The sequence below is a fragment of the Rutidosis leptorrhynchoides genome, chromosome 3, assembly GCF_046630445.1.
Source record: "Rutidosis leptorrhynchoides isolate AG116_Rl617_1_P2 chromosome 3, CSIRO_AGI_Rlap_v1, whole genome shotgun sequence".
NCBI lineage: Eukaryota > Viridiplantae > Streptophyta > Magnoliopsida > Asterales > Asteraceae > Rutidosis > Rutidosis leptorrhynchoides.
The window spans coordinates 166,643,425-166,715,513 of NC_092335.1; the positions used below are offsets into that span (position 1 = coordinate 166,643,425).

Below are 72,089 nucleotides of genomic sequence, written 5' to 3' on the forward strand. Positions count from 1 at the left end.
CGACGGTTTTTAATATAAATATAATATATAAATAATTTATAGAATTATTTATATATTATATTATATTCGTGTGCATAGTTGACTTGTAATTTTAGCTCTGTTGCATCATGCGTTGATAGTTGGTTCATGTCCCAGTTCCGGATTTTCGAACGTCCTTGCGTATTATTTAATATCTTGTACTTTGCATTTTGCGGCTTGTACTGTTATAATTTTGAGACGTTTCTCATCAATAAATTGAACCACTTGGATTGTACTATGTACTTTTTAGCTTTTAGGTCATTTGCATCTTCAAATCATCGAATCTGTCTTTTATCTTCACTTTTTATTAATTAAACGAATATCACTTGTAAATAGAATAATTGCAACTAAAAGCTTGTCTTTCTTGAAGGATAATGCTATGAAATATGTGTTCGTTTTTAGCATTGTCGAGATACATGAAGATCATAAACACAAGTTTTGATCTTTATAACAAAACAAAGAAATCACAAGCTAGATCTAACAAGTAAATGAAGATTCCAAGCTAGAAAGCTTGAATCTTTCATGTTCTTGAAGGATTCAAACCCAAGTTTGAATCTACAAGATATAACAAGATCAAAAGCTAAAAGCTAGATCCATTAAATGATGATGATGATGTCGACTTTATGAAGAAGAAAAGAAGAAGAAGAAAATTTAAAACTTACATTTTTTAGAGTGAGAAAGACTAGAGAGAGAATTAGAGAGTACGTGTGTGTAATTTGTAAATGAGAGCAAGTGTGAATTGTGAGGAAATAGCTTGGTATTTATAGGAAATGAGAGTGGTGGGGAGGCCCTAAAACCGTAGCCTTTGGGAGGGGACAAGGGGGACTAACTTTTGCTTTTTGGTTAATGGTTGTCTAAAGTTGGTGCTTATGTTAGGATCCCATGCAACATTAAGGATAATGCTTTACAAAAATGCTAGTATGTTCCCTCTAATAAATGGGCATTTGTCTTTCATTATTATGGGTCACTAACTTATTAGAATTGGGCTAATTAAATAGTCCACTAACTAGTGTAGGGTGGGCTAAAGTCCAACAAGGTAGAAAGTCCAACAAGACTAACTAGTGTTCTCTAGTAAATTACTAAGCGTAATTAAGCATCCAAAAACCCAAGTAATTGTTATTATAAAATAACAATTAGTGTTTCATAGTCATAATATTCCGATTATGACCAAAGTTAAACGTGTACCGAAATACATAGCTCGTTTCAAATGTTAAGTGACACCAACGGTCATAAAAGCTTTCGGGGATCAAGTTAAGTGATTACACACTTAATAGCAGGTTGTAAGATATTAATAGAAGTAATTAATCATTAAATAAGATCCCAGATGATGCATGGGAGTGAGAGGATCAAATGATGCAAAAGTATCCTCACCTTTTCCCGACTCCTCCATCTACCTCAGCTAAAAATTTCGGGAGGAAAATTTCTTTAACAGGTGGGTAATGTAACGACCCTGGATTTTCCAACGTTTACTTATTAATATTTATTATTAATACTTGTGATTTAATGAATGTATTGTTATACATTTACTTGTTACCATGATTGCCTTTTAATTGCCCGACACATCTTTGTGACACACGTACATTACATGAATAATATTTGCGAGTATTATTTACATTCATGATTAAGTTTTATTAATCATTTTTAATTAACTAAGGTTACTAGTTAATTACTTGGACTTTATTGGATTATTTGTTACATACTTGGTCTTTTATTAATGAACTCATGATTAATGGACTTAAGAGCCCACCCTACACACTTAATGGATTAATTAGCCCCTTACTTTCATGTAAGTATCACATTAAGGTTTAACTAGATGGATTAGTGCATGGAATCTAGTTACTTATTTAGTTACACCATGTTCCCATGCATACACCCTTTATTAACCAACTTTTGAGCCATAAACATGCAAGAGACAAGTGAACACTTCCCTTCCCCTCTTTTCTTCCTTGACCGTTGGCCTACACATAACAATGGAGAGTTTTTTTTTCAATTTCCTTATTACTCTTTTACTAGTCTTCATTTCATGTTACTCTCACAAAATACTTCACACTTTTTCTCTCATCTTTTCCTCTCATTTGCTCTCAAATATTGTAAGTAACATGAGACTTGTCCTCTCTTTTTCTTCATCTAAAACTGAAGCAAACACTCATCATCATCAATCCTTGTTTGTTGTTTGATTACTTGTTAGTTGTTGTTGTTGTTTACTTACATGTTATTAAGAACCAAACTTCCTAGTTTGTTCTTCATTTTATCTTGATTATTCAAGAACATAAAGAAACTAGGAGAATCAAGTTTAGGTTTGATTCTTCCATAATACTTGTTAAAAGATTTAAGTTCATGTGTTGTAAAATCATACTTGTGATTCATGATTGTAAACTTAAAGTTTACTCTCTTAAGGATCAAGCCTTGGCTTGAATCTTTAAAGTATGAACAACCATGACTTATTTACTTGTTTATTTAAGTTTATTTCTTCACTTGTTCATGTTTTAAAATCGTGATTATGGTTGTTGTTGGTCAAGTGTTACTAGTTAACTTTGATCTCATTTTTCTTGAACAAAAGTTAACTTTAAAAGTTCAAGAACATAGAAGTATAACTTTCTAGTTATAACTTCAAATACTTATGAAAGATCTAAGTTTCTATAGCTTATGGTCTATTTATTTTGTCATAAACAAAAGCTTGTAAGCTTACATACACTTTACAAGATGAAAATCTAAGTTTTGTAACTTATGGTTTCATTAAGGTAAAGATTCAAGTATTATTACTTTGGATTTAACTTAATAACTTTAGATCTAGACCTTTGGGTCTTGGATCTTCAAGATCTAACTAAGAACTATGTTCTACATCTTAAGATCTTGATTACTTAGTTTACTTTCAAGTTTGTAGTTCAATATTACTTTTATAGTTCATGTATGTGTCGGATCTAAGATTTTGATGTAACTTTGGTTCATCAAGCTACTTGCAACACTTAATGAGTTGTGCTACATGTCTTAGACTTGCACAAGTGTTATGATGATCCAACCTTGGTTAAGATGATGCAAACACATCAACGATTTGTACACTTGAAGCTATATGCATCAAGGATGAGAACCGTGATAAACATCGAGCACCAAGAACCCACCAGAACCTACTGTTTACTATTTTCTGGAACATACCCGAATACCTGGGCTACTGTAAAGGTGATTTTCAGTTATCTCTGTTCGAGTAGATAATTTTTCGTTTAAGACTCATCTTAATCCGAGTTACGGTTTAGGATTTATGGCCCTCCGAGTGTCACTATGTCTTTTAACGTTGTGCTGAAAATTCTGACCTACTCGCACTTAGACCATCGCCACGGTCAAACGAAGACGAGTTTGCTTCTGGAATTTTTACCACAACTAAAGGACTTATATACGAATCCATGGCCACTGGTCTCACCTTATTTCAGTAGGTATAGAGGCCATGGTGACTGATCCAAGTCAGCCTTTGTTTTAAACTCCTTTCTTGAATGAAACTTACTTTACACCTTTTGTTTGATGATGAATGATGATGACCCTTAAGACCTAATTTACATATATTTAAACCTATTGAAACGATTTACTGACTTAGTAATATTTGACTTAGGTTGAGGACTTTCCGGACCTACATACTTGCTTACTTCCCGACTCAACTTTACTACTACTTTACCACTGTGAGTTATAGCATCCCTTTTTACTTTAACTATTTTGGGAACTGAGAATACATGCGCATTTTACGTTTTACATACTAGGCTCGAGTACTTAAAATTATATATGTGTGGGTTATACAACGGCATAAACATTCCCTTTAGCTCGGTGACGTTTAGTCATTAGTTTTTGAACCGGTGAACGCGAATCTTAGATATGGATCCATAGGGTTTGACATCCCCACTCGGGCTCGTAGCTCTAGCATTTAACGGGTGTTTAATACTTCGTAAACATACGCACTTGCCAATTGTACTTTCAGGGGGTTATAAACGTTAAGTTAGTTACCAAGTGCCCACGGTTAAACGTATACTTTATCATACTGTTTTGAAACGCTCTTTGTAGCACTGAAATCTCGTGGCCTACCTTACATACTATTATACTTAAACTATAGCTCACCAACCTTTGTGTTGACATTTTTAAGCATGTTTTTCTCAGGTGCTTAAGGTTAGCTGCTTCCGTTGTTGTACTAGTCTTGCTGTAGATACCCACTGCTTTAGAGATGTCACCGCATGAACGTTTATCTTGCATTCATAAAAATTACTACATTTGAAACTATGATTTATAACGACCTATGTGTCACATACTATTATTCTTGCTTCTATTCGTTGAAGCATACTTTTGGTTGTTAAACATTGACGTTGGTTATGACGTCGGCTTTTATCATGAATGCAAACTTGTTTTGAAAGCGCATATAGTGTTTGACCTTGTAATCATCTTGTTGTTGATGATTCGTACACGATGGTTTTGTACGGGGCATCACATTTGGTATCAGAGCATTGGTTGTAGGGAATTAGGTTGCATTAGTGAGTCTAAGACCGACCCGAGTAGGATTCACTAATAGGACTAATCTACAACTTGCTAGTTTACTTGTTTCCACTGAACTTACTACATGCTGCTGCTTACTTTTACTGCTATATGCCGTATGCTATTACATGATTTCGCTACTGCATGCTAATATTTGCTTTCGATTGCATGATACTTGTCGTTATTGCCATGCTACTTACTGTTACACAGGATTTAGACTGTTGTAGTTACTTGGCCTAATACATGCTTGCTTTATGACTTACTGACATGGAAAATTTATTTTTCCTTGTTCAGATGTCGGATATTCCACCTGCTATCATTTTGGGCAGCGATTCAGACACTTCAACCACTTCACCTGCCACTGTTGCCGATCCCCCGATCCCGTCGGCGACACACTCTAGTGACCCAGGCGCTTTGTCCTTCGGAGCTAGTGGTCATGCGCCTGCCCCAGTGGGTACTGCAGACGGAGCCAAGTACCTCAGGAGCCACAGCACCATCCTGGTGGTGTTGTGATTCCCGCAGAATTTAGGGAAGGTCCATTCCGTAATCAGTATCGTCATTGGTGCTGACGCACTCCTGATGGACGTCTCGTGCCGATCGGACCCACCCGATACCGACAGATGATGGCCGCCTGAGGAGAACCAGTACAGCCACCCGTACAGCCACCTCCACATGATTCAGATGACCCGTCATCCGACGACTCATCCACAGAAGACTCTAGTGATGATGACTCCGATGAGGAGGACCCTGATGATGCACCTGTACAGCCACCCTCCACCCCGCTGAAGAAGCGGTACCGTTTCGATGGTACCGTCATTCCAGGGATCAATGGAGGTCGAGCATTCACTAACACATATGGTCGGCATCGTAGGGTTACCGCCCATAAGCGGCTTGTGCCGTATCCTGCTGATCCCTTCATCCGTAAGCCTTACCGCTTCGCAGCCTCTACTTCTGGAGCCGGACCGTCTGCACCGCCAGCTCCACCAGCACCACCCATACCGATTGCACCACCTGCCCCACCATCTCCCACTGTCGAGGAACTGACAAGGGAGGTGCAGATCCTCCGTGCTCGGGTAGCTGAGCTCGAGGACCAGATGTCTCATGTATTGGACATCCTACACCCACCATCACCATAGGGCTTTTGTAGTAGATTTCATTATGTAATCTAGTTGTAGTTTTATGTATTACTTATGTATTGTACGAACCTATGCTGATGTATGCAACTTATTATTAATGAATGGAACTTTACGTTATTTAATTCTTGCACGATGTTCTATTTACGTTACTGTATGATTCTGTGGTATTTGTACCTGGTTGTATTACTTAATAAACATGTGATGTGTTGATTCCATGTTGATTACCATATACTGTATTATTACTATTTGAATACTGGATTTTGACTTGAGTCAAAATTTTTGTTTAGGACACCATGGCCAATGGACGATCAACACCTACCGCAGCCCAAATCGAGGAGATGATCAATGAGCGAGTCACCGCAGCTTTAGCAGAAAGGAACCTCCAAGCTCCACCGCCACCGCCACCGGTTATTCAACCCATTCGTAATGGGTGCACGTACAAAGAGTTCCAAAGCTGCAAACCCCATAACTTCAGTGGAACGGAGGGGCCGGTTGGTCTCACTAGATGGTTCGAGAAATTAGAATCTGTGTTTCGAGTTAGTAACTGCTCGGAGGCGAATAAGACCAAGTTTGCTTCATGCACTCTGTCTAACGGCGCACTAACGTGGTGGAACACGTTGGCTTAAGCAAAAGGTATTGATGAGGCATTTGCTACCCCATGGGAGGAATTCAAAGGGGCCCTGATTGAAGAATATTGCCCTAGGACCGAGATCCAGAAGATGGAGATTGAGTTTATGCAGTTGAAGGTCATGGGGAAACGATCTCGATGGGTACAATCGTAGATATTTGGAACTAGCCCTGATGTGTCCTACCATGGTTACCTCGGAATTCAAGCGTATGGAGAGATATTTGTGGGGACTTCCTAAGTACATTAAGGGAAACGTCACCTCGTCCAAGCCACCCAATGTCCCGGAAGCAATGCACATGGCGCATACCTTAATGAATCAAATTATCATCGATGAACCCGAGAAGGCTAAGTCTGAAGCGGGTAGTAGTGAGAAGCGCAAATGGGATAACAAGGGAAGGACCTATGATCAAAACCTGGCAAAACGACATGAGGGTTTTAGAGGAAACAACAATGGTGGAAACCCCAATTCGAACACCAACTCAAACCCCAACTACAAGGGTACCCTACCACAATGCAAGAGGTGCTATAAGCACCATACTGGGTATTGTAACATTGTTTGTGTAAAGTGCCAACGGACTGGACATATCGGTAAGGACTGCAAGGTTACCACCCTGAATGTGAAGACGAACCCCAATGGACCGAAAAAGTGCTACGAATGCGGACAGACGGGTCACTTTAGAAATGCGTGTCCCAACAAAAGAAAGGACGGCAGACCACTGCATGGTAGAGCTTTCAATGTTAATGTAAGGGACGCCCGAGAGAACCCCGACTTGGTGACAGGTATATTCACTATCAACAATTTATTAGCTTCTGTCCTATTTGATACTGTTGCCGATAGAAGTTATGTATGTAGACACTTTTACGATAAGATTAATTGGACGTTAGTCCCATTAAAGGAAAGCATGCTTGTAGAGGTAGCCAATGGAAAACTTGAGAAAGTTGACCATATTAGTCGAGGAGCTATTATCAACATAGCTGGTGCAGATTTCGAAATTGATTTGATACCCATCAAATTAGGAAGTTTTGACGTGATCGTCGGTATGGATTGGTTGACCAAGATAAGGGCCGACATTATCTGTGGAGATAAAGCTCTTCGTATACCACAAGGAGATGGTGAGCCACTGATCATTTATGGAGAGAGATGTACCTCGAAGCTGAACCTCATTAGTTGCGTGAAAGCGCAAAAGATCATGAAGAAGGGACGTCTTGCTGCCCTAGCACATGTGAAAATGGTAGAAACCGAGGTGAAGAGTGTGAACGACGTTCGAATTGTGAACGAATTTTCCGATGTCTTCCCTGAAGAATTGCCTGGATTACCACCGCCGAGAGCAGTAGAGTTTCAGATTGATTTAGTACCAGGAGCTGCACCTATAGCTCGCGCACCTTATCGACTCGCACCTTCCGAGATGCAAGAATTACAGAGCCAATTACAAGAACTGCTAGACCGTGGATTTATCCAACCAAGTTTCTCGCCTTGGGGCGCACCTATTTTATTTGTGAAGAAGAATGATGGATCTTTCCGTATGTGTATCGACTACCGTGAACTCAATAAATTGACGATCAAGAATCGGTACCCTCTTCCCCGAATTGACGATCTTTTTGACCAACTACGAGGATCGAGCGTTTACTCGAAGATCGATTTGCGATCCGGTTATCACCAGTTGAGGGTGAAAGAAAGTGATGTGATGAAGACTGCATTTAGAACTCGTTATGGACATTATGAGTTTCTCGTGATGCCATTCGGTTTAATCAACACACCTGCCGTGTTCATGGATCTCATAAATCGTGTCTGTAAACCATACCTGGATAAGTTTGTTATCGTCTTCATAGATGATATCCTCATCTACTCTAAGAGCGAAGAAGAGCATGAGCAACACCTCCGACTAGCACTTGAACTCTTGAGGCAAGAGCAACTTTACGCCAAATTCTCCAAGTGTGAATTTTGGTTGAAGGAAGTCCAATTTCTGGGTCATGTTGTGAGCGACCAGGGTATCAAAGTTGATCCCGCCAAGATTGAAGCTATTAGCAAGTGGGAGACCCCCACTACTCCGACTCATATTCGCCAATTTCTAGGTCTCGCCGGTTACTACCGAAGGTTTATTGAAGGTTTCTCTCTGATTGCGCGTCCTTTGACCGCGCTGACTCACAAAGGGAAGAAGTTCATTTGGGAACCCGTACACGAATCAGCATTTCAAACCTTGAAGAAGAAGTTAACCACCTCACCTATCTTATCACTTCCTGAAGGCAGTGACGATTTTGTCTTTTATTGTGATGCATCGAAAAGTGGTTTTGGTTGTGTACTAATGCAAAGATCAAAGGTTATCGCCTATGCTTCTCGTCAACTGAAGATTTACAAACGGAACTACACTACTCACGACCTTGAACTTGGAGCCGTTGTCTTTGCGCTCAAATTGTGGAGACACTATTTGTATGGAACGAAAAGTACTATCTTCACCGACCACAAAAGTCTCCAGCACATCTTCGATCAGAAGCAACTGAATATGAGACAGCGTCGATGGATCGAGATACTGAACGACTATGACTGTGAACAACGTTATCACCCTGGCAAGGCCAATGTTGTAGCTGACGCTTTAAGATGAAAGGAGAGGATGGCACCTCTTTGTGTTCGGGCACTGAACATCACCATATATTCGAATCTCAACAGCCAGATCAGAGTAGCCCAAGATGAGGCTCTCAAAGAGGAGAATATATCTCATGAACATTTGAACATACTTGTCTCTCGATTCGAGGTTAGGGAGACTGGACTCCGATATTATGCCGGAATAATTTGGGTACCTTGTTATGGAGATCTACGAAACCTTATACTAGATGAAGCCCACAAATCGAGATATTCGATTCATCCCGGAGCTGGCAAAATGTACCACGATCTTAAAGAACAATATTGGTGGCCGAATCTTAAGAAGGACGTTGCAACTTATGTTGGTAAGTGTCTGACTTGCTCGAAAGTTAAGGCCGAACATCAAAGACCTTCTGGGTTACTTCAACAACTGAAAATCCCACAATGGAAGTGGGAAAGGATAACAATGGATTTTATCACCAAGCTACCAAAGACGGTGGGTGGATACGATACCATCTGGGTTATTATTGACCGTCTTACCAAATCTGCACAATTTTTAGCCATGAAGGAAATGGATACGATGGAGAAACTCGCTCAACTATACATCAAAGAAGTTGTATCTCGTCATGGTGTACCTTTATCGATCATCTCAGATCGCGATCCCCGTTTTGCTTCCAGATTTTGGCATTCCTTACAAGAAGCCATGGGAACCCGTCTCGACATGAGTACTGCTTATCACCCACAGACCAACGGGCAAAGTGAACGAACGATTCAGACATTGGAAGACATGTTGCGTGCATGTGTCATTGATTTCGGAAAGGCCTGGGAAAGGCATTTGCCACTCGCCGAATTTTCTTACAACAACAGTTATCACTCGAGTATTAATGCCGCAGCATTGTATGGCCGCAAGTGCCGTTCTCCTACTTGTTGGGCTGAAGTAGGCGAAAAGCAAATCACGGGACCCGAGGTAGTCCATGAAACAACAGAGAAGATTGCACAGATTCAAGCTAGACTTAAGACGGCCCGTGATCGTCAAAAGAGTTATGCTGACCGTAAACATAAAGACTTTGAATTCAACATGGGCAACCGTGTAATGTTGAAGGTTGCACCTTGGAAAGGTGTGATTCGTTTCGGAAAGCGCGGAAAGTTAAACCCGCGATACATTGGTCCTTTTGAAATTTTGGAGAGTGTTGGACCCGTTGCTTACCGTTTGGATCTTCCAACACAATTGAGCTCAGTTCATCCTACCTTCCACGTGTCAAACTTGAAGAAGTGTCTTTCTGCACCCAAACTTATCATACCACTGGAAGAACTTACTATTGATGACAAACTCCACTTCGTGGAAGAACCTGTTGAAATTATGGACCGTGAGGTCAAAACTTTGAAAGGCAACAAGATTCCGATCGTCAGAGTACGATGGAATGCCAAACGAGGACCTGAGTTTACCTGGGAGCGAGAGGATCAAATGATGCAAAAGTATCCTCACCTTTTCCCGACTCCTCCATCTACCTCAGCTTAAAATTTCGGGACAAAATTTTCTTTAACAGGTGGGTAATGTAACGACCCTGGATTTTCCAACGTTTACTTATTAATATTTATTATTAATACTTGTGATTTAATTAATGTATTGTTATACATTTACTTGTTACCATGATTGCCTTTTAATTGTCCGACACGTCTTTGTGACACACGTACATTACATGAATAATATTTTCGAGTATTATTTACATTCATGATTAAGTTTTATTAATCATTTTTAATTAACTAAGGTTACTAGTTAATTACTTGGACTTTATTGGATTATTTGTTACATACTTGGTCTTTTATTAATGGACTCATGATTAATGGACTTAAGAGCCCACCCTACACACTTAATGGATTAATTAGCCCATTACTTTCATGTAAGTATCACATTAAGGTTTAACTAGATGGATTAGTGCATGGAATCTAGTTACTTATTTAGTTACACCATGTTCCCATGCATACACCCTTTATTAACCAACTTTTGAGCCATAAACATGCAAGAGACTAGTGAACACTTCCCTTCCCCTCTTTTCTTCCTTGACCGTCGGCCTATACATAGCAAGGGAGAGTTTTTTTTATCAATTTCCTTATTACACTTTCACTAGTCTTCATTTCATGTTACTCTCACAAAATACTTCACACTTTTTCTCTTATCTTTTCCTCTCATTTGCTCTCAAATATTGTAAGTAACATGAGACTTTTCCTCTCTTTTTCTTCATCTAAAACCGAAGCAAACACTCATCATCATCAATCCTTGTTTGTTGTTTGATTACTTGTTAGTTGTTGTTGTTGTTTACCTACATGTTATTAAGAACCAAACTTCCTAGTTTGTTCTTCATTTTATCTTGATTATTCAAGAACATAAAGAAACTAGGAGAATCAAGTTTATGTTTTGATTCTTCCATAATACTTGTTAAAAGATTTAAGTTCATGTGTTGTAAAATCATACTTGTGATTCATGATTGTAAACTTAAAGTTTACTCTCTTAAGGATCAAGCCTTGGCATGAATCTTTAAAGTATGAACAACCATGACTTATTTACTTGTTTATTTAAGTTTATTTCTTCACTTGTTCATGTTTTAAAATAGTGATTATGGTTGTTGTTGGTCAAGTGTTACTAGTTAACTTTGATCTCATTTTTCTTGAACAAAAGTTAACTTTAAAAGTTCAAGAACATAGAAGTATAACTTTCTAGTTATAACTTCAAATACTTATGAAAGATCTAAGTTTCTATAGCTTATGGTCTACTTATTTTGTCATAAACAAAAGCTTGTAAGCTTACATACACTTTACAAGATGAAAATCTAAGTTTTGTAACTTATGGTTTCATTAAGGTAAAGATTCAAGTATTATTACTTAGGATTTAACTTAATAACTTTAGATCTAGACCTTTGGGTCTTATCTTCAAGATCTAACTAAGAACTATGTTCTACATCTTAAGATCTTGATTAGTTAGTTTACTTTCAAGTTTGTAGTTCAATATTACTTTTATAGTTCATGTATGTGTCGGATCTAAGATTTTGATGTAACTTTGGTTCATCAAGCTACTTGCAACACTTAAATGAGTTGTGCTACATGTATTAGACTTACAAAAGTGTTATGATGGTCAAACCTTGGTTAAGATGATGCAAACACATCAACGAGTTGTACACTTGAAGCTATATGCATCAAGGATGAGAACCGTGATAAGCATCGAGCACCAAGAACCCACCGGAACCTACTGTTTACTGTTTTCTGGAACAGAACCAAATACCTGGGCTACTGTAAAGTTGATTTTTAGTTATCTCTGTTCGAGTAGATAATTTTTCGTTTAAGACTCATCTTAATCCGAGTTACGGTTTAGGATTTATGGCCCTCCGAGTGTCACTATGTCTTTTAACGTTGTGCTGAAAATTCTGACCTACTCGAACTTAGACCATCGCCACGGTCAAACGAAGACGAGTTTGCTTCTGGAATTTTTATCACAACTAAAGGACTTATATACGGAGCCATGGCCACTAGTCTCACCTTATTTCAGAAGGTATAGAGGCCGTGATGACTGATCCAAGTCAGCCTTTGTTTTAAACTCCTTTCTTGAATGAAACTTACTTTACACCTTTTGTTTGATGATGAATGATGATGACCCTTAAGACCTAATTTACATACATTTAAACCTATTGGAACGATTTACTGACTTATTAATATTTGACTTAGGTTGAGGACTTTTCGGACCTACATACTTGCTTACTTCCCGACTCAACTTTACTACTACTTTACCACTGTGAGTTATAGCATCCCTTTTTACTTTAACTATTTTGGGAACTGAGAATACATGCGCATTTTACATTTTACATACTAGGCTCAAGTACTTAAACTTATATATGTGTGGGTTATACAACGGTATAAACATTCCCTTTAGCTCGGTAACGTTTAGTCATTGGTTTTTGAACTGGTGAACGCGAATCTTAGATATGGATCCATAGGGTTTGACATCCCCACTCGGGCTAGTAGTGCTAGCATTTAATGGGTGTTTAATACTTCGTAAACATACGCACTTGCCAAGTGTACTTTTAGGGGGTTATAAACGTTAAGTTAGTTACCAAGTGCCCACGATTAAACATATACTTTATCATAATGTTTTGAAACGCTCTTTATAGTACTGAAATCTCGTGGCCTACCTTACATACTGTTATACAAAAACTATAGCTCACCAACCTTTGTGTTGATGTTTTTAAGCATGTTTTTCTCAGGTGCTTAAGGTTAGCTGCTTCCGCTATTCTACTAGTCTTGCTGTAGACACCCGCTGCTTTAGAGATGTCACCGCATGAACGTTTATCTTGCATTCATAAAAATTACTACATTTGAAACTATGATTTGTAACGACCTATGTGTCACATACTATTATTCTTGCTTCTATTCGTTGAAGCATACTTTTGGTTGTTAAACATTGACGTTGGTTATGACGTCAGCTTTTATCATGAATGCAAACTTGTTTTGAAAACGCATATAGTGTTTGACCTTGTAATGATCCTGTTGTTGATGATTCGTACACGATGGTTTTGTACGGGGCATCACATGTTTTGTGCCTATGTGCGATATAGGTGGTTCTTGTTAGATTGTGATAGCGTTGTGCACGCGTACGTATAATGCGTGTGCAAAGATTGCAAGTGAGTGAAATAATTATATATGTATGTATACTGTTTATTTACTTGTGGGATATGGGTTTAAAGTTCGATGGTGATGATTCCATATCCTTGTAGGTGTTATTGTTCGATGAGGGTTTAAAGTTCGAGGGTGGCGATACCTCATGTATGGATTTAAAGTTCGATGTTGACGACGTCATACCACTATTGTAGTGATGCGTGATGAGGGTTTAAAGTTCGATATTGACTATACCACATATGTGGGTTTTAAGTTCGATTTTAATGATACCACATTTAGTAGGGCAGATGGGATTTAAGTTCGGTGTTGACGATACTATTCACGGGGCTAGCATTGAATGCTAACGGATGTTGTGAACATTAATGATCTGTGTTTTGTGTTGGGAGTAGTGTTATATCGGCATGGTATAACATTATCGGGAAATGTGAGTACACGTAGGAAATGAGAGTACCATTCCTTGTGTTGTGATTTGGGAAGTGAATATCGGTTTGCGCATATTCATAATGACTCGGGTTGTTGCGGTCATCTCATTTGTTGGAAATATGGATTGGGTTGGTGGATTTCGGGTTGTTGCGAATTCACTAAGGTTCGGGTTGTTCGACCATCCTCCATATATGTTTAGGCTCGGGTTGTTTCGGCCATCTTTTGTGTGGTTGGTGATGCGATAGCCGTGTTTCTCTCACATGATTATTGAGGGTGTGACAATAGCCGTTTTTGTGCACATTGAGATTAGCATTGCCATAATCGTTTTGGACGCTAGCGGATTTAGCCGTTTGCTTACGATTTTATGATAGTTGCGTATTAGTTGTGTTTGCGCACTACAAGGGATGTTAAGTGGTAAGTGTTATTCGTAAGGATTCGCTTTTATTCGGTCTTCATCGGTTGGGTTGTTGAACTTTTTTTGGGGCGTGGTTACTACTAGCATTGTACTTGGTAAGAGTACGCTAAAGGATTGATATCTCGGTACGAGATTGGTTGAGTTCTTCCCGACGTGAGGGATTGAGCAAATTTTAGTGCTCGGATTTGTGGATTTGATAAATCACGGGTGACGAATTAATTGTTAAAGGTGTTCATTGAGAAGAATTTCCTAGAGAAGTTGGAAGAACTGATCGAAGTAAACTTCGAATGATGTGTGCATTGCATGTCTCGGAATGTGTGCAAGTGTGTATTTATTAATTGGAATAATCTTCGAGATTAATGATAAATGCGGTGGAAGTCAGATCGGAACGTTTGTTCGAGGACCATTGAGGGTGGGTCCGGTTTGTTAAGTGGCGGAGATCATGGGGACGTGATCCAATTTAAGTGGGGGAGAGTTGTAAGACCCTGATTTTTGTTTCAGCAGTAAAGCGCGCCGCGCGCCTGTTTACGCACCGCGCAAAACCATCTGGCAGACTGGTTTGTTAATTTAAGTTTTTAAAAGGGGCATTTTGGTCAATTCACATGGGGGGTCGGTTTTGAGCCACTAAAACTGATCCATTGATCAATCTTATCCTCAATATCTCCTTTCCAGTCACACCTTCATCTAGAGAGAGAGAAAGAGTTTAGAGAGAGAGAGAGCTTGATTTGGTAAAGAAGGAGGTTGATTCAGGTTAAGGTGCAAGAGGCGAGGTTGTTCATCTCGTCAAAGGCAACATTTTAGTGGTATTAGTAAGTCTCAACTCCGAATTTCATTTTGTTGATTTGATATTCAGGTTAGGGTTTGAGCATGTTTAGTTGTGAAACCAATTTTGATGATGAAGTGGGTTTATTGTGACTAGTTATTTTTGATACTTGGCGAGTTTGGGCATGGGTTGTGCTTGGAAGTGCAATTGGGTCGAAATTGCACTAAGTGTCAATTTGGGTTGGTATGTAATCCACCCTAATTGTGTTGTTTGTTATGTGATAATGGAATAGGTACTTTCCATTGACGTGTTGCGGATTATTCGGTTGCATTCATCACGGCACTAAGGTGAGTGTAAATATATTATATGCTTATGTCTGCATAGGATGGGTGCGGGTTGGTAGAGTGATCCTTGCTCGGATTCACTTTACATGTGATGGGATGATGGATTCTTGGAGTTTTGAGTCTATATTGTACGCTTATGCGTTTTGGGTTACCACCCTTGGGGTAGTGAATCTTCGGAGTATACGGATTCACGTTGGCGTGTTGGGCCAACCCCGTCGATGTTGATGATGTTGAGGAGATGAATCTCGGGTAGTTCGAATTCACGATGACGCGGGTAGTTTGATCATCCCTATTGATGAGGTGGTGAATCTCGGGTAGTGTGAATTCACTAAGGCACGGGTAGTTCGGCCAACCTCGATTGTTGATGCGATGAAGGTAGTGAATCTCGGGTAGTGCGAATTCACTAAGGCTCAGGTAGTTCGACCAACCTTCATATGTTTAAGGTTAAGGGGTTAACCTTGTCATATTGGTTATATACTATATATGCGTATATATATTGTATGTTGTAGCATATCTTGCGGATTTGGTCTTGGTGGTACGTTATGTATAGCTTTTCTTAGTTGTACTTGGAATGCGGTATGTGTTTACTGTATGTGTTGGTTGTACGTATTCATTTTATGCATATGTATGTATATAGTATGTTTATACTCACTAAGCTTTCATAGCTTACCCTCTCGTTGTTTACATTTTTATAGATTCGCGTGGAGGTGGTGGCTCGGGTAAGCGTGGAAACTAGTTGACTTGCGTAGGTTACTTTAGAAGACGTGCTTTTGGATTTATTAGGATTGGGTAGCGTATCCCCAATCACCATGCTCGGTCTTTGTTTTGTGTTAAACTATATCGGGTCGAAATTGTCACTTTCACGTAATTATGGGTCGTTGGAGTCCCAAAGGTTGTAATGTACTTTTGTCTATTAAAAACCCGGTTGTTTAATGTTTGAAAAGTGTTGGAATTGGTTTTGGGGTTTAACGGAACTCGGGTTGGGCGAAAATGACTTTGTCATGCTTAAAACGGACTGCAGTGTTTTCCCAGCTTTAACGCGCGCCACGCGTAGGCCTGCGCCGCATAAATGGCCGTTTGTTGGTGGTCAGGTCAGTTGCCAGCTTCTGAGTCTGCTTCATGTTATAGAGCGTGCCGCGCAACCCATATGCGCGTCGCGCATATGGTCAGACATGAATTGTTGTTTGTTTTTAAAAAAAAAAAATATAAGTCGTGTTTTCTCGTAAAGAGTTTTTGGGTCGTTACATTTAACTAGAACATCACTAGGTTTAAAATTTAGTAAACTTAAATATAATAAAATCGGATTATTTTAATAGTGAGGATTATAGCTAGTAACTATAATCAGGGTTTGGTTAATCACACTAAATCTACTATCAGTTCTTAAACAAGCAGCAAATCTAGACATCTATTCTAGGATTAACCTGATCAACTAGTCTTGGATTAGATATTCTTAGGTCATTATTAAATCTGAGTTTGGTTTAAATTCAAATGCAATCGTGAGCAAGGTGTGAAAGGTTCAAGCATGTGTTTTATTTAATATTGTTTATTTTTCAATTTATTTACTTGCAATTTATGTGTTCTTTATTTCCTTGTTAATCAAAGCAATCAAAGCAATCAAAATCTTAAAATCAAAATTATATTTTCCTGAATCCACTCGTTATCTTGGGGTGTACCTTAACTTACTAAATTACATCTGATCGGGTTTTGTTGCTCGTTAGGGTGTTAAAAGTAAACCGTAAATTAAGATATTGTAAATTTAAAAGTTAGATTAAAAGATAAAGCACTACCGCACACACTTTTGACACATCAGTACTGCAGTTAAATTTTGAGGTGACCTTGGTAGAGCCGTAAGACAAGGGGACCCTTTATCTTCCTTTCTATATAATCTTGCGACGGAAGGTTTAAACATCTTGGTTAAAGCGGCTTTGGATAGAGATTTATTCAAAGGGGTTGAGGTCGGTAACGATAGAGTGTTAGTTTCACATCTACAATACGCGAATGACATAATCTTTTTTTGGCGAGTGGAGTCGTGCTAATGCAATAAACCTTAGAAATATTCTCAAGTGCTTCGAACTTGCTTCGGGACTCAAGGTCAACTTTCATAAAAGTTATGTTTTTGGTGTCGGGATTGACCACTCAGAAGTTGCTCTAGTTGCAAATCACCTTGGGTGCCAAGTGGGTAAACTTCCTTTTATATACCTTGGCTTGTCGATTGGATTGAAGATGGGGAATTTAAAAGATTGGCTCCTGGTTATCGATAAATTTAAGTCTAGACTCGCGGGTTGAAAAATGCGATCGTTGTCTTTCGGGGGAAGATTGGTTCTTATTAAATCGGTCCTTAATAGTCTACCGTTGTACTATTTCTCGCTATTCCGCGCTCCGCCTTGTGTGATCAAAATACTAGAGAGTGTGAGAAGATCCTTTTTTTGGGCGGGACGGGTTCGAAAAATAAAATATCTTGGGTAAAATGGGAAAATGTCATTAACACTTTCGGGAACGGGGGTCTAAACATCGGGTCACTAAAAAGTAAAAACCTTGCGCTTTTGGAAAAATGGTGGTGGAGGTATAAAACCGAAACCACGTCTCTTTGGGTCAAAATCATTCGTAGTCTTTATGGTACTCACGGTGGCTTATTGTCGAATGATGGAGTTATCTATAATTCAACTTTAGGCACATGGTATAATATTCTTTCCACATGCATTGTTATCGAAGACTTGCAGGTTCCATTCAGGAGCTCATTCATCAAAACTATAGGCGACGGAGGAAGCACATTGTTTTGGCATGAACATTGGATTGTCTCGAACAATTTATGCATTGCTTTTCCACGTTTGTACATACTCGAACTTTTCACGAATTCAACAATCAAAGACCATGCTGCAGGTGACTCTGACATTAATTTATGGTGCTGGAATTGGGAGCAAAATCCTACAGGTAGGACTCTTGGCGAATTCGAAGCCCTAACCAACCTTCTTGCTACTGTTTCAATTAATAGAAACATTGTCGATAAATGGAGTTGGGCTCTTGCTTCGAATGGGGTCCTTACTGTCAAGAAACTCGCTGCACTCATCGATGAACAGGTGTTTAATGTAGTGACCCGAACTTTTCCATGATTATATATTATATGAGATTAATATTTACATGAATAAATGTTTCTAACATGTTAAGCAATCAAACTTGTTAAGACTTGATTAACTGAAACGGATTTAGTGTTAACGTTTGACCACCCAGTTTGCCTGATGATTCACGAATGTCATAACTTGTGATAATTATATAATCGTTTTATTTATTTTATGATGTAAGTTTTCATTATATATATATATATATATATATATATATATATATATATATATATATATATATAAGAAATACAATTAAATCAAAGATGTACAGTAAAATATTGTTTGCTACATTAAATTTTCGCTTTGCTACAGTGAAACACTATTTGCTACAGCAAAATACTATTTGCTACGATAAACACTATTTACTCGTATTCAATCTGTATTCGTACTCGTACAATACACAGCTCCTATTTGTATATACTATTGGTATATAAACTTCAATGATCAGCTCTTAGCAGCCCTCAGCTAGTCAACAAACATGTGGAACCAACCATTTAGCAACTAGCATGAAATATCTAACAAAATTACAAACTAAATGGAGCATATAATGACATGCTAGTTCACGTTTTTTTACCCATCACATACACTTGCATTTTTCAATTTTCTTTCATCCATTTGATCTCTCTCTTGTTCCATGATGATGTTCTAAGTGTTCTTCATCATTTTCATCAAAATGTACCTCAATCTAGCTCATAAATCCAACCTTTGATCAACCTACAAACAACTACTCAAGAACACTTCAATAACACTTTTAAGTTTACTAGTTTACTTCCAAGCTTTCAAATCCATTCCAAGTAATCATCTAAGATCAAGAAACCTTTGTTATTTACAGTAGGTTATCTTTCTTATTCAAGGTAATATTCATATTCAAACTTTGATTCGATTTCTATAACTATAATTATCTTAATTCAAGTAGAAATCTTACTTGAACTTGTTTTTGTGTCATGATTCTACTTCAAGAACTTTCAAGCCATCCAAGATTCTTTGAAGCTCTAGATCATTTCTTGTCATTTCCAGTAGGTTTACCTACTATACTTGAGGTAGTGATGATGTTCATAACATCATTCGATTCATATTTATAAAACTATCTTATTCGAAGAATATAACTCGTAATCACTAGAACATAGTTTAGTGAATTCTAAACTTGTTCGCAAACAAAGTTAATCCTTTTAACTTAACTTTTAAAATCAACTTAACACATTGAAATGTCCAGTTCATGTCGATTATAAACGTTTCATATTAATTGGTTTCGTTGCGAGGTTTTGACCTCTATATGAGACGTTTTTCAAAGACTGCATTCGATTTTTAAAACAAACCATAACCTTTACTTTATCGATAAAGGTTTAAAAGATATAGCGTAGATTACCAAATAATGGCAATCTAAAGTACAACGTTTACATACGACCGTTACATAATGGGTTACGATAATATATTACAACAATTTATTTTCTGAATGCAGTTTTTCTTTAAACATTATCATACAAGCATGCTGACTCCAAATCTTGTCTTTAATTTAGCATGTAACAGCGGAAGCTCTTAATAATCACCTGAGAATAAACATGCTTAAAATGTCAACAAAAATGTTGGTGAGTTATAGGTTTAGCCTATATATATCAAATTGTAATTAATAGGCCACAAGATTTCATTTAATAAATAATCATACACTCGCAAGTGTATAAAAAAAATTCATTCGTATGATGAACACCTGGTAACCGACATTAACAAAATGCATCTAGAATATCCCCAATATACAGGTATACTCATATGTATATAAAAAATCAAAGTACTAAAGCATCCATAACCTGGATGGGGTTCGTTAGGCCCATAGATATATCTTCAGGATTCGCGTCAATTTGGGGGTATGTTCCCAAATTCTTAGGCTACCAAGCTAAAGAGGGTGGTATCCGGTATAATGATTCAATCATAGAATATAGTTTCAAGTACTTGTGCCTATTTTGTAAAACATTAATAAAACTACATGTATTCTCATCCCAAAAATATTAGATTTTAAAAGTGGGACTATACTCACTTTCACAGATTTTTACTTCGTCAAAAATAAGACTTGGCTACGGGTTGATTCACGGACCTATAACAAAATATATACATACATATCAAAGTATGATCGAAAAATATTCACAACAAATTTTATTACGTTTTAACGATTTAAATTTGTTAAGTTAACAGTCCAACGTTAGTAGTCCACAATTAGTTGTCCACGGTTAGTAGTACAGAAATAAATCAATATATATTATCTCGAATCAATCCACGACCCAGTGTATACAAGTCTTAGACTCGATCACAACTCAAAGTATATATGTTATTTTGGAATCAACCTCAACCCTGTATAGCTAACTCGAGCATTACCGCATATAGAGTGTCTATGGTTGTTCCAAATAATATATATAGATGACGTCGATATGATATGTCAAAACATTGTATACGTGTCTATGGTCTATCAAGATTACATAATATATGTTAGATTGCATGTATAATACAATATAAGTTAGTTAAGTTATGGTTAGTATAGCTTTATTACAAAGTTTCACGTAGCTAAAACAAGCAAAAATATCCAATTTTGTTTGACCCATATCTTCTTCGTTTTAAATCCGTTTTGAGTGAATCAAGTTGCTATGGTTTCATAATGAACTGAAATTTATAAACTAAACAGAAAAAGTATAAGTTTATAGTCAGAAATATAGGTTACAAGTCGTTTTTGAAAGAGGTAGTCATTTCCGTCGAAAGAACGACATCTTAATGACCATTTTGAAAAACATACTTCCACTTTGAGTTTAACCATGATTTTTGGATATAGTATCATGTTCATATGAAATATCATTTTTCTAGAAAACAAACTTCAAATTCAAAGATTAAGATAGTTTTTATTTTTCCAACCCAAAACAGCCCCCGGTTTTACTACAACGGCGTATGTCCGGTTTTACGGTGTTCTTCGTGTTTCCAGGTTGTAAATCATTAAGTTAGCATATCATATAGATATAAAACATGTGTTTAGTTGATTTTAAAAGTTAAGTTAGAATGATTAACTTTGTTTGCGAACAAGTTTAGAATTCACTAAACTATGTTCTAGTGATTACAAGTTATAATCTTAGAATAAGATGGTTATATATATATATATATATATATATATATATATATATATATATATATATATATATATATATATATATATATGAATCGATTGATGTTATGAACATCATCACTACCTCAAGTATAGTAGGTAAACCTACTGGAAATGAAAAGAAATAATCTTGAGCTTGAATGGATCTTTGATGGCTTGGAAGTTCTTGAAGTAGAATCATGATACGAAAATAATTTCAAGTAAGATTACTACTCGAATTAAGATAGTTATAGTTATAGAAATTGAATCAAAGTTTGAATATGAATATTACCTTGAATAAGAAAGATAACCTACTGTAAATAACAAAGGTTTCTTGATCTTAGATGATTGATTGGAATGGATTAGAAAGCTTGGAAGTAGACTTGCAAACTTGAAAGTGTTCTTGAAGTTTTCTTGAGTAGTTGTTTTGTAAGTTGATTTATGTATGGATTTATGAGCTAGATTGATGTAGATTTTGATGAAGATGATGAAGAACACTTAGAACATCAATAGAGAACTTGAGAGAGATGAGTTTGATGCATGGAAGTTGATTGAAAATGTGTGTGTGTGTGTGTGTGTGTGTGTGTGTGTGTGTGTGTGTGTTCATCATTCACGTGAATGTATGCATGTGTATATAGGCTCCATTAGTTTGATTTTTAGTGTAATTATTCATGCTAGTTGCCAAATAATAGTTCTCACATGTTTGATGACTCATTAAGGCTGTTAAGGAGCTGATCATTGAGTGTATATATCAATAGTATATACGTCTATAAGCTGGGTATTGTACGAGTACGAATACGGATTGAATACGAGTAAATAGTGTGTACTGTAGTAAATAGTGGTACTGTAGTAAATAGTGTTTACTGTAGCAAATAGTATTTTTACTGCAGAAAATAGTATTTTACTGCAGAAAATAGTATTTTACTGTAGCAAATAGTGTTTTACTGTAGCAAGCGAAAATTTACTGTAGCAAATAGTGTTTTACTTGTACATCTTTGATTTAATTGTATTTCTTCTTATATATATATATAAAATAAAAACTTACATCATAAAAAAATAAAACGATTATATAATTATCACAAGTTATGACGTTCGTGAATCATCAGGCAAACTGGGTGGTCAATTGTCTACATAAACTCATTTCAATTAATCAACTCTTAACAAGTTTGATTGCTTAACATGTTGGAAACATTTAATCATGTAAATATAGACCTCATATAATATATAATCATGGAAAAGTTCGGGTCACTACACACATGTTCTATATCTATATGATATGCTAACTTAATGATTTACAATCTAGAAACACGAAGAACACCGTAAAATCGGACATACGCCTTGTAGTAAAATCGGGGGCTGTTTTACAAACAACAACGAACAACAACGAAACCCAATACCACATGAGTGATGTATGGGGGAGGTGAGATGTAGACAATCCTTCCTCTATCTGAGAAATAGAGGACCAGTCATTTCTCTCACAGAAAGTAGAGAAAGTCATCCCTCTCCTCATTCGACGGATAAAGAGATTGCTTCCGAGTGGACCTCCGGCCAAAAAGTAGAAAATTTTTATTTTTTTTAATAGTAAAATAAAATTAAAAATAAAAAATAAAAAATAAAAATAAAGATAAAAACAAAAATAAATAATAAATAATAGAAATAAAAAGGAGGCGCCATGAAAATGGTAGAAATCAAATTTCCATGTGTTTAAAGCCTGCCTGAAACATCAATTTAGGCTCTAAGCGGCAGTCAAGTCGTCACTTAAACGACGCTTGGTGTTGCCTCGAAAAATAAAGCCAAGGGACCTTGTAAACATTACTCAAAGGGTATGTCAAGTGGAAGTTGTTGCGCGAGCAAAGAGCCAACCGGGGGCTGTTTTGGGTTGGAAAAATAAAAACTATCTTAATCTTTGAATTTGAAGTTTGTTTTCTGGAAAAAATGATATTTCATATAAACATGATACTAACTCCAAAAATCATGGTTAAACTCAAAGTGGAAGTATGTTTTTCAAAATGGTCATCAAGATGTCGTTCTTTCGACGAAAATGACTACCTCTTTCAAAAATGACTTGTAACCTGTATTTCCGACTATAAACTTATACTTTTTCTGTTTAGTTTCATAAATTTCAGTTCATTATGAAACCATAGCAACTTGATTCACTCAAAATGGATTTATAACGAAGAAATTATGGATAAAACAAAATTGAATAAATTTGTTAGTTTTAGGTACGAAAATTTTATAACAAATCTATACTAACCATAACTTAACTAACTTATAATGTATTATACATGTATTCTAACATATATTATGTAATCTTGATAGACCATAGACACGTATACAATGTTTTAACATATCATATCGACGTCATATATATATATATATATATATATATATATATATATATATATATATATATATATATATATATATATATATATATATATATTATTTGAAATAACCATAGACACTCTATATACGGTAATGCTCGAGTTAGCTATACAGGGTTGAGGTTGATTCCAAAATAATATATATACCTTGAGTTGTGATCGAGTCTGAGACTTGTATACACTGGGTCATGGATTGATTCGAGATAATATATATTGATTTATTTCTGTACTACTAATTGTGGACAACTAATTGTGGACTACTAACGTTGGACTGTTAACTTAACAAATTAATCGTTAAAACGTAATAAAATATGTTGTGAATATATTTCGATCATACTTTGATATGTATGTATATATTTGTTATAGGTTTGTGAATCGACCCGTGGCCAAGTCTTATTTCCGACGAAGTAAAAATCTGTGAAAGTGAGTTATAGTCCCACTTTTAAAATCTAATATTTTTGGGATGAGAATACGTACAGTTTTATAAAAGTTTTACAAAATAGACACAAGTACGTGAAACTACATTCTATGGTTGAATTATTAAACCGAATATGCCCCTTTTTAGTTTGGTAATCTAAGAATTAGGGAACAGACACCCTAATTGACGCGAATCCTAAAGATAGATCTATTGGGCCCAACAAGCCCCATCCAAAGTACCGGATGCTTTAGTACTTCGAATCTATCATGTCCGAAGGGAGTCCCGGAATGATGTGGATATTCTATTTGCATCTTGTTAAGGTCGGTTACCAGGTGTTCACCATATGAATGATTTTTATCTCTATGCAGTTTGCGAAATGCCTGATATGAGATGGATGTTTATGAAAAGTGAAATCTTGTGGTGTATTATTACAAATTGATATACATATAGGCTAAACCTATAACTCACCAACATTTTTGTTGACGTTTTAAGCATGTTTATTCTCAGGTGATTATTAAGAGCTTCCGCTGTTGCATGCTAAATTAAGGACAAGATTTAGAGTCAGCATGCTTGTATGATAATGTTTAAAGAAAAACTGCATTCGGAAAATAAATTGTTATAATATATTATCGTAACCCATTATGTAATGGTCGTATGTAAACGTTGTACTTTAGATTACCATTATTTGGTAATCTACGCTATGTCTTTTAAACCTTTATCGATAAAGTAAAGGTTATGGTTTGTTTTAAAAATCGAATGCAGTCTTTGAAAAACGTCTCATATAAAGGTCAAAACCTCGCAACGAAACCAATTAATATGAAACGTTTATAATCGATATGAACGGGACATTTCACTTAATACGTTTACATCGCAGCAAGAAACTCTACAGAATAATTTGCTGCCTAAAAAAATTGAAATCTTCTCATGGCGTGTTCAAAAGAAGAGGTTACCGGTGAGGGTTGAACTTGATGGAAATCGACCTTCATAGCGTTCGGGGTTCCCTATGCGGCGAAGATTTAGAAACGGTAGACCATATTTTGATCACTTGCAAACACGCGTCCGGAATTTGGGATTGGTTATTTAAGTGGTGGAATGTGAGTGCTCCTTCAGACCTTTCCATCTCGCAAATACTAAATTCCAACGAGAGCTTCACAATGTCGGATTTTGGGAAAAAAATATGGCAAGCGACAAAATGGGTTTGTACTTATCTCATTTGGAGGAATCGGAACAATTCGGTATTTAACGGGAGGCTTTGGACCACCCCAATGGCCTTCAACGAGATCCAAATTAAATCTTTTGAGTGGATAGCATCAAGGAGCAAAGGAAAGAAGCTCGATTGGCTCACATGGCTAACCAATCCGAGCATCTATCTTAACATGGCTTGATAGTGTAGTTGTAATGGGTTTGTGGGTTGCACTCTTCGCAACCAACTCTTGTACTCTTTTATTTCGATGGTTCATGGTAGACCCGTTTGTACTTGGGCAGTGGCGAATCTAGGATTAAAATTCAATGGGGTCCGAATTTTTTTGCTATTACAAATTATATTTGAAGGGTATTTTAGTGTTCGTTTAACTTCAAAAATCTATAAATTCTGAATATATATGGGGTCTTATATTTAAATATAGTGGTGTCCTACACAGTTTGAAGAGTAGATTATTAAAAAAAAAATCTCAAACATGTGGGGTATAGGACCCCATACCCTTTCATGTAGATTCGCCTATGTACTTGGATCTTCATGAAACCTTGCATTGTAACTTCGTGAATTTATAAAATTTATCTTGCTTTTCAAAAAAAAAAAAATTTGTCTCCAACGGGACCAAAAGGTAAAGTATCATCAAGTATCAAGGAATATATTATATTACTTTAATAAAAGGTTAGGTGGATGTGATAAATTTTTTTTTTTGAAAAGCAAAATTCCATTGAAGAAGAACAAATGTACACAAATGCTCAAGGCATTATTATAGCCTTAAGCAAAATACAACGAAGAAACACGAGATTACAACTTGAAATATTGCAAAGAGTGCAATGCTAACAAGCAAGCTCAAGAACACGAAATGTTTTCAATTGGTAAGATAGAAGCTCGGATTACTCAACCAAATATGCCAATCGAATTTCTTTCCTTTCGATCTATGTGTTATCCACTCGAAGAATTTGATTTGAATTTCATTTAGAGCCACCGGAATATTCCCTTTTTTGTCACGGAATACCAAATTGTTCCGGATTTTCCAAATGTAGTACGCACAAACCCATTCAACCGATTGCCAAACTTTTTTCCCGAAAGAACTAGACTGATTTGAAGTGTTGCCTCGAAGAAGTTCATTCAAACTTAGATTGTTGAAATGCCCCAAATTCCACCACCCGAAAACCCGCTCCCAAAGATCCATTGCATGTTTGCAAAATATGAAAGTATGCTCAACCGTCTCTAACCCGTCGTCGCAAAGTGGGCACCTTACCGAGTGCAAGTCGATACCTCTTTTATCTAGTTCAATTCGCGCCGGCAATCGCCTTTTAAGGAGTCTCCACACGAAAACCTCTAATTTTTTCGGAGCTAGATTGTTACGAAGAGTTTCAGAATCAGAATTAGAACTGGCCTGCTGTTCGTCGATCAATTTTGTTAACCTATTGACTGAAAAGATCCCATTCGTGGCTAGAGTGCAGCACCACGAGTCACTGTTGCTGTTGCTGAACGCGAACCCATTTAGAAGCCTGATTAGATTCGACAATTCACTGTTGGTGCGCCCCGTTGGATTTCTGCTCCAGTCCCAATTGTACGTGAGACCTGAATTCGATACCCTAATTCTGTCACAGATTCTTGACTCTTGTTGATTTTCCAATCTGAAAAGTCTAGGAAATAAAACCCGAAGAGTGCTGCTACCGATCCATATCTCGTTCCAGAATGAAGTTGTAGATTCGATACCAATTTGTCTTGAGAATGAGTTTCTGAAATTGACATTTTCCTCCTCAATCTTGATACCTGCCATAATGATATTAGACCAAGTACTTGAAGATGTTGGGTGGGATAAGCCACCTTCCATCTCCAAGCCACCTGAGGGACCATAAATACTTCGAATTAATTTGACCCAAAGTGAGTTGGTTTCGGTTTTAAACCTCCACCACCACTTTTCCAAAAGCGCCAAATTTTTGTTTTTTAAAGACCCAATTATAAAATTATCACCCCGTGGTTTCGGATGTGATAATTTTATAATTTTATCATATGTTGTTGAAGGGGTTGGTTGTGGGTTTCACTGTCTAAAATTTAATTTTTTTTTCCCTATTCTTATAGTACTAGCAAACAACTACGTTGTATAATTTAATTGTTTTTTATTAAACAGGGATGTTATATAAAAGGCTACAAGAATAAAACCAAAATTTATATAAACTTATAAACCTACATTGTACCTATAAATAACCTCTTACATCAGTCAAGATTTATGGATAATATTGTGTTATACATTTATGGATAATATTGTGTTATACATGTCTAAAATCAGTAGTTATGCAATGACCATTTATGAATAATATTGTGTTATACATGTCTAAAATCAGTAGTTAAGCGTGCTCGGACGAAGGCACTATCCTCAAACATACCGATGTTGTTTAGTTTCAGTACGTTTCTAGTTTTTTTGTCTAGGCTGTTTGGGTAAAAAAAACCGACTCAAATATCAAAATCATATTTGAAAGAAAAAAGTAATAAAACAAAAAGTTAAAGTGATAATAGTAATCTAAATTTAAATGGTCTAGACGTAAAGGTGAAAGGAACTCCGATTATTATTGTCTATGTCTTGATGTTATAATGTTTTCTTTCACTTCCATCGCAAAACACACATGTAGAGTAGTAAGCTTTATCTTTTTTATACTAATTAATGTGAAAGAATTATAGATAACACATGAGAATGACAAAATAATTTGAGAAAAAATTATTTTTCTTTATAAATGATAAAGTTAACATCTTAATCATTCCAACCGTTAAGTTTAATATAAAAATCTCAGCTATTCCCGAAATGTATTTGAAAACTACGAACTGCAACGCAAAATGTGAAGGCGAGAGATTCTCGCAATGGTTAGGAGTGATCTTAGTGTTAATAATTTCACTAATAACTTTATAATAAATTTCCAAGTAAAGATTTAAGACTTTGAAAGTTCCAATGATCCAATGATGAGGTTTTATTTATTTATTTATTTATTTATTTTTTATTTGACAAAATAACGATAACATTAGAACGGATCCGAAGATCAACAAGTACAACCGATACAAAAGAATCCAACAACGAGCCCTAGTCAAACAAAACTAACTAAACCAAAAGACTCACCAACAGGGTGTACAAACCCGTTTAATCTAGTAAACCAAGTAAGTAAAACCAAGGCTATAACTAGCGGAAACTTAAATAACATGCTACACTAATAAAGAAAAAAATAAACATAACAGCGGGGTACTCGCTGGAAAATCACTCGAACAGCAACCGGAAAACAAATCCGGCCGCTAACATAACCACCAGTGACAATCTAGCCAAAAAGTACCGATCGAAAAAAAATAAGCAACCACCGCCAGCAGCCACCTGCAAGCAAGAGACAACGGCGGAAAACAGCCACCTCCAATGATGAGGTTGAGTGGTATACAATACATCAATTAAATACTTCGTAAAGCTTAATCAAATATGGTTAACCTCGGGTCCTATGTAAACTTTCTTTTAAATTGCTAATCATAGATCTATGACATGGCAGATTCGTATTGGCTAAAAAACAAAGTAGACCCCATGTTAAAGACAACCCTAGTCCATAGCCGCTACGCTCTCCCAATCGTCACCAAGCTTTTCATAAGTTGACTATTTTAATAATATTTTTAGTCATTAAATAATTTCACGAGTTTTTTAACGACCACGTTACCATTTCTAGCGATTTTGCTCGATTTTATGGCGGAGATCCCTTTTGCTAAACTAACGGTAAACAACAAAATCATGTTGGTTTGATTAAAGCCTCGTAATTAACAATCTTTTTACGGAATTCGACCCGACCCGAGCCGTGCGACCCGAATTCAGTTCTGAATTCTGCAGGTGGGTATCTGTTTATAACTTAATTTTGATGGGTTTGTTTATTTAAACTGTTTTTGAGCTTTTTTGCTGATTAAGTTTAGAAGAGATAACAATTATGGTAAGTTTTGGGTCTAGTTTGATGAACAAGTACCCTGCTTTAACATTAGTCATATTATCTTTTTTATTATGTATAAATTTTGAATATTTGATGTTGTGGTGATTTGGGTTGTGGGTTTTATATAATATGATGAATTTGAGGTTGTAATCACATGAATTTAAAGGCTAAATTGATGAATTTATTGTTAAAATTTTTATTTTTGTGCTTTCTTATTGGCTCCTTTTGTGATGGGTAAATTAGGTGAACTATGCTTGGCATGTTTCTCTAGCTGTTCTAAAAATAGTCGCATCTTATTTTTTATTTTTATTTTTGCAAATTGGCAAATTCATGAAGAAAGTTTATATATTTCTTAAAATATGTAGCTATTTTGATCTTGATAGTTTGTAATATGTTTATGAAGTCTATAACAGTAGACAAGATTTTTTCATTTGACCTGAAAGTCAAATTGTAGCTCTTCCTTAAACAGAAGTATCACAAGTTTGACTTTTAAATTTCACCAAATTCATTTATGGAAAGTCCCTTAAAACATGCTTCAAGTTTGTGATTTATGATCATTTTATTTACTTCTCTTTTGTTCTATGGCGTTAAAAAAGGAGTCGCGAAAAAGAATGGATGCAATTTCAACCTATAGCAGTAACGATATCAACCCGGAGTTAGTACGATTTCACGAGGGTACCACTTCTGATTCCAAGGATATGGGAGAAATACAAACCTCCATGGAGATTTTGACTAAAGTTGACCTAGAATTAGCATACTCATCCGAAAAGTTACTAAATTTAGAAAGTCTTTTATTGTATGTATTTTCGTGGGAAAACGACTTTGAAGCGATGGCTGCAGATGATGTGTCAGAGGAATTTGTCGAAAAGTCATTGAAAGTAGATCTGTTATTTAGCTTCTTGGATTCGGAAGTCAAAGAACTTGATTGGTCAATGGATTCGATTAGAGTAGACCTTGTTGATGCAAGTCAAAGATTGGCTGCATGTAAACATCTTGGTGAATTGTTCTCCGTTGTTGAAAAGAAATTGCGCGATTCTGAGGACTCGTTGAAACAATCACAAGAATATGTTCTTGAGATGAAGATGAAGTTGGCCAAACTTCAAATGACATCGTTAGCTTTCAATCACAACGAATGTAAGTCAAAGTCATTATGCTTTTAATCCCATCGTTTAAAAGAGACGCAGTTTGATTTCTGTAGTCAAACACACCACGTTTTAAATTTGTTATCTATAAACAAACGATAACATAATCCACTTGTTCTGTTTCTTTTTTGAATTTACCTGGGTATTCGACCTGCTTTGCGAGCCGACTAATTCCAGGGCGACAACCTGGTTTGACATTCAGCGACCCGCTCATTTTGCCACCTTTGGGGTATATTGGGTGAATTACATTTGTTTTGTGACCTTTTTTAATCTATTTTTTTTTTTTTTTTATTAGAATGGCATTTTTTTTATGGTGTATATTGGGTGAATTAGATATGTTTATCTAATATTTACATGGATTTATAAAGTTTTTTCAGATGAAGTGTCAGACATTGAAGTAAAACCAAGACTGCAAACAGTGGATAAAGTCCATGTTCTTCGAATGCTCGAAAAATCTTTGTCAAGGGAGCTTGATCTCGAAAAAAAACTGAGTGAATCGAAGCAAGATGAAGAAGATCTAAAACTAAAACTACGGTTAACAGAACAAGTGGCGTTTATTATGGAAGAAGCAGCCGAGGTAGTTTGGGGCCGGTTTTTGGAAGCAGAAAACGCTTCGATTGTGTTAATGGGAGTTTCAAGAGACCTCGTAGCTCGACATCAACTCGTTCAATTTAATCTTAACAGTTTTAATCAACGAGAGGACGCGTTAAGATTTAAACTCGAAGATTGTATCAAATTGTTGAACGCAAAAGACGCTTCTATAGAAAAACTTAATAGCAGAATCACACAGCTTGTTGCTGATAATCTCAAAGTGTCAACTTTGAGAGAAAAAGTCAACTTGCTAGAAGAAAAAGTCAACGAATCGGAGTCCAACTTAAGAAAAGCGTACGCATCAAACGAGTCAATTCAAGAACAAGTAAGAGAAATGGAAAGCGTGATTGAATCGTTAAAAGAGAACGTTGAGACAGTAGAAAATAGAGCGGAAACGGCAGAAGGAAAAATAGCACAATTAACCGATACAAACATTGAATTAAGTGAAGAACTAGAAATTATTAAAGGAAGCCATGAAAACAGTTCAAACAAGATGAGTGTACTCGAGAAACAATCGAGAGAACTCGAGATTCAGTTGCAACACGCGAAAGCGTCTTCTGAAGCTGGTCAAGAACAACAAAACATGTTGTATTCAGCAATTTGGGATATGGAGACTTTAATTGATGAATTGAAACAAAAAGTTTCAACAGCTGAAATCAGGGCTGAAAGTGCTGAAGATCAGTGTTTGTTGTTGACTGATACAAACTTAGAGTTGACCAAAGAAGTTGACTTTTTGAGAACTGAAGTTGAATCACTTGAAGCCTCTTTGAGTCATGCTAATCTTGATAAATTGGCTACCGCGAAGGATATTAGCATTAAGACGAAGCTTATTATGGATACTGTAATGCAACTTACTACAGAACGTGAACGTATCGCAAAACAGGTACGTACGTTACCACCATTTACATATCCACGTGGTCGAAATAGGTTATGTTTTATCTCTAATAGGCCAAAAATAAAAAAATTAGCTTTTAGGGACTGGGTTGAAAATATTAAATGGGTCGAATGACGTCCCATAATGTTTGTTTAAAAAAAATTTATAAAACGACGTTTCACTTGTAAGTTTTGTTAGAAAGTTTTAACAATTTTAAACAACAAAGTGTTGCTGCTCAACTAGGTGTGTTTGATAAAACGGAATGTTTAAGCAATAAATGGTTCAAAATCTAAATAGTTAAAAGATTCCGCCTGAATTTGATTATGAACGAATGACTATAACCCGTTTGATAATCATTTTGAATGAACTAGTGTAAACTTAATGTATTAACCATTTAAATAAATAAAGACAAGAATATATTTATGATAAGTGTTCTCGATATAGTTTTTGGAGGATATCAAAACAAGTTGATGTGCTGAATGGTTAAGAGATTAAGAGATTGTTGAACGATTCAACATCATTTATAAAACGACGTTTGACTAATGAATTTTGATAGAAAGTTATACAGTAACATTTCTGAACCGAAAAGTGTTGCTGCTCAACTTAACCCCAATCGCACATGATTGAAAATTGTTGCGTGTTTGGAACTAATAATTTTTGACACGTTACTCAACCGTCCATTATGTGACCTCTAACTGATAATGTAATATTATGTAGTTGCATTCTCAAACAGAAGAGAAAAAGATTATGATGCAAAGGCTACAAAAAGTCAACAAGTTTGTCAATGCAAATATGTATACAAAAGGAGACATTCACAACACCGACTCAACGTTTTGCAGTCAAGAAATAAAAGATGCAACATTTAGCGAAAATATGCAGCACAAGTTATCAAAGGCAAGTAAACATTCTTATTTGAATGAACATGATACTCCATTCATTAAGCTCTATCATTAACGGTTTATTCGTGTTTGCAACGTCTTAAAGCAGATTGAAGAAATAGAAGTTTTGAAGGATGATTCTTCTATACACGACCCTGAACCAGAGTCATCCATAACTGAATCAGACACAGGTTTGGATGAAACAGAACCGGAAGAAGAACAATCTGGAACTAAACGAAATCTGTTAATAAGAACAATCTTTGTTTTACTAATTTCGGTGTTGGCAGCGTTCTTTATCAACTCAAAGCCAGTTGGTTTTGTGGTTAATGCAGGTTGATTTTGCGGTTTTGTTTTTGCTTTTAGCATTTTTTTTTTGGGTGTGACATTCATCTGATTTGTGCATTGTGTGGATATTTTTTGTTCATAGTTGATTGTGAATATGCTGTATATTAATATTTGCCTTTTTATAAGATTGGAGCAATGAAATTCATTCATAACGGTAATACAATATGCATTTGTAGTTGTTAAATGTAATTATTTGAAATGTTAGTATTAAGTATTAAGAAAAAGTTTATGGTTGGTCCTCAAAGTTTGTACCAAATTTCAGGATAAGGACTAAAGTTTAAAACGGTCATGTTTGGTCCAAACTTTTAAACATAATAAACGAATGGTCCCAAGTTTTAATGATTGTTAGTATCTACCAGTTAATTTAAACACATGATTGGGACGTGATGGACAATTTGGTCTTTTCACCTGTTGCAATAATTTATTACGTTATTATATAAGCAACCAAAAATTCCTAACCCAACCCATGTTGCGTACGCTGGTCGACAGATTACTGTGATTTAAATCATGTTGCGTGCGCTGACAGTGATTTTAACTTGCAGATTGAAGTCAATGATACAACTGCTGAATTGTTTAATGGTAAAGAGATGATTGTTGTAATTCGTGCATTATATAATTATATATGTCAATCATTTTATGTAACTTGTAACTCTGAACCACTAATAAATTTGAATATGTGGCAACGTGTTTTGAAAGTTTAGATAAATAACCAAAAAATGAAGTAGGTTAAGATCAACTATAAAAAGTGACTTGATTGATAATTGGTTGATTCAATTTCGATTAAACTGTTATGAACTATACCTCTTTCTCGGTGGTGAACCACTATGTTTTTTTCGTTACACAACTAACTGTATTTATGGTCTTGAACTAGCTGTAAAAATGGGAAAAAATTGGTGGTGTCCCTTTTTATATATCATTTTGCAGTTATTAGTTACTCCGTATTATATTATGCATTTCGCTTTCATCACTTGATTTACTATTCATCCCATGTGAGATAGATTTTATGTGTATGTGAGGAGTCAATGAAACTCACAAACTCTTACAGAAAAATGATAATTTAAAGTTGTTATCTTTTTTATTATGTGGCTGATGAATTCATAATAGGTTTAAAGTCGTGAAACAACACAAATTTAAACTTATATTATGTGGGCTTAGAGCTGTTGGCGCTTTTAGCATTGTGGTGGTTAACAATAGTTTGATTGTCACTAAGCTTTGGTCTGTGTTATAAGAAAAAGACTAAACTGCATATCATGTGTTTAACTTAACTGGTAGATACTAGCGATCATTAAAACTTAGGACCATTCGTGTATTGTGTTTTTGTAATGACCCGAAAAATTTCGACTTATTTAAACCAATTCTCTATACGATTTATTATTTTGACACGTTAAACAAAGTCTGTTAGATTGAGTCTCAAAATTTTAGAACTGTTTCATATATACAAGACAAAATTTCATTCCTCGTCCCTGAACTTTACATCTATTTTGACTCCCGGTCATTTTTCTTTTTTTTGTGCATTCCTCGTCCCTAAACTATTAAAAGAGTACAACCCTCGTCCCCCCGTCTAGATTCTGTCAATTTCAGTCGCTTGTTCAGACATGTGCAAAGCATGTGAGGGTAATTTGGTCTTTTTATTTTATTTCTTTTGTTTATTATTTAACTTATCTTTTCACCCTCATCCTCATCATCTCATGTTTATCATTCCCAAATTAAAAACCCTAATTTTATACTTTTATAAAATCAACAAATCAAACCCACACCATTTGTGCTTGTTACTTGATCACTGCTATTGTTTTTAATCATATAAACACACCACAGTTCATATATTTAAGTAGCTTATTCATCACCATAGTTCACCATATTCAAGCTAAAACACCAAAACCGAATATGAACACGAAATCGAAGCTAGAAACCGCAACAAAAGTGGTATCATAGTGTCAGAGCTCTTCCTCGTCGATCCAAGCTTTGATTTCGTTATTTATTTTGCTGAAAATCGATTCTTAGATCCGTTTGACTTTCTTTGACTTTTTGGTGGGTTTTGATTCCAATGTGTTTTAATCAAATTTGAAAAAGTGGAAATGTTCACAATCAGCTAGTGATCATTTCCTTAAAATTTTAGGAATTAATTCGCCCAATTGAACCCAGAATTGTTGATGAAGATTGATGAAGAACATGAAGAACTTCAAAAATTAAAATCGTGATCTGATGAGTTTTAGGTTGTGAATCCTTCGTGAAAGATGCTTAAAAACTTCATCTGAATCCTCGAAAATCACTGGTAACATCGGAAAGTCACTAAATCGTTCCAATTGAATCTTTGACCAAAAAACTTTGAAGTTTGACTTTAAGATTTAAATCACTGTGATGTTTCTCAACTTGATTTATACTTCACGAAGCTTGAGTAAGTTATTAGAAACCTGAATATATGCTCAATTTGAACTAGTAGAAGCTGTACTAATCCAGGAGTCTCAACATCTCTGTTACTGTATATATGCTCAATTTGATTCTGATGTGATTTGGAATTTTAATTGAAAAGTTTGTTGATGTTAATCACAAAGGAAGATCAACGAAGCATTGATTTAGGATTAGAATCAGTTCACTGATCTTGAATTATGTAGATGATCATCATTTGAAGATGTAATTTGATGCTAAGATGATGATGAAGATATACAAGTACTGTAGAATTGGGGGTTTTTATGAAGTATTGGGGACGAGGAATACAAAGTGAATTGTGAAGAATTGGGGGTTTTTATGATAGAAGAAGAAAAAACAATGACAAAAATACCCTCACATGACATGCACGTGATAAGGGGTAACGGCAGGTTTTGACAGAAAGTAGACGGGGGGACGAGGGTTGTACTCTTTTAATAGTTTAGGGACAAGGAATGCACAAAAAAAAGAAAAAGGACCGGGAGTCAAAATCGATGTAAAGTTCAGGGACGAGGAATGAAATTTTGTCTATATACAATTACCTTTGATTACTCTCGACGATTCATGAACAATTATATGTATGTATATATATATATATATATATATATATATATATATATATATATATATATATATATATATATATATATATATATATATATATGTACAAGTAAAAATGACTTTCCTACAGTAAAACCCTATTTGTTACAGTAAAACACTATTTGCTACAGTAAAACACTATTTGCTACAGTGAAACCGTATTTTGCTACAGTGCTACAGTGAAAACACTATTTACTACAGTAAACACTATTTGCTACAGTAGAACACTATTTGCTGCAGTAAACACTATTTGATGTCGACAAACTAGCAAACAAAAGGGGTTCAGGCGGCCATGCGATCGCATGGCAAAAGCACTGAAAATCCATGCGATCGCATGGGGACCAAAATCAGGAAACATGCCTATAAAAGGCCAGCTTACTCGACGAAATATAATCACTTTTTCTTTCTTCTGTAAATTTAAATTTATATTTATATTTATAATTATAATTATAATTTTAATTTAAGTTTAATAATAATAAGGTATATTTGAGGGTGTTTTAATTCGGGTTTCAAACCGTTTTAAGCTAAGAAAATATTGGGTATTGTTCGGGGTATTGTTCTTGAATCCAAGGCCAACCATACAGTCGTCTACCATCATTACGTCTACGCAATTTGCCTACAATATTGAGTCTCAATATTGAACTGTGAGTTTATAGTCCCTCTTTTTAAATACTTTAAATATTTTTGGGCTGAGAATACATGCAATTTATTTTAAACGCAATAAGACACAAGTACATACAAAATTCTACACTGAGTTAAACCGAAAATCCCTTAGCTTTGGTAACTAGTAGCTGCCAGTACATAGGATATGGACTGGTGGGCGCGAATAATTGTATATGGATCCATAGGGCTTGACATCCCCGTCCGAGCTAGAGCGCTAGCCTTTTAACGGACGTATGTTATTTGAGTTTAAGACACGTTGGTTTGCGTGTATTAAAACGAATGGGGTAATTATCACTATAGCGTTAAGTTTAGTTACCAGGGTGCTCTGTTACGTAGAATCTATTGATAAACTTTTGATGAAATCTTGTGGTCTACCTTTATATATGTTTATGACTCGAGCAATTAAACCTATAACTCACCAACATCCGTGTTGACTTTTTAGCATGTTTTATTCTCAGGTCCTTAGAATGCTTCCGCTGTGATGTGCTTGTTGCCTGCATGGAGTCTCTCATGCTTTGTACAAAGTTTATTGCATTCAAAATAAAAATGTGTTGTGTAATAAATAATTGGACTGTGATGTTAACCTGTAAATTAAAGACTTATGTATTTTGGGGTTTTGCTTATACCTAAGCACTCGCCCACATGTTTATAACTTTCTATGTTTAGAAAGTCACTTATTTTAATGAATGCAATATTTTATCAAAACGTATCATATAGAGGTCAAAACCTCACTGTGGAATCAATGATTAACGTGCCGCGTCAATAGCGATTTTGACGGGTCGTTACAGTTTTAAAGTTGGGACAAAATGTGGTCGTTTTAAATTTGTCCCTATCTTGCTTTCTACTTGGTAATTTGAGGATTAATCATGATATTTTTTCTAACTATTATTCAAACGATATGTATAACTGTCTCATTACATAACACCTTTTTTATTTTGTCTTATAGAAGTATTAAAAACGTCAAATTATGTGCCTTACCAATCCATCTATAGTTGGACTAATGTAACACAAGAAATGAATTATTATCATCCGTGAAAAAAAAATCCAACAAAATTTTTAAAAACATAAGATCACCTCTATGTATCAAATATACCGAATTTGATCGCTATGTTTTGCTTACGACTTTACCCAAATTCATATTTACTTATTTTTGTTTGAATACTATAGGTTTTCTCTACCATTGTACTCAGTCGACCATGTTTTGTTTGTATACATTACACATTTGTTTCCAATGAAATTTTAAAATTCAAATACTACCAATATGTTAACACTTAACGAAATTTTCTAACGCTCGTTATTTAAAGGGACTAACTGCATAGTAAGCAGAAAAAAGACAAATGACAAATGTGTAATAATGGACAAACGTTAGGGACTAACAGCCAACTTATTTAAGTGAAAAATAGAAGTAAATAAAACGACGACGTAGCGTATCCAAAACCCTAAAACTAATACCTACTAGTAGTACTATATAATTATCTCCTTCACAAAATATTGAGCCGCACAACCACTTCTTTTCATGTTTCCCTTACAAACTTAATGATTCTGGTTTAATGTCAAAGTGTTTTAGTTGTAACTGCACACATAGCCCCTTTCAACTTCTAGTTTATAGTTGTCAGGAAAACATCGAGATCTAAGGGTATTATTTGTGCTAAATTAAATTATAGTTTTTGGCAAAACATAATTTTGTTTACGAATCGTAGCGTATGTTTTGCTCTTCGATTCTGTTTTGCCAAATCGCAAATTAATTCCTGTTGATTAAACTGCAAAATGATGAGAAACTCTACTCTGAATATTAAATGTTGAATCATTTATAGTACCTTCAAAGTTCTCTGATTGCTTTCATTAATTTTAATTGTTGATTGATATTTGTATGAAGTAAAAAGATGATATTGATTAATTAGGAGGCACCTATTTTCATAGTCTGGTGTTAATTTTACTGATCAGATTATACGAGCATGGTGCAACATTGAATTTATTTTTCTTGTTTTTGTTTGTTTGACCTGTCTAATGTCAAATTGATAATTCTTGAGAAATAGACATTTGTAACTAGTAAAGTAATAATCGGTAGTATTTTTTGAAATCTTTAATTAATGGTAAACCCTACACGATAACTAGAGTTCTTGTATAGCTTTGTTAGGTTCTTTTAGAAAGTTTTCTTCTTGTGTTTAATTATTTTACAATTAAAATTGTTTGATATATTCAACATTGTATGCTACGTAACATAAAATCAGATTTATTAAAAAGAATTCTTGATGATCAAGAGTAATGAAAAATAACACAATATTATTAATATGGGAAACTAATTCATGATGAATGAATAATTGATTCTTGCAATTTCTTAATTATTCTTTATTACTAATACTAATCTAGTGATTAATGCAAACTTAGTACCATCACGAACCATTGTTTCACTAGGCCCGGTTCCATCACTAGGTCCCAACCACCAGGCCAAACATACCACATGATATGACAACACCGTTTGAGGTATTCATGCCTTCAAATAATTCAATAGGATTGCTAAAAACTTTCGTTTACTCGTCTGCCCCTCTAATTGTACAAAAGACGATGTGTGGTGGCAGATAATATAAATATACTAATTCCTCTAATGTCATTTTTCTACATTAGTGAAGGAAATTGTAATGGCACGATCTTGATTTGTTAAATTACCAGAATATCTTGGAGAAATAGATTTATCAAGAATATATGATCTTAATATGTTTGGAGATTAGGTAGAATGTAAGAGTCGTGTAAAATAGCACATGATGACGTTATGGTCTGTGAATCATCATGTTTCATTAGAAACTCAGCATGACTTACTGTAATATAATCACGTTGATCAAGTGTCATTATATTATACTAACTTATGTATCAGTTTTCAACACTACTTCAAAACATTCATAATTCAAACTCTACGTTTTCAGAGATTTAGAAACTAAAACAGTTTTCTTTTATGATATAACACAGATAGCGCGGAGAGATTATTAATATCGGACAAGAATATTTATGAAGATATCTTCAGAAATATTGAGGATATTAATATTGAAAGATACGATAATATCTTAGAATTTTTGAATCAAATTGTGATGCAGAAATTCATTCACGATGATTTAGAGCGATTAAGGAGCAATGTATTCGCTAAAGATTTTATCAGAAACAGAATCATCAGGATTCTTTATGTACAAGTTTAGTCATTGTAATTTGTTCAGAGTTTCAGGATGAGAGATCATAATTCTAAGGGATAAATGTTATATGTATATATAACTTTTGATGTAGAAATGCTGCGAGATTCAAAATACTGATTGCTAATTTCCCGATACTTGGTATGGCAATTCTCGTTACAAGATGCCGATGAGTTCATGATAAGACTTCAATAGATAAATATAGTGATTTGTCGAAGAGATTTAAGTCAAGGAGCAACGAGGCTGCTGGTACGTCTGCTGGTAATATGATGGAATATAAAAGGTTCTCCGGTAAAAATAAAAGAGCACATATATATATATCAAGGTTATAATAAGGTTGTTTCGAACGAAAAGTCGAAGTTGACTTGCTGGAGCTGTGACAAAATTGGCTAATTTGGAAAGAGATTGCAAAGTTATTTTCGGTAATAGTAACGCTAAAGGAATTAGCACAGCTACGCGTTAAACGTTTACTCAGTTTCCGAGAGTTTTTCAGGTGCAATACTATATGCATAAATCTTTCCTTCTGTAGATGAAGTGCGGTTGGTTCATCCTCTCGATTGAGGTGTTTTCAAGAATCATGAAAGGTTTGAACGCGGATTATAATCGTCAAGATACAAATGAGGTTTAAGATGAAATCAAGTGGCAAACTTGAAGAAATGTTTAGTTTCATATGTTATAATCAATATTTTAGTTCATTTTAATTGTCCAATGTTGATAGTCCACAGTTAATTGTCCACAGTTTGTAGTTCAATAATTCACATATAGTTTAATATATAATATTCGAATTAATTGATACGTATCGTGACCCATTGTATACATGTCTCAGACTCGATCACAACTCAAAGTATATATATTATTGTAGAATCAACCGCAACCCTGTATAGCTAACTCGAACATTACTGCATATAGAGTGTCTATGGTTATTCCAAATAATATATATAGATGCGTCGATATGATATGTCAAAACATTGTATACGTGTCCCGATATTTAAAGTGCGTAAAATAAATAACAGAAATTAAATGACAATAAATAAAATTGCGAGAATTTAAATTGCGATAAATAAATTGCGATAATTAAATTGCGATAAATAAATGTAATAAGGAATTAACAGTTAGCTAGGAACAGTTAGCTAGGACTTTGTTAGCGTGGATTCTTAACAAATTTTCTCATAGTTAATTTGTTTGTTTCTAACAAATTTTATTTTGTTCAGTTTTCTTCATTATGCCACTTGTTGGATTTTGATAAGTCAAAATCCAAATATGAAATTGAATGAAAATGGTTATTCTGTGGTGAACGAATACGTATATTGGTGGATGTAAGTAGGATAGTAAATGACTGTTGAATCAAATTTGAAGAATGTACAGTTTAACTTATTAATGTGAAATATAAATATTCCTCGGGTATTACCTACCCGTTAAAATATTTTCACCATTAACAGTTTGTACGAAAGAATTTTCAATTACAATCTTTATGAAAAAATATATACATATATATTTTCTTCAGAGGTAATTATGGATTTAATGAGTCAATATGATATTAAACTCATTTGATTTTCGGTTTGAGCTAGAATAAATAATCTCTAAAACTTTTAGAAACCACATATTCTTCGCAGAATATTTCTTCAATGAAGTTATGAATTAATACTTCATCGTTCATTGTTGTTGGTAATCCGTGGTATCTATGGTGCGTATGACGTTGATGTTCGTGTAACAGATTGTGAAGTTGAGGTTTGCGATGCGGTTGTTGTTGGTGGTGGTAATGGTACTGTTGGCGTTGATGATGGTGGTACTGGTTATGCTGCTGGTGCTGCTGCTGGTGTTTGTAACCTTTGCACCATATTCTCCAAAGCCACTACCCGAGCACGAAGCTCGTTGACTTCTTCTATTACACCGGGGTGATTGTCGGTTCGGACGAGCGGATAAATATGATCTAGAATTTGGTATGTATATAATCGTGACGAGATACTCTGGAAATGAGAGAGAAAATGGTGTTTCGGACAGGTTCGCCCGTAAGTGCTTCGGGTTCTTCGCCAAGAGGGCAATGTGGTGGATGAAAAGGATCACCTTCTTCTTGTCTCCAATGATTGAGTAGACTACGGACCCATCCCAATTCATTCAGAATAGATGATGGCTGATTGGTTGGTCCATTCCGGTCACACTGCTTTCGGAGCTTGAGTGGGACTTCATGTCGGAATCCGAGGGACTTGAATTGATGACGAATTCCATTTCGTACAATTGAATAAAGGATTTTTCGATATGAAATGATTTCTGGCTATCGGATGGTATTCTAATTACATAGAATATCTATATATAGCACAAAAGATTTCGTAGATTAAGGAGGAATTTACGGAATATGTCAGGCAAAGTTTACAGTAACAGATACGCTAAGATATGAATTAGCAGATACGCTAAGATATGAATTTTGTCTATACACTATTCATGCAATCAATGCAGTAAGACGTGTCTAGACTACGAATGATAAGCAGGTAATTTCCTAAGGATGATAAGTAGAAAATTTTCGACACAAAATGATAAGCAAAACTTTTGACATGCAGACACGGTCGAAGTCCAGACTCACTAATGCATCCTAACGACTTATCAGTTAGACACACTAACGCAGACCTGGTTAGCTAAGACCACCGCTCTGATACCAACTTTCATGACCCGTCCTATTCCATCTGGACGAATACATTACATTTGGTTAAATGGCGAGGTACTTGACCTCTATATGATACATTTTACAAACATTGCATTCGTTTTTAAAAAGACAAACTTTCATTTCATCGAAAGTATATATATATATATATATATATATGACTTAATAATAATCTTGATGAACTCAACGACTCGAATGCAACGTCTTTTGAAATACGTCATGAATGACTCCAAGTAACATCTCTAAAATGAGCAAATGCACAGCGGAAGATTTCTTTAATACCTGAGAATAAACATGCTTTAAAGTGTCAACCAAAAGGTTGGTGAGTTCATTAGTTTATCACAAACGATTATTTTCATCATTTTAATAGACCACAAGATTTTCATTTCTCATAAATACACATCTCGTATCAGGCATTTCGCAAACTGCATAGAGATAAAAATCATTCATATGGTGAACACCTGGTAACCGACATTAACAAGATGCATATAGAATATCCCCATCATTCTGGGACACCCATCGGACATGATAATTTCGAAGTACTAAAGCATTTCAAATTCCAGAATGGGGCTTGTTGGGCCCGATAGATCTACCTTTAGGATTCGCGTCAATTAGGGGCCAGTTCCCTAATTCTTAGGCTACCAAGCTAAAATAGGCATATTCGATTTCGATCATTCAACCATAGAATGTAGTTTCAATTACTTGTGTATATTTCGTAAAACAGTTATAAAAACAGCGCATGTATTCTCAGTCCCAAAAATATATATTGCAAAAGCATTTAAAAAGGGAGCAAATGAAACTCACTATACTGTATTTTGTAGTAAAAATACATATGACGGCATTGAACAACTGAACAATGCAGGGTTGGCCTTGGATTCACGAACCTATATCATTTGTATATATATTAACACACGTAACCGTAATCGAACAAACATACATTTTATTATCATTGGTATGATTTTATATCAAAAACTTATATATTTTATTATTTAATTAAATAATTCCATTTTATATATAAAAATATTAACATAGTTAAATTATATATATTAAATATCTTTTTATATGAAGATCATATGTTTGTGAAATTAATAATTTTTATAATACTAATATTAGTAATAATAATGATACTATATAATAATAATGATAAAAGTAATGAGAATAATATTGTTAATAAGGATAATGATATTATTAATGATAATAATACTTTGTTGTATTATAATAATCATGATAACAATAATTATAACAATTTTAATGATTCCTTTAACTTAAAATTTTAATCATTTTCATAATAATCAAAATTTCTATATTTGTAATCTTAATTGTTTTACTAAAAATCTTTATATTCATATTCATGGTGATCATAATCTTCGCATTTAATTTCTAGACTTATAATTGTAGTTTCTAAAATTTTACCATAACAACCTTTCATTGTTAATGTCGTAATACACTTGTTATTAATATGTTTGTAATCATAGAAATTAATAATAACAATAATAATACAATTATAATAATACTAAAAATAATGATGTTAATAATAATAATACTTATCATATCAATAATAACAATAATAATAAATATTAGGAATAATAATAGTAATAAGGAAATAGTGAAATTAAAAGAAAATACTACCTCTTAGAGTTTTAAAAAAAATAGCAGTCCTTGCAAGGACTCGAACCCGCGACCACTTGCAAACCCGAACCAACACACAACCATTGAACCGCTGCCTATTTTTCTAATTTATTACCCATATTATTTTATTTAAACGTTTTCTGCTTTCCTTCATCTTCCTCATGCTTCTGACCCATTAATCGTCCCAATAACTCTCAACAATTGATAACCGTACATTCAAGGTTTAATTGGTTTGTGAAAATGAAACGTAAAAGTCAGGAGGTGAGTGATTTGATTTATCAAAATAAAAAAAATAAATAAAGGCTGTAACAGCCATGAAGAACACGTCAAGAACACAAACATCAATCCAACAATTTAGGCCGCTTTAGATGAAAATTATAAAATAAACTAGATAGTAAAACGTTCCTAGAAACTCTCCGAATGCTCAATTTAACTTAAAACGTCATAACGAATTCAAATTTTTAACCTGAACAATTTGTTAACTTTTGAAAATAAATATTTGACTTTGAAATTCAGATTCAATATGAAAAATTGGACATTTATATTTTACAGGAAGTTGAAATGAATGATTCCTAACAAGACTACACTTATGGATTTTGAATTTCATTTCGAAATCAAGTTTTTGAAATTTTTCTCAAGAACATAGGTTATCGGTATATATAAAAAAAAATCTTTGATTCTGTGAATTGCTGCCTATATCATATAATGGGATTGGAATGGCTTAATAATGGATTCCAGTTGTTTGTATTGATAATGGAATTCGACAGTTCCAAATTAGCAGACAAGAAGGACGATAAATATAATAAAATAGAAATTGGACGTCGATATATAACAGGATTCGTACGATTTGGAATCTGAAAATCTTGTTTCCATCTGTTTAGTGTTATTAAGGTGTAAATATAAATAAATTAATAATAAAATACTGATAATTAATAATAAAATTACTAATAATAATATTTATAATAATAACATTAATAATAATAATAATATCAATAAAAATAATACTACTAATAATAAGAATATTGATAATAAACTTGATTATTTTTTTTAGTAATAGTAATATTATTAATAACACTAATAGTATTACCAGTAGTTATATTAATGATAATAATAATATTGATAAAGATAATAATAATATGATAACATGGTAATAATAATAATAACAATATCAATAATAATATAATAAATTACATATAACAAATTCCATATTATAATTTTAATGATACTACTAATACTAATAATAAAAATTAATGTATTAACTATATTTTAAATTATAATATACATTATATAATAATATATACTAAATATTGAATATTTATAAATTTTGTAAGTGTTACAATATAATAGTTATTAGCAAAAATCTAATATATATATATATATATGGATTCATAATAATACTATATATCTATTTATATATTTTCATTATAATACTAACCTACTTATTTTGTTTATTTTGTTTGTTTTTTAACATTTTCAATTCTAATTGATTAGAGTATATTTTTATTGATTTAAAATAAAAAAAATTATATATATACTTATATATATATATATATATATATATATATATATATATATATATATATATATATATATATATATATATATATATATACAAACAATGGTTCGTGAATCGTCGGGAATAGTCAAAGGTCAGATGATTTCCTAATTAGTTCAAAAATTTTGAGATTCAATTTAATAGACTTTGCTTATCATGTCGAAATCATTTAAAGATCAACTTTAAATTTGGTCGGAAATTTCCGGGTCGTCACAGGACAATTGTAATCTTGTTGTGCTTTAAAGTCTTAACCTCGCGGTCCATGACCTCAACAGGTTCTTCCACGAAGTGGAGTTTGTCATCAATCGTAAGCTCATCGAGAGGTATGACAAGTTCTGGTTCGGCAAGACACTTCTTCAAGTTTGATACATGAAAAGTAGGATGAACAAAACTCAATTAAGTCGGGAGATCCAAAAGGTAAGGAATGGGTCCAATACGCTCCAAGATTTCAAAAGGACCAATATATCGCGGATTTAACTTTCCACGCTTTCCGAAACGGATTACACCTTTTCAAGGTGCGACTTTTAACATTACGCGGTCACCCACTTGGAATTCGAGATCTTTACGTTTAAGGTCGGCATAGCTCTTTTAATGATCACGGGCCGTCTTGAGCCTTGCTTAGATTTGAACGATCTTCTCGGTTGTTTCATTGATGAGTTCGGGTCCGGTGATTTGCTTTTCACCTACTTCGGCCCAACAAATAGGAGAACGACATTTGCGGCCATACAAAGCTTCGAAAGGTGCGGCATTAATACTCGAATGGTAACTATTATTGTAAGAGAATTCAGCTAGCGGAAAATACTTTTCCCAAGCTTGTTCGAAATCAATAACACAAGCACGCAACATGTCCTCCAAAGTTTGAATCGTGTGTTCACTTTGTCCGTCGGTTTGCGGGTGATATGCGGTACTCATGTCTAAACGTGTTCCCAAAGCTTCTTGTAAGGAACGCTAAAATCTAGAAGCAAAACGAACATCTCGGTCTGAAATAATCGATAAGGGTACACCGTGACAAGATACAATTTCCTTTATGTATAGTTGTGCGAGTTTGTCCATCGTATCGGTTTCTTTCATGGCTAGGAAGTGAGCAGATTTGTTAAGACAGTCAATAATAACCCAGATGGTATCATATCCGCCTACCGTCTTTGGTAGTTTCGTGATGAAGTCCATCGTTATTCTTTCCCACTTCCATTGCGGGATTTCGGGTTGCTGAAGTAACCCGAATGGCCTTTGATGTTTGGCTTTGACCTTGGAACAAGTTAAACACTTTCCAACATAAGTAGCAACATCCTTTTTAAGGTTCGGCCACCAGTACTGTTCTTTGAGATCGTGGTACATCTTACCGGCTCCGGGATGAATCGAATACCTTGACTTGTGGGCTTCGTCTAGAATAAGGCTTCGTAAATCCCCATAACTAGGCACCCAAATTCTTCTGGAGAAATATCATAGTCCAGTCTCTTTAACTTCGAATCGAGAGACGAGAATGTTCAAGCGTTCATGAGAAATATTCTCATCCTTGAGAGCCTCATCTTGGGCTACACGGATTTGGCTATTGAGATTTGTGCGAATGGTGATGTTTAAGGCTCGGACACGAAGAGGTACCATTCTGTACTTTCGGCTCAAGGCATTGGCTACAACATTTGCCTTGCCAGGATGGTAACGAAGTTCACAATCGTAATCGTTCAATGTTTCGATCCACCGTCGTTGTCTCATGTTCAGTTGTTTTTGATCGAAAATGTGTTGGAGGCTTTTGTGGTCGGTGAAAATAGTACCTTTGGTTCAGTAAAGATAGTGTCTCCACAATTTGAGTGCAAATGCAACGGCTCCAAGTTTGAGATCGTGCGTCGTGTAGTTTCATTCGTGAATCTTCAGTTGTCGAGAGGCATAAGAAATAACTTTCGTTCGTTGCATCAATACACATCCAAAACCATGTTTTGAGGCATCACATTATACAATAAAATCGTCATTGCCTTCGGGATTGGATAAGATAGGTGCGGTGGTTAACTTTTTCTTTAGGGTTTGAAATGCCAACTCTTGTTCGGCCGCCCAAACGAATTTCTTCCCTTTGTGAGTTAACGCGATCAAAGGACGTGCAATCAAAGAGAAACCTTCGATGAATCTACGATAGTAACCGGCGAGGCCTAAAAATTGACGAATATGAGTAGGAGTAGTGGGAGTTTCCCACTTGCTAATGGCTTTGATTTTCGCGGGATCGACTTTAATACCTTGATCGCTTACAATATGACCAAGAAATTGAACTTCCTTCAACCAAAATTCACACTTGGAGAATTTGGCATAGAGTTGCTCTTGTCTTAAGAGTTCAAGCATGAGTCGAAGATGTCGCTCATGTTCTTCTTCGCTTTTGGAATAGATTAAGATATCATCTATGAAGACGATAACAAATTTGTCTAGGTACGGCTTGCATACGTTATTCATAAGATCCATAAATACGGCAGATGCATTAGTTAAACCGAATGGCATTACGAAAAACTCATAATGACCATAACGAGTTCGAAACGCAGTCTTAAGTACATCATTCTCCTTCACCCTCAACTGGTGATAACCTGATCGCAAATCAATCTTGGAGTAAACGCTTGATCCTTACAGCTGATCGAATAGATTGTCAATCATGGGAAGGGGATATCAGTTCTTGATTGTAAACTTTTTTAATTCGCGATAATCAATACACATTCGAAAAGATCCGTCCTTCTTCTTTACGAGCAAAATGGGAGCGCCCCAAGGCGAAGAACTTGGTCGAATAAATCCACGGTCTAGCAATTCTTGTAGTTGACTCTGCAACTCTTGCATTTCAGTCGGTGCAAGTCGATAAGGTGCGCGAGCTACAGGTGCAACTCCTGGCACTAGATCGATCTGAAACTCCACTGATCGCGGCGGGGGTAATCCCGGTAATTCTTCTGGAAAAATTTCGGGAAATTCGCTTACAATCGTCACATCCTTCACGCTTTTGTCCTCAGTTTCCAATTTCTTCACATGTGCCAAGATAGCGAAACGCCCCTTTTTCATGACCTTTTGTTTCTTCATGCAACTAATAAGGTTCAACTTTGGACTACATCTTTTAATGACCCGTCCTAATCCATCTGGACGAATACATTACATTTGGTTACATCGCGAGGTACTTGACCTCTATATGATACATTTAACAAACATTGCATTCGTTTTTAAGAAGACAAACTTTCATTACATCGAAAGTTGACGGCATGCATACCATTTCATAATATATCCAACTATAATTGACTTAATAATAATATTGATGAAATCAATGACTCGAATGCAACGTCTTTTGAAATATGTCATGAATGACTCCAAGTAATATCTCTAAAATGAGCAAATGCCCAGTGGAAGATTTCTTTCATACCTGAGAATAAACATGCTTTCAAGTGTCAACCAAAAGGTTGGTGAGTTCATAGGTTTATCATAAGCAATAAAATTTATCATTTTGATAGACCACAAGATTTAAATACAGTACACCTATCTCGTGTAGAAAATCATTTTTCATAATGCTTAGCAGAGTAGGTTCGTATCCTTTTCTCCCCTATAGGTTACCTCGCAATTTTTAAATAACCGTACACATATCTCGTGCACAAAAATAATACACATAACCTGTGTATAAAAATCATTCTCTCGATACATAACATTCAATTTGATTTCATTACTCAACATGGTAACCGACCTTAACATATAATGCGCATCAATAATATCCCCAAAACATAACATCTCGTCTGTATAATATATAAACTTCTAAGTACTAAATACCACGCCCACTAGCTCTTCCGTCTAGTGAACATTCTGGGTGGGGGTGTTAAACCTGGTAGCTACCTTTAGGATTCGCGTGAATTAGGGCCATACCCGTTTCTAATTCTTAGGTTACCAAGCAATAATAATCAGGGGAAAATATTCACAACAATTAGTGGCAATTATCACGTCCAACTAATTCAATAATAATCCACAGAACTTCTGTCTGCATAATAATTCATTCGAGGAATGTTTTGCTTGTGTCTATCTCGTCCAACATTTATAAAAGCATTTCATGTATTCTCAGTTCAAAATATATTTCAAAAGCATTTAATAAAGCAGTTGTAAAAACAGCGCATGTATTCTCAGTCCCAAAAATGTAAAGAGTAAAAGGGAATCAAATGAACTCACGATACGATATTTTGTAGTAAAATATGCATACGAATGAACTGGATAATGCAGGGTTGGCCTTGGATTCACGAACCTATATCATTTATATGTATATTAACACATATAATGGTAATCGAACAAATTTAGGTATTATTATTAATTAGCCAGCGGAGCTTGTGGGTTGGCATTTGCCATAGCTGCGGCTACTCGAGTAGCTATCATTTCCTCAATTTGCGCTGCAGTGGGTGTTCCTCTCGCCATCGATCTTTCAAACAAAAATTTTGACTTAAGTTAAAATCCATTATTCAATAATTCATAAAGTCATAGCATATGGTAACCAATATGGAATCAACACAATACATGTTAATTAAGTATGGCAAACTAGTTACAGATATCACAAAACCATCATATAATATATTAAATAAAGCGTCGTACAATAATTCAAACAACATTAATTTCATTCATAATAAGAAAATTTGCATATAACTTCATAAGTTTTCGTACAATACTTGAATGAATACATAAAACTACTAACGGAAATACATAATGAAATCTAATACAATAGTCCTATGGTGATGGTGGATAAATGATGTCCATCATGTGGGACACCTGGTCCTCGAGCTCAGTCACCCGAGCACGTAGGGCACGCACTTCCCTCATCAGCTTCTCGGTGGTGGGAGGTACTGGTGGGGCAGGTGGTGCAGGTGGTGCATATGGTCCGGATGGTGCGGATGTAGCACTAGAAGTAGATGGCACAGTACGGGTGACCTTACGCTCAAATGGATCAGCAGAAAATGGCACAACCCGTTTACGGGCGGTGACCCTAACCAACTGTCCATGTGCTTTCACGAACGGATTGCCTCCATTAACCCCTGGAATAACGGTACCATCATAGTGGTAACGCTTCTTCGGCGGGGTAGAAGGTGGCGGTACAGTCTCCTCCTCGGAGTCCTCCTCAGAATCCTCCTCGGGATCCTCCTTGCTGGTCTCATCCGATGATGAACTGCCTGAGTCGTCTGAAGGTGGTGCAGGTATATCACGTAAAAGAGAATGTGTCTGGCCGGTGGTCATAATCCGATATCTGCCAGGTAGAATCGGCACAACTCGTCCGTCAGCGGTGCGTCTGACCCAGTGTCCCCGTTCGTTACGAAAGGGACTGCCCCCGTTTCCCCCAGGAATCACGGCACCATCAGAATGATGCTGTGGCCCCAGGAGACTAGGGCTGGGTGGAGCTGGGATCTCCTCAGGATCCTCGTCACTGTCAGAGATGACCATTAGGTCAGACGCGTGACTACTATCCCCAGAAGACCAATCGCCAGAGTCGTCAGAGGGTAGCGGTGACGGGATCGGTGAGTCAGCAAGAACAGTAGGCGAGGTAACAGATGAATCTGAATCACTCTCCAAGTCAATGATAATAGGTGGTATGTGACATCTGAACCAGGAAAAATAACTTTTTCCATGTCAGTAAGACATATAGCAAGCACGTAATCAGGCATAATAACTACAGCAACCTAGATCGTCTACAGCAGTACATAGCAAGACAATAATAACAATATCATACCAAAGTAACATGCAATCAAAAGAAGATAGTAGCATGCAGCAGCGAGAATAAGCAGTAGCATACATCAAGAACATATAGCAGTAAAAGTAAGCAGTAGCATGCATCAGTTCCGCAGAAACAAGTAAACGAGCAAGTTGTAGATTAGTCCTATCAGTGAATCCTACTTGACTCGGTCAAGACACATTAATGCAACCTAATTCCCTACAACCAATGCTCTGATACCAAATGTGATGCCCTGTACAAAATCAATGTGTACGGATCATCAGCAACAGGTCCATTACACGGTTACAACACTATATGCTGTTTTAAAGCAAGTTTGCATTCATAAAAAGATAATGTTTTTACCAACGTCTAATGTTTTACAAAAGGCAACGTGCTTCTACGAATAGACAGCGTTAACATAAGTACGTGACACTAAGGTCATTACAAAACCATGGTTCAAAAATAACATAAGTAGTGAATGCAAAAATAAAAGTCCATGCTTGAGACATCTCTAACAATGCAGCGGAAGTCTAACACAGCGAGTCTATAACAGCGAGTCTAATACAGCGGAAGCAACAAACGTCTAAGCACCTGAGAAATAACATGCTTTAAAATGTTAACACGAATGTTGGTGAGCTATAGTTTTATTGTATTCAACAATGTAATGTAGACCACGAGATTTCGTATTCAAAACAGTATGAAAAGTATATGCTTAACCGTGGGCACTTGGTAACTAACTTAACGAGAAATATCACCCCCTAAAAGTACATTTGGCGAGTGCATAAGTTAACGAAGTATTAAACACCCGTTAAATGCTAGCGCGACTAGCTCGAGTGGGGATGTCAAACCCTATGGATCCATATCTAAGATTCGCGTTCACCGATTCATAAACCAATGACTAAACGTTACCGAGCTAAGGGGAAACTTTATGCCGTTATATCACCCGCACATATATAAAGTTTAAGTACTCGTGTCTAGTATGTAAAACATAAAAAGCGTATATATTCTCAGTCCCAAAAATAGTTAAAGTAAGAAGGGAGCTATAACTCACAGTGAAAGTGCGGTAAAGTAGATACGAATAAGTAAGCAGGTAGTAAGTCGGTCCGAAAGGTCCTCAACCTAAGTCAAAGGTTACTAAGTCAGTAAATTGTTCCCAAAAGTTTAAAAGTAAATAAGTTAAGTCTTAAGTATCATCATCATCAACATCATACGTAAAACAAAGGTCGAAACGAAAAGCTGAATTCGCGCAGCCGCTACGACCTCTACAGAAACTGAAATGACGCGCGGTCAGTGGCCAAGGCTCCGTTTATGAGTCCTCGCTATCCAATTTTCAGATCCTAACTCGATATCGTTTGACCGTGGAGACGGTTCAAGCGCGAGTAGGTCATAAATTTCAGCACGTCGTTACGAAGGCGTAGTGACTTTCGGGAGGTTATTAATCCTAAACCGTATATCGGATTTAGGCGAGTCTTAAACAAAAAGTCATATACTCGAACCGAACTATCTAGAAATCAACTTTCCAGAAGTCCCAGGAGTCTGATCAGACCCTAAAAAATAGAAAACAAGTGCTCTGGTGGGTTTCTTGGTTTTGATGCTCATCACGGTTCTCATCCTTGATGCGTATAAGCCTCAAGTGTACAACCCTTGATGTTTTAGCATCACTTTAACCAAGGTTTAACCATCAACACACAAAGTCAAGTCTAAGAAATAAAATATAACTCATTTGAGAGTTTGAGCAAGATGATGAACCAAAGTTACATCTAGTTCTTAGTTTCGACACATGTACAAGTTCTATTAAGCTATAACCTTTGATTCAAACTAAATAAGCAATACCTTAAGTTATAGAACTTAAATCTTAGCTAAATATTGAAGACCTTAGACTAGAAAGTCTAGATCTTATGTTCTTGGTGAAACCCTAAGTCATAGAACTTAGACTTTCAACATTTACAACACCTTAAGTCATGAAACTTAGATTTTGCAAAGTAAAATGAACATAAGCTAATGAGCCTTTGTTTAAACAAGTTAGATGACCATAAATTACATAACTTAGATCAAACACAATAATGAAACCCTAAGCTAGAAAGCTTGAATCTCTTAACAATACTTATGAGATTTCAAGCTAGTAAGCTTGTATCTTTGTTTAAAGTAAACACAAGTTACAAAAATTAAAATCAAACAAATCAAGAAAGATCATAAGTTAAATAACTTGATTCTGACTAACTTTTTGTAGAAACCTCAAGCTAAAAAGCTTGGATCTCTAATGTTCTTGAAGATCCTTAAAGCAAAAAGCTAGATCTTCAAGTTACATGAAGATCATAAACACAAGTCTTGGTCCTTTAACAAAAATAATGAGATCTTAAGTTATAAAACTTGGATCTAACAAAGTAATGAAGATTCAAAGCTAAAAAGCTTGAATCCTTCATGTTCTTGAAGAATTTCAAATCAAAGTTTGAATCTACAAGATGTATGAAGATTCAAGTCACAAAACTTGAATCTTTGATCATGATGATGATGATTTCGTGAATAAGGAAAGAAAAGAAGAAAAAAAGAAGCCAAGAACTTACAAGTTCTTCAAAGTTTTAGAGAGAAGTTAGAGTGAGAAGCAACTAGAGAGAAAAGTGTGTGTGTTTTGAGAAAATGAAGTGAAATTTGAAAAAAAAAGAAGTGGTGGTGGTGGTGTTAAATGGCCGACGGCCAAGGGTGTTGGGGGGACCATTTGGCTTCAAGTGGAGGTGGGATGGTGTGGTCCATGGTGGTGGTACAAGGTGATGTTGATATGTTGGGTGGCATGCAACATGGTGTAAGTAGTAGTACATAAGCATGCACCAACCTTGTCTTATTTCTTACATGGGTTAGTCATTAATTAAATAGACTAACTAGTCCATTAATTAGCCCACTAAACTAGTCCATTACTTGAGTAGGTTGGGCCATGGAAGTCCATTAAAGTAAAAGTCCATTAAGGTTAACTAGTGTGCATTAGTAAACACTAAGCGTAATTTATAAACCATCAAGCCAAGAAATTGTCATTAATAAATAACAATTATGTTTAAGTAGTCATAACGCTCCAATTATGACAAAAGTTTAACGTGTACCAAGTACGTAGCTCGTTTTAAACGATAAGTGACACTAACGGTCATAAAGGCATTCGAGGATCAAGTTAAGTAACTAAGTACTTAATAACATATTGTAAGGCATTACGAAAGAAATTAACATAAATAATGATCCCGGAATATAATCTAATTCAGTACGCACAAATACGCAGTTTCGTAAAAGTATAAAGTATAATTATAAGTCGAAAAAGTCAGGTCGTTACATTTTTTTGCCTTGATCAGCTTCGCTTCGCAAGTTTGATTCACGCGTTATGGTATGATGTCCCAAACACCAAGCATTGGTTGTTGCACAGAAGCATTTACGAGTAGGTGAGATGGGATATCCAAGAGTTGATAATTACCACATAAATTTCAGACATCAAGGCGGAAAACGGAACAAGAATGACAATTATTAGAGACATCGTGGGTATGATAACAATTACCAGAAACAACAACATGGTTGGAGGGGCAATATTCATCCGTATGATAATTATCATCAGCGAAAACCATTAGACAGACATCCACTCATTATGGCTTTAACAAAAACTCCAAAGGAGATCTTGTTCACTGAACCTGTTAAGGAAACCTTTCACCCTCCACCACCAATGGAAGAGCGTCAAGGACCACAGAGTGATAAGTGGTGTGATTTTCACGAGGCATATGAACATGATACTGACAACTGTAAGTCATTGATGAGGGAAATCATCGCAAAGATCTGTAAGACCCAAATATTGATTGTACATAATGTATTTATGGTGTATGATGCGTGTATGAAGTGTACGTGTTGCTTGCTCGAACGTCGAAGGAAAATGGACGTTGTCCGAAGTGACAAGGTGTGTACGTATCTTTTCAACCCCAAATAAAGTTTGATTTGATGTTTCAAAGCCTTACCATTGGATAGAATATCTTATTACGTTTCCAACGATATTTGATTCATCAAAAACGGAGTTACGGTCGAAAAGTTATGGCCAAAACAAGTTGCTGAAACCTGTTTTGGGCTCGACCACAATTTCCAGTTATTTGGAGTGGCGCTCCACCTTCTGGAGCGGCGCGCCGATTGCTGCAGAGGTAATTTTCAGCCTTTTTAAAAGGTTTAAATGAGGGGTACTTTGGTCTTTTCAATTAGGGTCGGTTTGGGGTCATCAAGCCTGACCTAGAACTCCATTGGAGCTCATTTCTCACCCACACAAACACTCCTATCCTCAAACCCTAGAGAGAGATTGAGTTCTAGGGAGAGAGAACTACATTTGGAGAAGAAGGAGGTTGTTTCGGGTCAAACCTCAAGCATTAAAGTTGTTCTACTCGTCGACGGCATCATTTTGGCGGTATTGGTAAGTTCTAACTCCGAATTTCATTGTTGATTTTACTATTCAAAGTTAGGGTTTGAACTTGATTTGTTGATAAACCCATTTAGACTCATGAAGTGGGTTTAGTGATGCTAGTAATCGGGTTTATTGTTAGTGTTGGTGGATTTTGGGTTGGTGAACTAATTGGCCATGTTTAGGACTTGAAATTGAGTTTAATCACTTAAGTTAGTGATTATGGAAGTATTGAAACCCATTTAAGGTTATTTGGTTGACTAATTGTGACTTTGGGTCAAATTAGGGTTTGGTGGTGATTATGACCCATTTGGCGATTTAATGAGGTTTATAAACTTGAAATGGATTAAGTTGAAGTATAAAACCAAGTTAAATGTGTTTTGGTGTCAAAACTTGTAAATGGTGAGATTTTGACCTTATGGGTTAAAATTAGGGTTTAAGTGTCAAAATGGGTATGACACGTGTTTAACACTTGAGTTCGGGTTTAATTGGCGTATTAGGACCATTCTCACTTGTGTTAGTGATTATTGGTTAGTTTTGGGCACGGTTTGTGCTTGGAAGTGCATTTGGGTCGAAATTGCACTAAGTGACGAAATGGGTTGATTTGTAAATCCACTCTAAGTGTATTGTTGTAATTGTGATAATGGAATAGGTATTTTCCATTAGCGAGTTGCGGTTTACTTGGAAGCTTTCTACAAGACTTCAAGGTGAGTGATAATATCCTATGTGCATATGTATGTGTAGGATGGGTGTGGGTCGGGTGAAGTGATTCTCGGCTATAGAGCTCACTTCACATGTAGGTAGACTTGATGGACTTTTGCATGAGTCCAATTGGCACGATTGTGCGTTTTGGTTGACCATCTTTGGCGAAGTACATGTTCGCGTGTGCATTATCACACGTGGTTGTGATGTGGTTTATATAACCTCAATGGCGAAGGGTTTAATGTTGAGAAGTGAATCGCGTGTGTATTCGGATTCACGATGACTCGTGTAGTTCGGTCATCTTATTGAGGTGGTAATCTCGTGTGGTTTCGGATTACTAAGGCTCGTGTAGTTCGGCCAACCTCGATGTTGTGAAGATAGTAATCTCGTGTGGTTTTGGATTACTAAGGCTCGTGTAGTTCGGCCAATCTTCATTGTGGTATTTGGTTCTCGGTATTGGGTTAAGGTGTTAACCTTGTTCGTTTATATTTTTATATATTAATGTATTGTTGTGTTGTAGCTAACCCTCCGGGTGTAGCTATTTGGCGTGGTTCACATCGTCGTTGGTGAACTTATATTTTGTTGTTGTATCTTAGCTCGTGCTTAGTGTTTGTACGGTACGCCTAGACTAGCTTGCCTTTATGCTTGGTTGTTCGGTATGCGGTATTTGATATTTGTGTGGCGTATTCATTTTATACATATATATGTATGTAGTATATTATCATTCACTAAGCGTTAGCTTACCCTCTCGTTGTTGACTCTTTTTTTTATAGATTGCATGCGGACGGTGGCTCGGGTAAGCGCGGGGACTAGAAGACTTGCATAGTTGCTTTAGAGACTTGCTTTTGGATTTATTAGGATTGAGTAGCGTATCCCCAATCGCCATGCTCGGCTTTGTTTTGTATTAAAAGTCGTATGGTCTAAAATTGTATTTTGGTACTTAAGGGGTAATTTGGGTCAATGTGGGCCCCGCTTCGTAAACTAAATTTTATTAATGGAACGCGCTAGTTTTCATATATTGAACATGCGGTTAAAAGCGTTTTGTCTAAATACGTCGGGAACTAGTCAAACATTTTCGCATTTAAGAACTTTTTGGACAGTCCACTTTGGCGCGCCGCGCGGCCTATATGGCGCGCCGCGCAACATGCTGTTCAGGAATTTTTTTTTTATTTTGCTGTTTTCACGTGGTTTTGTCGTTGGATGGTTTGGGTTGTTACAAGTGGTATCAGAGCATGGTCTAAGGGATTTAGGTGACTTGAGATAGGTGCCTAGACTTAGACTTGTGTGTGCTTAAATTGTTGCGGGACTTGTAGGATTACGGGTTGGAATGGGTTTGGTTAGTGCCTTGGCTATAGGTTGACTAACGTTTATATTAGTAATGCGGATATTATTAATATGTTGTTGTGTTGTGATAATAATTCTCGCGTGTGTTTGTACCGCGTAGAATTTTGGTTGTGTTTGTGTATATCATCGAGCGAGACGGTCGTTGTACTAACGAGTCGATGCGGCATGTGTGCGTAATAAGAACTTGCAAACCTTATTACGGGTGCAAATCGTGTCTAACAAGTGATGTACGATGAGTGTTTAGCAAGATGGGGCTGTGTCGTGCGTACGGTTTTACACGTTCGTGGACTAATCGTTTTGCATTCTTTAGAATGACGACGCGAAACGAGACCGAGGCGAATGACGCGGAGTTTAACACTAGGGTTGCGGCCGCCGTTGCGGAGCAAATGGGTGCGTTAGAAGAAAGAATGGAAAGGAGGTATTCCGAACTTCAAAGTAGTGGTGAAATGGAGCGTTATCTTAAGAGCTTCATGAGGACTAAACCCCCGATGTATGACAGAAAGCCGGATCCTTTGGTAAGCACAACTTGGATTTCGGACATCGAAGGATGTTTCCGTACTATTGATTGCCCTCCCGAGAGAAAGATGAGACTCGCTACGAGTTTGTTGCGGGCTAGGGCAAGGGATTGGTTGGATGGTAAGATTGATCTTGTCGGTGGCGAGACGTTTATGGCTTTATCGTGGGACGACTTTAAGGAGGAATTCTTCGAGGAGTTCCGGACTTCGGCCGATTTGTGGGAATTGCGTAATGAGTTGCGAAATTTGCGACAAGGATCTATGGATTTGAGTACTCTCAAGACGACCTTTATGGCGAAGGCTCGTTTTTGTCCGGAGTATTTGGGGAATGATCGTTTGTTGATGGGAGATTTCTATCGGACCTTGAATGATGACTTGAAAAGTAAAATTAGCCGGGGTCAAGCGAAATCGTTTTCGGAATTATTCGACTTGGCTAGAGGTTTCGAGTCGTATTCACGATCGAAAAAGGGTGAACCTTCAAGTGAGCGAAGGGTCGTTTCTTATGGTGCTCCGAGTAAGAGGGCTAAGGGTCCGAGTGTGAGAACGGGTGGTACGCGAGCGGGTATGTCGGATTCTAGTGCGGCTAGATGTTACAATTGTGGCGTGAGGGGTCACAAGTCTTGGGAATGTTCGGTACCAAAGGGTGATGGTATGGTGTGCTTCAATTGCCAAAAAGAAGGACATCGTAAGTCGGAATGTCCCAAGTTAGCGGGGACGGGTGCGGCCAGGAGACGTTAAGGTACGTTTAATTTTGATAAATATGTCTTTTGATTATTTATTAAATGCCGTTTAAGTTTGAGTTGCGTGCCTTTGTTGTGCATGTTATGCTATGGGTGACGTTCCTAATGGAAGTACCCTATGTTGATGATTGATTGACGGGCGAAGGGCGTAAGACTTGGTGCAACCAAGCATTCCTTAGTATTTGGGAAACGTTTCTACCAAGCCACGGAAATGGTTTTGGTGTTTGGTTGTTAATTGCGTGTTCGCTTTGATGTTGAAGTGACGAATCATGAGGTTCGTCGGTTGGTTGGAACCCTTGAGATCGAGTGTTTTAAATCTCGATGTGTGTTGATAATGGAGTCTTTATGACGCGACATTAGGTGCCTCTTTTATACCTACTAGCGTGGTGTTCGACTCCGATTGTGTTGCGGTACACTTTTCGTACAAAGTGTTTAAGGGTTGGTTAAAATCCTTCGTGTGCTCAAGGTTGGAACAAGATGTGGTAATGGGTCGTGTGAGCCCAATTGTTGGTAAAGTCTACCTGTGGTACCATTGTGCGGTTGTACGAGTTGTGGATATGGAACGTGGTTCTAAGTGGGGGAGTTACACTCCCGCACGAGGAAGTTTTAGTGTGAGATTTCGGATGATGCTATTGGTAGATCCGGAAAATGTTGTCGAGACCTGGTTGGGTCGATTTGTGGTAGAGTACAATTTCGGATAAATTGTACTGATGGTTTGGATTTGAATCATCACCGAGGTGGTAACGTGGTAAATCTCGTTGAGAGATAATGGACGTGTTTGGTGAGCAAGGTGAAATCCTCCGGTTAAGGGAGGTGTGTGTCGGGTTCTCTTGTGGAGAATTATTGTTTGGTACCTATGTTTGGTATAGGTGGTTCTTGCTCGATTATGGTATGGTTGTTTGATGAAGCATGATCTTTAGGGTCCACTGACTTCATCATGGGAATACGTGATTGGTGGAGCATGACTTTCGGGGTCCGCTGACTTCATCATGAGCGTGGTGTTATATCGGTGAAGCATGATCTTCGGGTCCGCTGACTTCATCCGGTGTTGAGATTGGTGGAGTATGACCTTCGGGGTCCGCTGACTTCATCAAGGGAGTAGTGTTATGTCAGTATGGTGTAACACTATCGGGAAATGCGAGTACCGGTGGGAAATGCGAGTACCATTCCTATGTTGAGATTGTGAATCGCGTGTGGTTTCGGATTCACGATGACGCGTGTGGTTTCGGTCATCTTAACTAAATGAATCTCGTGTAGTTCGGATTCATGGTGACTCGTGTAGTTCGGTCATCTTATTGAGGTAGTAATCTCGTGTGGTTTCGGATTACTAAGGCTCGTGTAGTTCGGCCAACCTCGATGTTGTGGAAGTGAATCTCGTGTAGTTCGGATTCACAAATGAATCGTGTGGTTTCGGTCATTGTATTGTGGAAGTGAATCTCGTGTAGTTCGGATTCACAAATGACTCGTGTGGTTTCGGTCATTGTATTGAGGAGTGAGTCTCGTGTAGTTAGGATTCACAAATGACTCGTGTAGTTCGGTCATTCCTCCGGGATAGTGACTCTCGTGTAGTTCGGATTCACTATGGCGCGTGTAGTTCGGCCATTCCCGATTGTTGTTGTGGTGAAGGTAGTGAGTCGCGTGTAGTTCGGATTCACTAGGGCGCGTGTGTTTTCGGCCAGCCTTCGTGTCGTGTGATCTATTGGTTGTTTGATACACCAATGGTAGGGTCGTAAGGACCATGTTGCGGGAACTATCGGTCATTTTATACGTCGATGGTGGGGTCGTGAGGACCATGTGGTGGGATTAGTGAGGCGATAGCCGTGTTTCGCTCACATGTTTGTTACGGGTGAGATGATGGTTGATTTCGTACACCTTGGGTTTTGCGTTTCCATAGTCGTTTTGGGCGCTATCGGTTCTAGCCGTTGGATTATGATGTTACGGTAGTTGTGTATTGGTCGTATGGCGCACTACAAGGGATGTTTAGTGATTGGTGTAATCCGTAAGGGTTCGTTTGGTTCGGTCTTCATCGTTTCAGGTTGTTGACCTTAGGTCGATATTTGGTTGTTTTTAGCATTGTACTTGGAAAGGGTACACTATAGGGTTGATAACTCGGTACGAGATCGGTTGAGTTTTCCTGATGAATGGGGGATTGAGCAGGTTTTAGTGCTCGGATTTTAGTTTCGATAAAATTGCGGGTGACGATTTTAGTTGTTAAAGGCGATTCATTAGGAAGAATTGCTTAGAAAAGTCGGATTGGGACTTATAATTAAGGACCGTTGAGTAGTTCCAAATTGGTTAAGTGGAGAAGATCACGAGGACGTGATCGAGTTTAAGTGGGGGAGAGTTGTAAGACCCAAATATTGATTGTACATAATGTATTTATGGTGTATGAAGCGTGTATGAAGTGTACGTGTTGCTTGCTCGAACGTCGAAGGAAACTGGACGTTGTCCGAAGTGACAAGGTGTGTACGTATCTTTTCAACAACAAATAAAGTTTGAGTTGATGTTTCAAAGCCTTACCATTGGATAGAATATCTTATTACATTTCCAACGATATTTGATTCATCAAAAACGGAGTTACGGTCGAAAAGTTATGGCCAAAACAAGTTGCTGAAACCTGTTTTGGGCTCGACCACAATTTCCAGTTATTTGGAGCGGCGCTCCACCTTCTGGAGCGGCGCGCCGATTGCTGCAGAGGCAATTTTCAGCCTTTTTAAAAGGTTTAAATGAGGGGTACTTTGGTCTTTTCAATTAGGGTCGGTTTGGGGTCATCAAGACTGACCTAGAACTCCATTGGAGCTCATTTCTCACCCACACAAACACTCCCATCCTCAAACCCTAGAGAGAGATTGAGTTTTAGGGAGAGAGAACTCCATTTGGAGAAGAAGGAGGTTGTTTCGGGTCAAACCTCAAGCATTAAAGTTGTTCTACTCGTCGACGGCATCATTTTGGCGGTATTGGTAAGTTCTAACTCCGAATTTCATTGTTGATTTTGCTATTCAAAGTTAGGGTTTGAACTAGATTTGTTGATAAACCCATTTAGACTCATGAAGTGGGTTTAGTGATGCTAGTAATCGGGTTTATTGTTAGTGTTGGTGGATTTTGGGTTGGTGAACTAATTGGCCATGTTTATGACTTGAAATTGAGTTTAATCACTTAAGTTAGTGATTATGGAAGTATTGAAACCCATTTAAGGTTATTTGGTTGACTAATTGTGACTTTGGGTCAAATTAGGGTTTGGTGGTGATTATGACCCATTTGGCGATTTAATGAGGTTTATAAACTTGAAATGGATTAAGTTGAAGTATAAAACCAAGTTAAATGTGTTTTGGTGTCAAAACTTGTAAATGGTGAGATTTTGACCTTATGGGTCAAAATTAGGGTTTAAGTGTCAAAATGGGTATGACACGTGTTTAACACTTGAGTTCGGGTTTAATTGGCGTATTAGGACCATTCTCACTTGTGTTAGTGATTATTGGTTAGTTTTGGGCACGGTTTGTGCTTGGAAGTGCATTTGGGTCGAAATTGCACTAAGTGACTAAATGGGTTGATTTGTAAATCCACTCTAAGTGTATTGTTGTAATTGTGATAATGGAATAGGTATTTTCCATTGGCGAGTTGCGGTTTACTTGGAAGCTTTCTTCAAGACTTCAAGGTGAGTGATAATATCCTATGTGCATATGTATGTGTAGGATGGGTGTGGGTCGGGTGAAGTGATTCTCGGCTATAGAGCTCACTTCACATGTAGGTGGACTTGATGGACTTTTGCATGAGTCCAATTGGCACGATTGTGCATTTTGGTTGACCATCTTTGGCGAAGTACATGTTCGCGTGTACATTATCACACGTGGTTGTGATGTGGTTGATATAACCCCAATGGCGAAGGGTTTAATGTTGAGAAGTGAATCGCGTGTGTATTCGGATTCACGATGACTCGTGTAGTTCGGTCATCTTATTGAGGTGGTAATCTCGTGTGGTTTCGGATTACTAAGGCTCGTGTAGTTCGGCCAACCTCGATGTTGTGAAGATAGTAATCTCGTGTGGTTTCGGATTACTAAGGCTCGTGTAGTTCGGCCAATCTTCATTGTGGTATTTGGTTCTCGGTATTGGGTTAAGGTGTTAACCTTGTTTGTTTATATTGTTATATATTAATGTATTGTTGTGTTGTAGCTAACCCTCCGGGTGTAGCTATTTGGCGTGGTTCACATCGTAGTTGGTGAACTTATATTTTGTTGTTGTATCGTAGCTCGTGCTTAGTGTTTGTACGGTACGCCTAGACTAGCTTGCCTTTATGCTTGGTTGTTCGGTATGCGGTATTTGATATTTGTGTGGCGTATTCATTTTATACATATATATGTATGTAGTATATTATCATTCACTAAGCGTTAGCTTACCCTCTCGTTGTTGACTCTTTTTTTTATAGATTGCATGCGGACGGTGGCTCAGGTAAGCGGGGACTAGAAGACTTTCATAGTTGCTTTAGAGACTTGCTTTTGGATTTATTAGGATTGGGTAGCGTATCCCCAATCGCCATGCTCGGTTTTGTTTTGTATTAAAAGTCGTATGGTCGAAAATTGTATTTTGGTACTTTAGGGGTAATTTGGGTCAATGTGGGCCCCGCTTCGTAAACTAAATTTTATTAATGGAACGCGCTAGTTTTCATATATTGAACATGCGGTTAAAAGCGTTTTGTCTAAATACGTCGGGAACTAGTCAAACATTTTCGCATTTAAGAACTTTTTGGACAGTCCACTTTGGCGCGCCGCGCGGCCTATATGGCGCGCCGCGCAACATGCTGTTCAGGAATTTTTTTTTTTATTTTGCTGTTTTCACGTGGTTTTGTCGTTGGATGGTTTGGCTTGTTACAAGATCAAAGCTGAAGAGTTAAACCATCTGTTATCGGGAAAACAATATTGCAGAAATGATCCAAATAAGCGCTTTTCTTGGCAAGGAAAGGTGCGTCACGGTGGACGGCATGATTGGAACAGGAGAGAAGAGAGAAAAGATGAAAGGGATCTAACCCCTGAAAGTCACATCAAGGTTATATGAAATGAAGTAGAGGAGTATGAAACAGACGGAGAACACAGGACGGAGAAGTGGATGTATACTCCCATCACATTTTACACCATTCCAAATTGGCACCTATCAGAAGAGCCTATGGTCATCTCAACTGTAATTGCGAAAAAAAGCATTACCATAATCTCAGATCTCTTATATTTTCATTTTTTTAAAGATTATCTGTGATACCCCGTACAAAACCATCGTGTATGAATCATCAACAACAGGATCATTACAAGGTTAAGTACTATATGCTGTAATAAAAGAAGCTGCATTCACGATAAAAAGATGATGTCATAACCGACGTCAATTGTTTTACACCAACAGTATGCTTCTACGAATAGCAAGCATGAATAAATGTATGTGACCCTTACGTCGTTACAAAACATAGTTCAAAAGTATTAAAGTTTGAATGCAAGATAAACAGTTCATGCGATGATAACACTAGAGCAGCGGGTGTCTACGGCAAGACTAGCACGACAGCGGAAGCAAATAACCTTAAGCACCTGAGAAAAACATGCTTAAAAACGTCAACACAAAGGTTGGTGAGCTATAGTTTAAGTATAACAGTATGTAAGGTAGGACACGAGATTTCAGTGCTACAAAGAGCGTTTCAAAACAGTAAGATAAAGTATATGTTAACCGTGGGCACTTGGTAACTAACTTAACGTTTATACCCCCTGAAAGTACACTTGGCAAGTGCGTATGTTTACGAAGTATTAAACACTCGTTAAATGCTAGCGCTACTAGCCCGAGTGGGGATGTCAAACCCTATGGATCCATATCTAAGATTCGCGTTCACGGTTCAAAAACCAATGATTAAACGTTACCGAGCTAAAGGGAATGTTTATGTCGTTGTATAACCCACACATATATAAGTTTAAGTACTCGTGCCTAGTATGTAAAACATAAAATCCACATGCATTCTCAGTTCCCAAAATAAGTTAAAGTAAAAAGGGAATGTTATAACTCACAATGATAAAGTAGCGGTAAAGTATGACTCGGAAAGTAAGCAAGTAATGAAGGTTGTCCAAACGGGTCCTCAACCTAAGTTAAATAGTAATAAGTCAGTAAATCTTCTGAATAGGTTCAAAAGTATGTAAATAAGGTCTTAAAGGTCATCATCATTCATCATCAAACAAAAGGTGTAAAGTAGGTTTCGTTTATGAAAGTAGTTTAAAACAAAGGCTGAGTTCGGTCAGTCACCACGGCCTCTACACCTACTGAAATAAGGTGAGACCAGTGGCCATGACTCCATCTATGAGTCCTTTAAGTGTGGTAAAATTTACAGAAGCAAACTCGTCTTCGTTTGACGTGGCGACGGTCTAAGTGCGAGTAGGTCAGAAATTTCTGCACAACGTTAAAAGGACATAGTGACGATCGGAGGGCCATAAATCCTAAACCGTAACTTGGATTAAGACGAGTCCTATATGAAAAATTATTTACTCGAAAAAATCTATCTGAAAATCAAGGTTACAGTAGCCCAGGTGTAGTGGTCTGTTACAGAACCCAGAAAACAATAGGCAGAAGACAGAAAACAGAAAAATAGTGGGTTCCGGTGGTCTTGGTGCTCGATGTTTATCACGGTTCTCATCCTTGATGCATATAGCTTCAAGTCTACAATTCGTTGATGTGTTTGCATCATTTTCACCAAGGTTTGGCCATCATAACCCAAGTGTAAGTCTAAGAGATGAAGCACAACTCACTTAAGTGTTGCAATTGTTTTGATGAACCAAAGTTACATCAAAGTCTTAGACCTAACACATACATGAACTTTAAAACTAATAATAAGTTACAAACTTGAAAGTGAACTTATGAAATCAAGATCTTAAGATGTAGAACATAGTTCTTAGTTTGATCTTGAAGATCCAAGACTCAAAAGTCTAGATCTAACATAAGTGTACAAAGTTATAATTAAAGAAATCTTACTTACATGTTCTTGAACTTTTAAAGTTAACTTTAGTTCAAGATTAATGAGATCAAAGTTAACTAGTAACATTTGACCAACAAGAACATAAATCATGAAATTAAAGTACAAGTAAATGAAATAAATAAGCTAAGTAAACAAGTAAATGAGTTCATGGGTTGCATACTTTAAAGATTCAAACCAAAATTTGATCTTTAAGAAAGTAAACTTTAAAGTTTACTAACATGAATTACAAGTATGATTTACAACACATGAACCTTAAATCTTTTGAAACAATATATGTAGAACATAAACTAGTAAGTTTAGTTCTTGTGTGTTCTTGAAATTACAAGACAAAAGAAGAATGAAACTAGTAAGTTTGATTCTTGAAACTAGTAAGTAAATAATAAATAACAACAACAAGTAAGTAACAATAAACAAGAACAGGTAACTAATCACTACAAGAGCAAGTATCAAACAACAAATGATGATGATGATCTTGGTAGCTTAGGCTATGGTTTTTAAGACAAAGAAAAGGAAGAAGAGTTGTTCATAATACTTACAAGAAAGAAAGAAAAATGAGAGAAAAGATGAAGCAAGTATGTGTGTGTTTTTGGAAATGAGAGAATATGAGTAAGTAAGTAATGAAAAATTGAAACCAAAACCCCATCTAAAGGCCTAAAGGCCGACGGCTTTTGGCTCCAAGGAGGGGGGGGGGGAGGGATTAGTTCATTGGTTCCTTGTATGTTAAAGCTTAAAAGGTTGGATAATGAGGATGCATGCATGGGGATTATGTGATAACTAGATTCCAAATGAATAAAACTAGCTAGTTACACTTACAAGTAATACTTACATGTTTAGATGGGCTAATTAAGTCCAAATAAGAAGTAGGGTGGGTTAATCAAGTCCATTAAAGTGAGCCCAAGTCCAATTTAGTGATAATTCAAGTAAAAGTCCACTAACACTAGTAAAGGCCCAAGTAATCAACTAATAACCTTAGTTAATTAAAATGATTAATAAAACTTAATCATGAATGCAAATAATATCTAAAAATATTATTCGTGCAAGTTTCGTGTGTCGCAAAGACGTTTCGGGCAATTAAAATCAAGTACGGGCAATCATGGAAACATGTAAATGTAATAACATACATTTTTTTAATCACAAGTATTAATAATAATAATTATTAATAATTAACGTTGGAAAATCCAGGGTCGTTACATTACCCACCTGTTAAAGAAAATTTTGTCCCGAAATTTTAAGCTGAGGTAGATGGAGGAGTCGGAAAAAGGTGAGGATACTTCTGCATCATTTGATCCTCTCGCTCCCAAGTAAACTCAGGTCCTCGTTTGGCATTCCATCATACTCGGACGATCGGAATCTTGTTGCTTTTCAAAGTTTTGATCTCACGATCCATAATCTCAACTGGTTCTTCCACAAAGTGGAGTTTGTCGTCAATCGTAAGTTCCTCAAGTGGTATGATAAGTTCAGGTTCAGCAAGACACTTCTTCAAGTTTGACACGTGGAAGGTAGGATGAACTGAGCTCAATTGTGCTGGTAGATCCAAACGGTAAGCAACGGGTCCAACACGTTCCAAGATTTCAAAAGGACCAATGTATCGTGGGTTTAACTTTCCACGTTTTCCAAAGCGAATCACACCTTTCCAAGGTGCAACCTTCAACATTACACGATCACCAACGTTGAATTCACAGTCTTCACGTTTAAGATCGGCATAACTCTTCTGACGATCGCGGGCAGTCTTAAGTCTAGCTTGAATCTGAGCAATCTTCTCCGTCGTTTTGTAGACTACTTCGGGTCCGGTGATTTGCTTTTCGCCTACTTCGTCCCAACAAATAGGAGATCGGCACTCGCGGCCATACAACACTTCAAAAGGTGCAACATTAATGCTCGAGTGATAACTGTTGTTGTACGAGAATTCGGCGAGTGGCAAATGCCTTTCCCAGGCCTTTCCAAAATCAATGACACATGCTCGCAACATATCCTCCAAGGTCTGAATCGTTCGTTCACTTTGCCCGTCAGTCTGAGGGTGATAAGCAGTACTCATGTCAAGACGAGTTCCCATGGCTTCTTGCAAAGAACGCCAGAATCTAGAAGCAAAACGGGGATCGCGATCTGAGATGATCGATAACGGTACACCATGACGAGATACAACCTCTTTGATGTATAATTAAGAAAGTCTCTCCGTTGTATCCATTTCCTTCATCGCTAGAAAGTGTGCAGATTTGGTAAGGCGGTCAACAATAACCCAAATAGTATCGTATCCGCCCACCGTCTTCGGTAGCTTAGTAATGAAATCTATTGTGATCCTTTCCCACTTCCATTGCGGGATTTCCGACTGTTGAAGTAACCCAGAAGGTCTCTGATGCTCGGCTTTAACCTTCGAGCAAGTCAAACACTTACCAACATAAGTCGCAACGTCCTTTTTAAGATTCGGCCACCAATACTGTTCTTTATGGTCGTGGTACATTTTGCCCACTCCAGGATGAATTGAATATCTCGATTTGTGTGCTTCATCAAGTATAAGGTTCCGTAGATCTCCATAAAGAGGTACCCAAATTCTTCCGGCATAACATCGGAGTCCAGACTCCCTAACCTCGAATCGAGAGACAAGTATGTTCAAATGTTCGTGAGATATATTCTCCTTCTTGAGAGCCTTAACTTGGGCTACTCTAATCTGGTTGTTGAGGTTCGAATGGATGGTGATGTTCAGAGCCCTAACACGAAGAGGTGTCGTCCTCTCCTTTCGGCTTAAAGCGTCAGCTACAACATTGGCCTTGCCAGGGTGATAACAGAGTTCACAATTGTAGTCGTTGAGCGTCTCGATCCATCGACAATGTCTCATATTCAGTTGTTTCTGATCAAAGATGTGATGGAGACTCTTGTGATCGGTGAAGATAGTGCTCTTAGTTCCATACAAATAATGTCTCCACAATTTGAGCGCAAAGACAACGGCTCCAAGTTCGAGATCATGAGTAGTGTAGTTCTGCTCGTGAATCTTCAATTGGCAGGAGGCATAGGTAATAACTTTTGATCGTTGCATCAGTACACAGCTAAAACCACTCTTCGATGCATCACAATAAACAACAAAGTCGTCACTGCCCTCAGGAAGTGATAGGATAGGTGCGGTGGTTAAATTCTTCTTCAAAGTTTGAAATGCTGATTAGTGTGTGGGTTTCCAAATGAACTTCTTGCCCTTGTGAGTCAGCGCGGTCAAAGGACGCGCAATCAGAGAAAATCCTTCAATGATCCTTCGGTAGTAACCGGCGAGACCTAGGAATTGGCGAATATGGGTCGGAGTAGTGGGGGTCTCCCACTTGCTGATAGCTTCAATCTTGGCGGGATCAACTTTGATACCCTGGTCGCTCACAACATGACCCAGAAATTGTACTTCCTTCAACCAAAATTCACACTTGGAGAATTTGGCGTAAAGTTGCTCTTGTCTCAAGAGTTCAAGTACTTGTCGGAGATGTTGCTCATGCTCTTCTTCGCTCTTAGAGTAGATGAGGATATCGTCTATGAAGACGATAATAAACTTATCCAAGTACGGCTTGCAGACACGATTCATGAGGTCCATGAACACGGCAGGTGCATTGGTTAATCCGAATGGCATCACGAGAAACTCATAATGACCATAACGAGTTCTGAATGCAGTTTTTATCACGTCACTTTCCTTCACCCTCAACTGGTGATAACCGGATCGTAAATCGATCTTTGAGTAAACGCTCGATCCTTGTAGTTGATCAAAAAGATCATCAATTCGTGGAAGAGGATACCGATTCTTGATAGTCAATTTGTTGAGTTCACGATAGTCGATACACATACGGAAGGATCCATCCTTCTTCTTTACAAACAACACAGGTACGCCCCAAGGCGAGAAGCTTGGTTGGATAAATCCTCGATCAAGTAGTTCTTGTAGTTGGCTCTGTAATTCTTGCATCTCGGAAGGTGCGAGTCTATAAGGTGAGCGAGCTACAGGTGCAGCTCCTGACACTAAGTCGATCTGAAACTCTACGGCTCTCGGTGGCGGTAATCCAGGCAATTCCTCTGGGAAGACATCCGAAAATTCGTTCACAATTCTAACGTCGTTCACGCTCTTCACCTCAGTTTCTACCGCTTTCACATGTGCTAGGACAGCAAAACGTCCATTCTTCATAATCTTTTGCGGTTTCACGCAACTAATGAGGTTCAACTTCGAGGTACATCTCTCTCCGTAGATAACCAGTGGCTCGCCGTCTCCTTGTGATATACGAAGAGCTTTATCTCCACAAATAATATCAGCCTTTATCTTGCTTAACCAATCCATACCTACGATCACGTCAAAACTTTCCAGTTTGATAGGTATCAAATCAATTTCAAAATTTGCACCAGCTATGTTGATAATAGCTCCTTGACTAATATGGTCAACTTTCTCAAGTTTTTCATTGGTGACCTAGACAAGCATACTCTCTTTTAACGGGACTAATGACCAATTAATCTTATCGCAAAAGTGTCTACATACATAACTTCTATCCGCACCAGTATCAAACAAAACAGAAGCTAAAAGATTGTTGATTTTGAATATACCTGTCACCAAGTCGGGGTTTTCGCGTGCGTCCCTTGTATTAACATTGAAAGCTCTAGCGCGCGGTGGTCCGCCATCTTTTCGCTTATTTGGACACGCATTTCTGAAATGGCCCGTCTGCCCGCATTCGTAACACTTCTTCGGCCCGTTGGTGTTCGGCTTCCCATTCAAAGTGGTGACCTTGCAGTCTTTTCCAACATGCCCAGACCGTTGGTACTTCTCGCAGACAACATTGTAATACCCAGTGTGGTGTTTGTAACACCTCTTGCATTGAGGTAGGGTTCCCCTGTAGTTCGGGTTGGAGTTGGTGTTGTTGTTGGGGTTTGGGTTTCCACCGTTGTTGTTTCCTCTGAAACCCTCATGTCGTTTCGCCGGGTTCTGTTCATAGTTCCTTCCCCTGTTGTTGTTGTTGTTGTTGTTGTTGTTGTTGTTGTTGTTGTTGTTGTTGTTGTTGTGGTTATCCCATTTGCGCTTCTCGCTAGTACCCGCTTTAGACTTAGTTTTCTTCGGTTCATCGATGGTTATTTGATTCATTAAAGTATGCGCCATGCGCATCGCTTCTGGGACATTTGGTGGTTTGGATGAGGTGACGTTTCCCTTAATGCTCTTAGGGAGTCCCCAGAAGTATCTCTCCATTCGCTTGAATTCCGGGGTGACTGTGATGACCCGAGAATTTCCGATCAGATTTAAACTTTAATCTTTATATGTTTCCGATACGATAAGCAAAATCTGTAATATTGAGTCTCGAAAGTTTTGAAATCTGTATTCATGTAATAAATTACCCTTTGACTATGCTCAACGATTCACGAACATTTATGTGTATATAGATATGTATATATAATATATTATTATATTAACTGAAAATGTTAATGAAGTATTAGATGTATAATACTTTACATGAACGTATTTGTTTCAATATATTTATCGACGGAATTAAAAGATAATATCAAATGATTGATTT

At 36.7% G+C, this 72,089-nt stretch overlaps 2 protein-coding genes and 1 non-coding gene across 4 annotated transcripts; 2 read left to right on the forward strand and 1 right to left on the reverse strand.

The window, feature by feature from the left end:
• Positions 1–26,572: 26,572 nt before the first annotated feature.
• On the reverse strand, positions 26,573–27,547 carry LOC139900574 (uncharacterized). The gene has a single exon (XM_071883340.1). The coding sequence runs from the start codon at positions 27,545–27,547 to the stop codon at positions 26,573–26,575; it is 975 nt and encodes a 324-aa protein (XP_071739441.1).
• Positions 27,548–29,331: 1,784 nt separating this feature from the next.
• Positions 29,332–33,637, forward strand: LOC139896971 (WPP domain-interacting tail-anchored protein 2-like). 2 transcript variants are annotated; one of them, XM_071879603.1, is made up of 5 exons: positions 29,332–29,563; positions 30,254–30,791; positions 31,168–32,273; positions 32,982–33,158; positions 33,252–33,637. In XM_071879603.1, the coding sequence occupies exons 2-5, from the start codon at positions 30,269–30,271 to the stop codon at positions 33,477–33,479; spliced, it is 2,034 nt and encodes a 677-aa protein (XP_071735704.1). In that variant the 5' UTR covers positions 29,332–29,563; positions 30,254–30,268; the 3' UTR covers positions 33,480–33,637. The 2 variants fall into 2 exon arrangements, with proteins under 2 accessions (XP_071735704.1, XP_071735705.1); XM_071879604.1 differs by having other exon boundaries at positions 31,177–32,273.
• Positions 33,638–38,935: 5,298 nt separating this feature from the next.
• LOC139903660 (small nucleolar RNA R160) lies at positions 38,936–39,012 on the forward strand. The gene has a single exon (XR_011778468.1). It is a non-coding gene; the product is annotated as a small nucleolar RNA R160 (small nucleolar RNA).
• The last annotated feature ends 33,077 nt before the right edge of the window (positions 39,013–72,089 follow it).

Bases quoted from the DNA above. Each gene is read 5' to 3' on its own strand.
- LOC139900574 (XM_071883340.1), bottom strand. From the start codon at position 27,547: ATGGAAGGTGGCTTATCCCACCCAACATCTTCAAGTACTTGGTCTAAT.
- LOC139896971 (XM_071879603.1), top strand. From the start codon at position 30,269: ATGGATGCAATTTCAACCTATAGCAGTAACGATATCAACCCGGAGTTA. The intron at 30,792-31,167 runs GTAAGTCAAAGT...GGATTTATAAAG, and splicing joins AGCTTTCAATCACAACGAAT to TTTTTTCAGATGAAGTGTCA. The intron at 33,159-33,251 runs GCAAGTAAACAT...GTCTTAAAGCAG, and splicing joins TGCAGCACAAGTTATCAAAG to ATTGAAGAAATAGAAGTTTT.